We start from the raw sequence: 72089 nt of genomic DNA on the forward strand, positions 1-72089 counted from the left end.
GCTTACTTTATTAGTGACGTCTTAGTCTCATCAGTTATAGTTTATTAGTCTGTTGCTCCTTTGTCTGCGGTCACTCGAGTTGGCTAGTTTATGAAGTTAAATCCCTCAACCTTTAATAGATCTATGGTTGAGGAGGGTTTGTAGATGAGATGGAGAAGATTTTTTGGGCGATGCGTGCTACTGATTCTGAGGGTGTGGATTTTACTGTCTATCAATTAAAAGATTTAGCCTATTAGTGGTATAAGGAGTGGGAATAATTGGGACGTGATGATGCTGATCCTACAGTGTGGGATGAGTTTTCAGGTGCCTTCGTCAATCATTTCTTACCTCAGGATCTACGGGAAGCTAAGGTAGAGGAATTCATGAATCTAAAGAAAGGCAAGATGAGTGTGCAAGAGTATGCATTGAAATTTCAGCAGTTGTCTCATTATGCTTCAGAGTTGGTGTCTACTATGAGATGTAAAATGAGGAAGTTTACTTCTGGTTTATCTTATGACTTGGTATTGGAGTGTAAGGCTGCAAAGTTGAATAATGATATGGGTATCTCCAGAATTGTAGTTTATATGCATCAGGTCGAGAATGAAAAGAAGAGGCAGGTAAAGATATGAGAGAGGAAGAATAAGATGTTTAGGTATTTATAGCAGGGTGTGTATAAGCAAAATAGTAGGAAACATGGTAAGCAGAGAACCCAGAATAACACTTGGGAAAATTCTAGTTCTTACTCATCGGCTAGTGCTCCTTATCCTATTCCATTTGGTGATCTTTATTTTCAGACTAGTAGTGGTCCTAAGGCACAAGGTGCCTATTCTCAGGCTAGTGGAGCTCAGTCTATCCTAATTTATCCTCCTTGTAGGTTTTGTGGACAAATTCACCCTAGTTATTATGATAAGAAAATGAATTTATGCTTCAACAATGGTAAGTCGAGACATATGCAGGGGAACTATCCTACAACTGAAGTTGCTGCTAGAGCCAATATAGTTGCAGTCGTTGATTCTTTGGCCCCTACACCAAAGGTTCCCTCTTCTGGTACCAACACTAGTTGAAATTATTTCTATTCACTTTCTACTTGTCAGGAGTCTGAGGAGTCTCCTGATGTTGTTACTGGTAAGTTACAACTCTTCTTTCATGATGTTTACTATTTACTTGATTCGGGTTCTACTGTATCCTATGTAACCGCTTATGTGGTTATGCATTTTGATTTTGGTCCGCTAAGTATTCCCAGCTCCTTCTTTATTTCTACTCTGGTGGATGATTCAATCATTGCTAAAAAGATTTATAATGGTTGTGTGGTATCTATATTTCCTAGGAAGACATTGATGGATCTGATAGAGTTTGACATAGTAGATTTTGATGTGATCTTGGGGTTGGATTGACTTCATTTGTTCTATGCATCTCTATATTGTAGGACCTAAATAGTCAATTTGCAATTCCCTAGCGAACCAGTAATTGAATGGGAGGGAATTTCCTTAGTGCCTAAAGGGGGTTTATTTTGCTATCTTAGATCTTAGACGTTGATTTACAAAGGGTGTCTATATCGTCTTGTTTGTGTTAGGGATTCCAGTTTGAAGGTTTTCTCCTTGTAATCTATCCCTGTGGTTAGTGAATTTCTTGAAGTGATTCCCAAGGATCTTCCTAGAAATCCTCTCCATAGGGAAATAGATTTTGGGATTGATCTTCTATGAGATACCCATCCAATTTCCACTCTTCTTTATAGAATTGCTCCGTCTGAATTGAAGGAGATGAAATAGCAGTTAAAGGATATTCTTGATAAGGGTGTCATTCGTCCTACTATTTCTTTGCTGGGTGTTTCTGTGCTTTTTGTACGTAAGAAAGATGGGTCCATTCAAAAATGTATAGATTATCGACAGTTGAATAAGGCCACAATGAAGAATACGTATCCCCTTCCTAGGATTGATGATCTTTCTGACCAGCTTTAGGGTGCTAGATGCTTCTTTAAGATTTTTCTTTGTTTGGGGTATCATTAGTTGAAAATTAGGGATCTTGACATTCCCAAGACTACTTTCTGAACCTGGTATGACCATTATAAGTTCCTGGTTATGTCATTTGGGTTAACTAATATTCCAGCTGCGCTCTTGGATCATATGAATTAGGTTTTAGACACTTTTTGGATTTTTTTGTGATAGTCTTTTCTAACAAAATCTTGGTGTATTCTAAGAGTGAGAAGTATCATGCCAATCACCTCCAAATTGTGTTGCAGACCCTTAAGAAACTAAAGTTATATGTTAAATTTTTGACATTTTTGGGGCATCTGGTATCTAGAGAGGGGATCAAGGTGGATTCATAAAAAGTTGAGGTGGTTAAGAAGTGGCCTAGACCCACAACTCTAACTGACATTAGGAGCTTCTTGGGCTTTGCTGAGTATTATAACAGGTTTATAGAGAGTTTATCTTCAATTACTGCTTCGTTGACAAAGTTGAGTCAGAAAAAGGTGAAGTTCTTGTGGTCCGATGCTTTTGAAGGTAGTTTTGAGAAGGTGAAGGATAAGTTGACTTCTATTCTTATTTTGACCCTGCCCGAAGATACTAAGGGGCTTATGGTATTTTGTGATGCATCCCATATAGGACTGGGTTGCATGTTAATGCAGCATGATAAGGTTGTAGCTTATGCTTCTAGGCAGCATAAGGTTCATGAGAGAAACTATCAGACTCACGACTTGGATTTGGCGGCTGTGGTCTTTGCTTTGAATATTTGGCACCACTATCTTTATGGGGTGTATTTGGATATTTATTTTGATTATAAGAGTTTCCAGTACGTGGTCACTCAGAAGGAATTAAATCTCAGGCAGAGGAGGTGGCTCGAATTGCTAAAGGATATGACATGCACCTTCACTACCATCCAAGTAAATCTAATGTTGTTGCTGATGGTATTAGTAGGTTTTCTATGGGGATCTTCTCTCATGTTGATGAGTAGAATAAAAGGTTGGTGAAGGACATTCATAGGTTGGCTAACTTGGTAGTTCATATTTTGGACTCCGAGGATGGGGGAGTAATTGTTCAATAGATAGTTAATTCATCTCTTGGTGCTGAGGTAAAGGAGAAGTAGGCCTTGGATCCTAATGCAAATTAAGGATGACGTAGGTCAGCAAAAGGTTATGGCTTTCAAGATTAAGAGAGATGACATCTTGATGTACCAAGGTAGGTTGTGTGCTCTTGATGTTGATGGGATGCGAGAAAGGATTTTAACTGAGGATCACAAGTCTAGATATACAGTTTATTTAGGTTCAACTAACATGTATCATGACTTGTAGGAAATCTACTGGTAGAACAACATTAAGGTAGAACACTTAAGGCCTAGTGTCATATCTCAAGAGAAAGAATTGCCCATGTGGAAGTGGGAGATGGTCAAAATGGATTTCATTACTGGTTTGCCGTAGTCTCGAAACCTGTATGACTCGATTTGGGTAATTATGGATAGAATGACTAATTCTGCTCACTTCTTGCCTGTGAGGACTAAATACTTGGGAGATGATTATGCCAAGTTATTTATTCATGATATCATTAAGTTGCATAGAGTGTCTATATTTATTATTTCAGATCGAGGTACACAATTTACTTCTCGCTTTTAGCATTTATTTAAAAAATGTTTGGCAACTAAGGTGAACTTAGCATTGCTTTCCACCCTCAAACAGATGGGCAAGCAGAATGAATGATTCAGACTTTAGAGGATATGCTATGGTCCTATGTGATTAATTTTAGAGGTAGTTGGGTTGATCACTTACCTCTTACCGAGTTTGCTTATAATATTAGTTATTATTCAAGTATTTAGGTGGTTCTTCTCGAGGATCTTTATGGTAGGAGGTGTAGGTCTTCTATTGGATAGTTTGAGGTTGGTGAGACTAGGTTGTTATGTCTTAACTTGGTTCACCAAGTCATGAAGAAGGTGAAGGTGATCAGACAAAAAATTAAGACTACCTAAAGTCACCAAAAGTCTTATGCGGATGTGAGGCGAAGGTAGTTGGAGTTTGAGGTTAGTGATTGGGTGTTCTTGATAGTTTTTCTTATGAAATGAGTGATAAGGTTTGGGAAGAAAGGGAAGCTCAGTCCTTATTATATTGGTCCGTATTAAATTTTGAGGAGAGTTGGGAATGTTGCTTATGAGCTGGAGTTTCCCACGAGTTTGGCTTCTTTTCATCTCATTTTCCATGTGATTTTACTGAAGAAATGAACAGGGGATCCTTCTTTAGTTGTTCCTGTGGAAGATGTTGGTGTTTCAGATTTCTTGGCATATGAGGAAATCTCGATGAAAATATTGGATTGGTAGGTTTGTAGATTGAGGACTAAGGATGTGGCTTCGGTAAAGGTTCTTCAGAAAAGTCAAAAGGTGGAAGAAGCTATATGGGAAGCTAAAGATGATATAAACGCTAAATATCTATTCTCTTTCCTCAGGTTGGATGAAGATGTTTAAGGTATGTGTTCTTTTATTCTAACAATATTTCAAATTTGTTCTTAGTTATGGTTGCATTCTATTATTTATTCATGCTAGGGTACCTCTAACTTCTCATTCGAGGACGAGTGATCCTAAGGGGGGATGATGTAATACCCAGGTTTTTGGACTCTAAAATTTCTAAAGAAAAATTTAACACTGCCCAGGCAACAACTTAAATGATGAGTCATTATCACTCGTTATGTATTGTAAGGTGAGACTCATCGTCTCACCAGTGAATTTACTAAGGTTACTATTTAGATTATGACTAGACCTCACAAGTTGTTAGGAAGGTCATGAATTGTGGTGAGGGACTCATGAACAAAATAGTGAGATGGACCAAATCTTTTGCTCTGGTCACAAGTCTAGGCAATGACTCGTGACCAGTCACTACGAGTCATTACATAACCTGTAGCGATTGGGAGCTATTTCTCCTACACATTTTAATTAAGGGTAATTTGGTATTTTTCCTTCCTTTATACTTTACCCAAGACCTCAAAACATCTAAGGGACATTATTAATATCAGTTAATCAAATCCAACGCTACTATCATCATCTTAAACTCCCTAAAGCAAGAGTAAACTAGACTTTTAAAGAAATTCAATCTTTAAGCTCTTAACTTTGGATTTCTCCCTATTCTGGTGTGTTTTAAGAATATCTCTCCTCTCTAAACTTAAATTTTAGATAATGGCATATGTTGACCTTTGTTCATGTTGTTTTAATGGCTGGGTTTGAAATTAGGTTGAGGATTCTTGATGATTATTAGTTGAATTATGTTTACCATGGTTCAAATATTTTAGTTATGCTTTAATTTATAAAATTTAGGGTAAATGGGTGCATGGTTAAAATGGTTGGAATGGGGGACATGGGTTTTCCTAAATTTATGGATTTTTGGTTTTGAATGGGTATTAATCTCAACCAACATTGTAATTTGGTTTTGGAACACGGATATGCGTATGATTTAAGTTATTTTTGGAATATTGCATTATATATATAGGTAAAATGGATAAAAATAGATTGAAAGGCCTTGGTGGCCATGGTTTCAGATTTTTAAAATGAAACTTAGGAGTCAAATTGGTTAATTGGATTGGAATAGGGTAATTGCATTACCTTCCTGCATAAATTGCTATGTCGATTCAAAATGGTAAATGACTTGATAAATGACTCTCAAGTTAACGATTGGGATTATATGCAAATGTTTTAATTTGGGATTAAAGGGGGATGTGTAGCTCGCCGTGAAGGTGGAGATCTAGGGGAGAACAATACTGGAAACTACATTTGCCATCGTGATGGATTTATTGACCGCGTGCATAGTTCACACATTAAATATTTTGGGGTGGTTGGAGCCTTGGTGTTTATGGCCCTCCTATTTGTTTCCTCAGTTTGTGTGGCTAGTACGTGTTAGGGCTCTTTCAGTAGGGGAGTTTAACCCATACAACCCGTGGGTTCCCTTAGGACAGATAGAGCTACATAGTCCAGGTTAATGATTTTAAACTCTCATGTTCATAACCCTTACTATACCCCGATATCTTATATATGTGTCTATATATGAATATGTGCATGTGGTTTGACTTATTTTGGACATGGAATTATTTTATAGCTTTCCCTGAGTTACATAACAATTCTTATCCCACTGACCATCTATAAGAATCCCCAAATCCTAGTCATTTTGGTCCTTTATAGCATGCCAAAAGGGGTCCCAGACTAAGAAAAAAATTCAGCTAAGTTTTAAGACTTAGAATTGTTTTAACCATCGTAATAGGATGATCTTATTTTCGATCCTTAGGACCTTAAAATGTTGATTCATGATCAGGAATGTCAATAGGTCACCTCAGGTGAGTTTTGGATTTTTCTAACGTCATTAGAAGCTTAATTGGATGTCCAAAATAGTGAGATGACCCGATGTTGATGCAATGCATCGGCCATCGCGTCGACCCTATCGACGCAACGCGTTGGCTGCAACGTCACTGGGAAATTTTTGCACATTAAAAATCCAACTTTCTAAGGGAAATTAGGTCTTTTTCCCCTCACCCAATTCAGCTAAAACATGAGATTAAGCCCCAAAAAGGGCAAAATTCATTCTTTATTCTCAAAGTCCTGTCAAGAACAAACCCTAGTTCATCAAGATCAAGATTCAAGTCCCAATAATTAACTACAATTCTTAAGAAATCAACAATCAAGGTATGTTAGGTGTTCATCCTTGGTTTTCCTTCCACCATTGGAGTTCAAGAATCCTTTTTAAAACTACAAGTTTATTGATTTCATGATTTACATATTTGAATTGGATTATGTTCATGTATGTATTGTTGTATGGTTTTCAAATCAAGATTCATACAATTTTCAAGTGAATTAATTAGAGAGTAAGTTGAATCATGTGATCCTCATGTTAAACCCTTGAATTTGCAAGTAGAATATTATAGCCATGATGTTTATATATTGATGATTTCTATGTGCATTAATTACGCTACCCAAGTGTTTGATAGAATGCCTATGTAAATTGAGTAGTGAATTCATGACATGTTATTATGTGGTCCCATTCATGTACAAGTTCATGCCTCTCAAATGTTTGACAAAATGTGTAAATGAATGCATGGTGGACAAGTAACTAATGAAATGCCTTTAAGATTTTGCCTTGTTTTACTATTGATGCTATCGAGTCCTAGGGGTATTCAATACCCGACAATCTAGCTATTTACTTAGAATTATAGTAGCCATAGAATAGTCTCAGCAATTTCATGAACAGTAGTACTCAGTAAGTTACAGAACTCAGTGAACTCAGTCTAGTTCAGTCGGTCAACACGACCAGTAATAGTTCAGTCAAGCCTAGTATAGTCTAGTGATCAGTTCAATGTCTATTTAGTTGGGAGTAGGACTCAGCACCGAACGAACCCATGGATGGGGGCATTTCTACCAATAGAGGGTTTGATCTATAGTAGCAGTCCATGCGTTATAGAACTACATAGCTAGTGTAGAGTAAGCCATCATTCTGCTAGATTAGGGTTGACGCACCTATATATACAATTCATGAGTGTTTTTGCCAGATTAGGGTTGACACAACATTGTTAGTATCCCTTGGCAAGGTGATAACACTCCTTCAATTAAGGTCAGAGGTTGGACCCCAACTCAGTTTAAAATTGTATATCGATTATAACACTCCCATATTTACAGTTTCAGTACTCAATAATCAATATTCAATCTCAGAATTCAATAAACAACTCAGATATTCTACAGAATCATAGCTATCAATTAGCAGTTAATTAGCTATCAGAATTCAGTACTTTAGAATTAATCTAAACCTCAATTATTTGTATTCAGTTACCAAAACTTAGTACTTCAGTTTCAGTATAATTCAGACAGAGGTTATATGCATAGTATTGCATAGTGTAATACCCCGAGACTCTAACCAATAGTGCAACCATGAATCAATATCATGATAAATAAATTATAATATTTTGGCTTATTTTCTGATCAAAGATGATGTGTGTTAAGGCCTTAAAGATGTCCTAACGATTGGGTGAGTCAAAACAATCCTTATCGACTGAATTCTTGGGATGTATATTGGTGTAGTCATCTTCAAACGAGAATATCTCTCATTATACTTGGAATTTTTGAGCTCATGACCTATAAATATATATATAATTGAATTAGCTTTCCAACAATACCAATTTAGCCAAAATCCGATGCCGAATCAAAGAGTTATACGCATTTTACTCCAGCATGTCAATCTGGAAAAGGGTGACGACATTTCTGATGGCCTGTCACATTTATGAAAATATTTATGACAACGTCGTCACGTTTCTGAAAATATTTCTAATAATGTCATCAGCCTTAGGCAAAAAATCATAAAATTTGACCCTTTTGTGATGACATTTCATGACGGCATATCATGGGTCTGACGGCCTGTCACGGATGTCATCAGCTATTTTTTTCATCAATTTAGATAAATTTTTGCAATGGTATTTTAATCTTTCCCCATCTTTTTGAGGCCTCTACAAATATGAGAATCTCATCCAAACCCTAATTCCATCATTTTCTCTTTCAATTCTCTTGAGATAATATATCTACGGTTATATCAAGAACATAAATCTTCCAAGAATCATCCATAAATCTTCAAAATTTCTTCAAGAACCAAGTTCCTCATCGTGTGGGCTTCAATAATTATTTATTTCAAGTGTGGATAAAGTCTCAAGCACTAAAGTTCATCCAATTTCAAATATTAAGGTATGTGGGGTTTTGAACAAGAACACTTCTTTTGTTCTTGTGCCCAAAGATTTAATTTCTATTGATTTCATGAATTTTGTGAAGTGGGTTTACACCCAAATTACTTTATCAAAGATTTATGATATTTGAGCTATACAAGATTGACACATATGACTACTTCATTGTCTTATTTCTTAAATTAAGAATTTATGTCATAAGTTGTATATTGTTACCATGAAATGATAATTTCTAAGTGATTTAAGATAAGTATCATGATTTATGTGTTTCCATGAGAAGTTTGTCTATTGAATATATATTGATATTGAGCTTGAGAGTCAAGAATGAGTTCTATGGTGTTTTCTGGAAGATTTGATACTTGATATGATTTGATGAGCAAGTGTACTTGATGATGAGTAAGATTATTTTGAGATTTAGTCAAGTTAGGAATCCACAAGTTGATTATGATTTACAAGTGAGATATATATTTATATTTTGTTCTTCATGATAGAACCTTGAGTTGATTAAGGTGGATTTCCTAACGCGTTCTGAGCTTAAGTCTGGGAGTAGTATTTAGCACCGAGAGGGAAGTATGGGTTCAGTGCATCCTACTTTCCCAGAACTATGTGCCACCGTAGGATTAAGATTAAGGGCCAAAGGCCAAGACAGTTATCACTAAAGTTAAGGTTCTACTCCGATGGAAAGGATAGAATAGCTCTCCCCAACATGGGCAAGATGTTGTACTCCATGTAAGCTCACATGGTTTATAGCGGTTATAAGAAACTCCCAAGTCCTTAATAGTTCAAGTTTCATGAGTTACCGAGTCACTCTAAGTCTTGAGTCAAAGAATTTGAGTTGAGTCCAATGGTTTGTGAGATTTATGAAGCATGTGTTATTATTGATGATTTATGGAAAATATGTTTCAGGTAACTCAAGCAAAGAGAGTCATTATTATCAGCATGCACGGTTTTCTTATACATTTATGATATTATTTAAATGTTGCCTGCACCCCCACATACTCAGTAAATTCCCAAGTACTGATTCTCATACTCTTTTGTGTTATATATTTTCTCGTGATGTAGGTTCAGGTGCTCAGTCTTAGTAGTGACAGTGATCTTCGAGTACCTCCATCTATATTCATACAGTTGGTGAGTCCTCATGGTTCGAGGACCTATGTCCCCTATTTTTGTCTTGATAGTAGATGGTTGGTTATTTCCAGTTTAGTACGAGTCAGTTAGGGATCTGTCCTAATGGCTCCTCAGTCTTATGTAGTAGAGGATTTGTCAGACTAGAGTACTAGTATGTATAGAACTTCAGTATTTTGATTGTATAGGATAGTATTTCTTTGTATTCCAGTATGTTGATAACATGATTATTCTTCTTCATTACAGCTTGATTATTGTCATAGTGAGTTATAGAGGTGATTACGACTGTTTCTCTCTGCTATTAATTCATGCTCTCTTATGATAGAAAATGCCTACTCGTAGAGCTCGCAGAAACAACAAACGACCTCATCCCGTTGATCCTTTAAATGAGATGGTGACTCATGCCAAATTTCGGGCAGCTTTTCAGGTGCTAGCCCAGGCAGTTAACGCCAATGCTTAGGCCAATGTTTAGGCCACTGTTCTACCTCTGCAAAAAGGTAATTCTGCAGTAGCTCGAGTTCAGGATTTATGCGGATGAATCCACTAGAGTTTTATGGGTTAAGGGTAGGTGATGACCCACAGATATATCTTGATGAGGTAAAAACGATCACCCAAATTATGTATGTAATAGAGGAAAAAGTGTGGAGCTAGCTTCCTATTGCTTAAAAGCTGTTGCTTATGATTAGATGAAGGTGTGGAGGAAGAGTAGAGGGGAGGATGCCGCTCCCATGAGTTGGCAGTTGTTCCAAGATGCGTTCTTAGACCGATTCTTTCCCCCAAAGCTGAGAAAAGAAAAACTAGAAGAATTTATGAACTTGAGACAAGACTCCATGACAGTTAAGGAATATTATCTTAAATTTAACCAGTTGTCTAAGTATGCTCCCGGTATGATGGCTGATTCTAGGACCAGTATTAGTATATTTTTGATTGGCGTATTGAGTTATGTTATGAAAGAGTGTATGTTTTCTATGCTCAATAGGGACATGGATCTTTCTAGATTGATGATACATGTCCAATAGATTGAAGCAGACAAGGTGAAAGAGAGAGAGAGAGAGTGAGAGAGAGTGAGAGAGAATAAGAGATTTAGATCAGAGCAGTAGGGGTATAGTCAGAGTAGATTTTCTAGAGGGATCTGCCCTGATTTTCTAGAGGGATCTGCCCTCAATTTTAGAGCCATTCTTTTGTGCCAGCACTGTCATTAGCTAGTACTCTCGTATCAAGAGTCAGGCAGGAGCAGGGTAATAGACCTACTGTGTCTAGGTCTTAGGACAGTGTAAGTAATAGACCTAACTATCCCCCATGTGCTAAGCATGGTAGGACGCATCTTGAAGAGTGTATGGCTTAGCAGAGAGGTTGTTTTAGTTGTGGTAAGTTTGGCCACAAATTCAGAGATTGCCCATATGCTATACAGGGAGCCGTGATGTTCGTCCCCAGAGTCAGGCTATTAGTGCTCCAGCCCCTTGGGTTCGTCCTACTTCTCCTCAGGGTGCCTCATCTAGTACTGCCGGTGGTCAGTGCTTGAATCACTTTTATGCTATACCACCCCACCAGGAGGAGGAGGATTCACCAGATATTGTTACTGGTACACTCCGTGTATTTCATTTTGATGTGTATGTGTTGATAGAACCTGGGTCAAGTCTTTCTTATATGAATCCATTAGTGGCTGTGAATTTTGAAATCAATGCTGAAAAGATTCCTGAGCCTTTTCTAGTTTCTACTCTAGTGGGTGAACCCTTTATTGCTAAGCAAGTATATAAAAAGTGTCCTATATCTGTCCTTTACAGAGTTATGTTTGTAGATTTGATTGAGCTAGACATGGTTGATTTTGACATTATTTTGGGTATGGATTGGCTTCACTCTTGTTTTGCGTCAATATACTGTCGTAGCCGTGTAGTTAAGTTTAAGTTTCCCAATGAGCCAGCCTTTGAGTGGTCCAAAAATTCTGTATCTCCCAGGGGTCATTTCATAACCTATCTTAAAGCTACGAAATTGATATCCAAGGGTTGCATCTATCATTTGGTTCGAGTTAAAGATACTAAGTTTGAGACTCCAACCATTCAGTCGATCAACATTGTTAATAAGTTTTGTGATATTTTTCTAGAAGATCTCCCAGGGGTACCTCCTGATAAAGAGATAGAGTTTGGGATTGATCTTCTCCTAGACACAGCCTATTTCTATTTCTTCATATCGTATAGTCCCCACCGAACTTAAGAAGTTGAAAGAGCAACTCAAAGATCTTTTAGATAAGGGTTTCATAAGGCCTAGCGTATCTCCTTGGGGTGCACCCGTTCTATTCGTGCGAAAGAAAGATGGTTCATTGCGGATGTGCATTGATTATTGTTAGCTTAACAAGGTCACCGTCAAGAAGAAGTAGCTTCTTTCTAGAATTTATGACCTGTTTGATCAGCTGCAAGGTGCTAACTATTTCTCAAAAATAGACTTGAGATCCAGTTATTATCAGCTTAAAGTTAGGAAGTATGATATTCCAAAGACAGCTTCTCGATGATATTCCAAAGACAGCTTCTCGCACCTGATATGGTCATTTTGAGTTCTTGGTCATGTCCTTTGGGCTAACAAATTCCCCAGCAGCCTTTACGGACCTCATGAATCAGGTGTTCAGACAGTACCTGGATATGTTTGTTATTGTATTCGTAGATGATATTCTTGTATACTCCCAAAGTGAGAACAACCATGCAGATCATCTTTGAATAGTTTTGTAAACCCTTTGAGATCATCAACTATTTGCCAAATTTAGCAAGTAAGAATTTTGGCTAAGGTCAGTTGCTTTTCTGGGTCATATTATTTCTTCTGAAGGTACTCAAGTTGACCCTCAAAAGATAAAAGCTGTGAAAAATTAGCCTAGACCTATTTCCGCATTTGATATTAGGAGTTTCTTGATGACTACTACCATCGTTTTGTTGAGGTTTTCTCTTCCATTGCGTCTCCCTCGACTCGGTTGACCCAAAAGAAAATTAAATTCCAGTGGTTTGACTCTTGCGAGAAGAGTTTTCAGGAGTTGAAGACTCGACTCATTTCGGCCCCTATGTTGACCCTTCCAAATGGTGTAGATGATTTTATGGTGTACTGTAATGCTTCTAGAGTTGGGTTGGGTTGCATGTTGATGCAGAAAGGTAAGGTTATAGCCTATGCCTCCAAACATTTAAAACCACATGGGAAGAATTACCTGACCCATGACCTCAAGTTAGCTGCAGTGGTTTTTGCCTTGAAAATCTGGAGACACTATTTGTACGGTGTGTATGTTGATGTCTTTACAGATCACAAGAGTTTGTAATATGTGTTTACTCAGAGGGAGTTGAATCATCGTCAGAGGCGATGGTTAGAATTGTTAAAGGACTATGATATGAATATACTGTATCACCTGGGCAAGGCCAATGTAGTAGCAGATGCCCTTAGCAGGTCATCCATGGGTAGTGTAGCACAGGTCGAGGAAGTTAGGAAGGAGTTAGCTTATGAGGTGAATCATCTGTCTAGGTTGGGATTTAGATTGCTTGATTCAGCTGAGGGTAATGTTTGGGTCCAGAGTAGTTCTGAGTCTTCTCTAGTTTTGGAAGTAAAGGAGAAGCAAGATATGGATCCTAGTTTGGTTAGATTGAAGGAGTCAGTTAAAGACCAAAATGTGGAGGTTTTCTCCCAAGGGGAAGATGGTGTATTAAGATTTTAGAATAGATTATGTGTGCCTGATGTTGAAGATTTAAGACAGAGAAATATGGCTGAAGCGCATGGCGCGCAATATTCTATTCATCCCGGTGCTACCAAGATGTACCGCGATTTGCGAGAAATCTATTGATGGAATTCTATGAAAGAGGATATAGCAAAATTCATAGAGAAGTGTACAACTTGCCAACAGGTTAAGATAGAATACCGAAGACCCGGTGGAATGATGCAAGAATTCAGTATTCCTACTTGGAAGTAGGAGGAAGTAATTATGGATTTTCTGACTGTTTTACCTCCTTCTCGACGTCATCATGATTCGATTTGGGTCGTTGTAGACAGGTTGACTAAGTCCGCACAATTTTTGCCAGTGCATATATCTTTCACTGCTGAGGACTATGCTAAGATGTACATTCGAGAGTTAGTCAGGTAGCATGGAGTTCCTTTGTCTATTATCTCCGATAGGGGTACTCAATTTACTTCTAATTTTTGGAGGACTTTTTAGAAGGGTATTGGTACCTAAGTTTATCTTAGATCTTCTTTTCATCCGCAGATCGATGGTCAGGCTGAGACGACCATCCAGACCTTGGAGGATATGTTGAGGGCATGTGTTCTTGATTTCAAAGGAAGATGGTATGAACATTTGCCATTGATTGAATTTGCTTACAATAACAATTTTCATGCTAGCATTGGAATGACTCCATTTGAGGCTTTATATGAAAGGTAATGTAGATCACCCATAGGTTGGTTTGAAGTGGGTGAAGCTATTGTGAGTGAACCTGATGCTGTGTTTGAGGCTATGGAGAAAGTTAAGCTGATTCGGGAAAGGTTGATGACAACCCAGAGTCTTCAGAAGTCATATACAGATGTGAGAAGAAGGGCTTTTGAGTTTGAGGTTAATGATCTGGTGTACTTGAAGATTTCACCCATGAAGGGGGTTAAAATATTTGGTAAGAAAGAGAAGCTTAGTCGTCGATTCGTTGGCCCTTATAGAGTTTTGAATTGGGTTGGGAAAGCAGCTTACGAGATTGAATTGCTTGCCGAGTTGTCAGCTGTCCATCCTATCTTTCACGTTTTTATGCTCAAGAAACACATTGGTGATTCTGTTGTTGTTGATCCATCAGAAAGTTTCGATGTTCAGGATAGCCTTTCGTATGATGAAGTTCCGGTTGAAATCCTAGATTATCAAGTTCGTAGACTAAGAAATAAGGAAGTTCCCTTGGTCAAATTTCTGTGGCAAAATCAATCAGTCGAGGGTGCTACTTGGGAAGCAGAAGTAGATATGCGAACCAGATACCCTCATCTCTTCTCCATGAGTTCAAATTAAGCCAAAGGTACTATTCTTCCCTGATCCAGTTTCCTTCTAATCCAGTGTATTCAGCTATATGGTTATTCTCTCTATGATTCATGCATTTTTGTAAAGTACTTGAAATTTTAGAATGAAGTAAGCCATTTTAGTGAGTCATTCCAGCTATACGTCCTCATTTTCTCTTGTTCCTGGCCTATCTAGCCACATTCAAGGATGAATGTTTCCAAGGAGGAGATATTGTAATACCTTGACACTCTAACCAATAGTGCAACCATGAATCAAGCTCATGAGAAATAAATTATAATGTTTTGGGTTTTTTTCTGATCAAGGATGGTGTGTATTAAGGCCTTAAAGATATCCTAACAATTGGGTGAATCAAAACATTCCTTACCAATTGAATTCTTAGGAAGGATATTGGTATAGTCAACTTTAAACGAGGATATCTCTCATTATATTTGAAATTTTTGAGCTCATGAGCTATCAACAGATAGATAATTGAATTATCTTTCCAATGATACCAATTTCGTCAAAATCCGATACCGGAGCAAAGAGTTATACCTATTTTACTCCAGTATGTCAATCTAGAAAAGAGTGACGACATTTCTGACGGCCTGTCACGTTTCTGACGACATTTCTAACGACATCGACATGTTTCTGACGGCATTTCTGATGATGTCGTCAGCCTTAGGTAGAAAATCATAAAATTCGACCTTTTTGTGATGATATTTCGTGATGGCCTATCACGGGTCTGACGGCCTATCACGAATTTCATCGGCTATTTTTTTCCAGCAATTTAGAGATATTTTTGCAAGGATATTTTGGTCTTTTCCCATCTTTTGGAGGCCTCTATAAATATGAGAATCCCATCCAAACCCTAATTCCATCATTTTCTCTTCTAATTCTCTTGAGATAATATATCTAGGGTTATATCAAGAACATAAATCTTCCAAGAATCCTCCTTAAATCTTCAAAATTTCTTCAAGAACCAAGTTCCTCATAGTGTGGGCTTCAATAATTATTTATTTCAAGTGTGGATAAAGTCTCAAGCACTAAAGTTCATCCAATTTCAAAGATTAAGGTATGTGGGGTTTTGAACAAGAACACTTCTTTCGTTCTTGTGTCCAAAGATTTAATTTCTATTGAATTTCATGAATTTTGCGAAGTGGGTTTACACCCAAATTACTTTATCAAGGATTTATGAGATTTGAGCTGTAAAAAATTGACACATATGACTACTTCATTGTCTTATTTCTCAAATTAAGAATTTATGTCATGAGTTGTATATTGTTATCATGAAATGATAATTTCTATGTGATTTATGATAAGTTTCATGATTTATATTTTTCCATGAGAAGTTTGTCTATTGAATATATATTGATATTGAGCTTGAGCGACAAGAACGAGTTCTATGATGTTTTCTAGAAGAATTGATACTTGATATGATTTGATAAGCAATTGTACTTGATGATGAGAAAGATTATTTTGAGATTTAGTCATGTTAGGAATCCATAAATTGATTAAGATTTACAAGTGAGATATATATTTATATTTTGGTCTTCATGATAGACCCTTGAGTTGATTAAGGTGGATTTCCTAATGCGTTCTGAGCTTAAGTCTGGGAGTAGTATTTAGCACCGAGCGGGAAGTATGGGTTCAGTGCATCCTACTTTCCAAGAACTACGTGCCACCATAGGATTAAGATTAAGGGTAAAAGGCTAAGACAGTTATCACTAAAGTTAAGGTTCTACTCCGATGGCAATGATAGAACAACTTTCCCCAACGTGGGTAAGACATTGGACTCCATGTAAGCTCTCATGTTTTATGTCGGTTATAAGAAACTCCCAAGTCCATAATAGTCTAAGTTTCATGAGTTACTGAGTCACTCTAAGTCATGAGTCAAAGAGTTTGAGTTGAGTCCAACGGTTTGTGAGATTTATGAAGCATGTATTATTATCGATGATTTATGGAAAATATGTTTCAGGTAACTAATGCGAATAAAGTCATTATTATCAGTATGCATGATTTTCTTATACATTTATGATATTATTTAAATGTTGCCTGCACCCCCACATACTCAGTACATTCCCAAGTACTGATTCCCATACTCTTCTGTGTTCTATATTTTCTCGTGATGTAGGTTCAGGTGCTCAGTCTCAACAGTGATAGTGATCTTTGAGTACCTCCATCTACATTCGTACAGTTTGTGAGTCCTCGTGGTTCAAGGACTTACATCCCTGATTTTTGTCTTGATAGAAGATAGTTGTTTATTTCCAGTTTATTAAGGGTCAGTTGGGGATCTGTCCCAATGGCTCCTCAGTCTTATGTAGTAAAGGCTTTGTCTGACTAGAGTACCAGTATGTATAGAACTTCAGTAATTTGATTGTATAGTATAGTATTTCTTTGTATTCTAGTATGTTCATGACATGATTATTCTTCTTTATTACAACTTGATTATTGTCATAGTGAGTTATAGAGGTGATGACATGCTTAGAGGGTTGGCTTGAGGTCGCGTGTGGCCTTAAGAACCGTGTGACGTCTGGGGATAGGATCTTGGAGCGTTACACACAGTCAGCTTGATCAGGAGTTACTGTTTTGCATGCACTCTTATTCAGTTATTTCATGATGTTCATTCAGTCAGTTATCATCTCATGCATATGAACCCATGTAAACCAACTTGCCTCACTTAGCATACCAGTACATTCAAAGTACTAACACATACTCTTTATTTTATGCTATGATGTCTAATATCATAGGTTTAGATGCATGAGCTCCTAATCGTACCAAGCAGCTCAGGTTAGCAGCAGTAGTTATAGTGGTGAGTCCTTATATTTTAAGGAAAGAGTTATTTATTTTAGTATTCCAGTAGTTCAGTATGTTCAGCTGTAAGTGTTAGTTGGGGACTTGTCCCATCAACTCCATACTCAGACAGTTAGAGGCTTTTGGACTAGACTATTTTAGACAGGTGTTCAGTTTTTCAGTATTATTATCAGTATTCAGTATTTTTTTCAGTTTATGAACCTTATGGCAATTTCTTCCTAAGTTCCGTATATATTTATTGTATTATCACTATTCAGTGCTCACAATAGGTATCAGTCATAGATTTACTTGTGGTCTTTCAGGATAGTAAGCACCGTGCGATGCCCAGGATGTAGTCTTAGGGTGTTACACCATCCTAGGATGATATACCCCATTTATTTTTGATGCTTCATTGAAGGTTCTGCTACTATTTCAACCCCTATTACCATATTGACTAAGAGGGAGGCTCCTTTCCAAAGGTCTGATGAGTGTGAGTTGAGTTTTGAAATCTTAAGGATTTCCTTACTCCAACCCTTGTTTTAGCTCTTCTTGTTGAGATTGAGGGATTCATCATTATTTGTAATGTTTCTAGTGTTGGTATTCGTTGTGTATTAATACAACACGATAGTGTCATTGCTTATTCTTTGAGACATCTTAAGGTGCATGAGCACAACTATCCCTTTTATGATTTAGATTTGGCGGCGGCAGTATGGTGTCCATTATGAGATTTTCACCAACAATCTCAGTCTTCATCATTTTATGACCTAGAAGGAGCAGAATGCTAGACAACATAGATAGAGGGAGTTTCTTAAGGATTATTAAATTTATGTCTTGTATCATCTGGGTAAGAAAAATATGGTAGCAGATTCTTTGAGTCAAAAGGCAGTGAATATCGGTATCTGTGCTTGTATATTAGTTTCTTAAAGGTCATTGGCACGAGCCATTCAATCCTTAGCCAATGTGATGGTCCACCTTGATATTTTGGATCCTAGAAGAATTTTGGCTGGTGTGGAGGTGTGGTAGTCATTATGTGAGAAGATTTTGGATCATAAGTTTGAGGATAGAAAGCTTCACTTCTTTTGCGATCAGGTGTTGAGTGGTAAGTCCGAGAGGGTCACCATATATTTTAGGGTGTTTTGAGATTTGATGGTCGCGTTTATGTTCCATAGATTAATGAGTTAATTCAGTTGATTTTGCATGAGTCCTATAGGTCTAGATTTTTTATTTACCCCAGCATAACCAAGATGCATAGATATTTGAGACAACACTATTATTGGAGTGGTATGAAAAAAATGTGGCAGACTTTGTACCTCAGTGCCTATGTTGTCAGCAAGTAAAGGCCGAGTATCAGCGACCAGGTGGTTTAACTTAGAGGTTACCCATTCTCGAGTGGGAATGGGAAGAAATTAACATGGATTTTGTTAGTGGTTTGCCCCACACTTCCTATGGTTCCAATGGTATTTGGATAATTGTAGAACGTTTGACCAGGACAGCATATTCCATTCCTATTCAGATGTCCTTCAATGCTGAGAGATTAGCCCATAGCTATGTTCAGGAGATGGTCTGTCTGCATGGTGTGCCCATATCTATTATTTCAAACTGTTGTTTTGTGTTTGCTTTCAACTTTTAGAGGGATTTTTAGGAGGAGTTGGGCACTTAAGTGGATCTTAACACATCCTTTCATCCGCATACAAATAGTCAATTCGAGCGGACTATTTAGGTTCTGACATACTTCAAGCCCGTGTCATTAATTTTGAGGCCAATAGGAGAAGTACTTAGCCTAGAAAGCATTTGGTTATAACAACAATTATCATTCGAGTACTGAGATGGCGTCTTTAGAGGCTTTGTTGATGGTTTGATACTTCTAAGATTAGGAGTGGCTCGTAGTAGGTAGTAGGCTTATGTATATAGTAGGCTTCATGCCTTGAAATTTGGAATTGGTGATCGTGTATTCCTCTATGTACTGCCCATGAAAGGTGTGATGAGGTTTGGGAGGAAGGGAAAGCTCAGTCCTAGATATATTGTACCTTTTGAGATTCTTCGCAAAATTGGTGGGTGGCTTGTGATTTTGATTACCTCTAGATTTTGTTGCTATTCATCCAATTTTTCATATCTCCATGTTTCAGTGATACATCCTGATCTGTCTTATATGCTTAGAGATGACTTAGTCCAGTTAGATGAGTGTTTGACCTTTGCAGAGGAGCCAGTGCTTATTTTGTCTTATGATGTAAGACAGTTGTGCACTAGGGAGATTCTTATAGTTAAGGTTCAGTGGAGGCACCGCCCACTAGAGGAGTCCACTTGGGAGATCAAGAATGAGATGTGGACCCAGTATCCTCACCTGTTTGAGACTTTAGGTATAACCTAATTTTTAACTTTCTAGGATAAAAGTTCCTTTAGTAGTAGATATTATAATGACCCTTCTGGCCATTTTCCATATTTTCGCTTATTTTTGCCATTAGAGCTTTTTCATAGCTGCCCTAGGTCATTTATGACTTGCTGGGACTGACAGTTTGGTTATTGGGCAGTTTGTTTATTTTTTAGAGCCAATTCCCTATTTGAAGTCTTTATTGGTTCCAAATGATCATCGATTGAAAACTTCAGAGAAACAATCTTGTATGAAAATTTTGACTGTGCCAACAATTGTAGAATGTCGATTTTAGGCTAGGCAGACCTTTGGTTTAGGTCCCAAGGCACCTAAGCTCATTCTGACCTATTAGTCCAAAAGTTTAGAAAAATGAAATATGGGTGTGAGACTCATATTTAGTTGAAATGACTTTGGATGGAAAATCTGATTGCGCCATTAAGTCTGATGCTTCGAATTTAGTATGGATACATTGTTCGTTTGCATATAAAGGATTCTAAATGAATCTCGATCCCCCAATTGAGACCATTTTGCAGTTATAATATCTGGTGCATTAGGTTTTTCTAGTGCCCCACGATCGCGCCACTTTGGAATGCGATAGCAACTCCCTATGCAGAGGAGGTGGTGCAATCGTGAAGGCCAGTGAGCGATCATAGTTCCCATATGCAGCGACAGGATGTGGCAATCGCACACCTGCAGATTGTGATAACCACTTCTGAGGGCCTGGACTTGGTATAAAAGGACCCTTTACACTATTGAAAATTAGGGTTATGGCAATGCTAAATTAGCAACGATTACACAACTATTTTTTTAAATAACCTACTACGACAGTTATATCCGTCCCATATTATGATGGTATCTATTGGGACATTTACTTAAAAAACCATCGCGTATCGTATTAACCATCCTAATAATGGTAACGGAAGTTTTAACCTTCGCTATAGAATACATATAGCTAAGGTTATATTATGCTGAAAATGTCAAACACTTGGGAATTTTCCCTTAGTAAGGAAATTTGGACCTATGTAGTGTCATTAGTTTTCATCTCCATGGTAAGGAAATTTGGAATATTTGCCATGGTAAGGAAATTTCATTAGTTTTCTTTCTCCATTCTTTTCTATGTAGTGTCTGAGTTAAACATATTTTCTCTGCCAAAATATTGTGAAAAGTTTCTTCTCCGACTGTATTGTCTTCAATTGTATTGTCCTGAGTTCCTTCTAATTTTTAGAGCTAATTTTCATCTCTGGCTCCGGTTGCCATTTCATCTCCGATAATACTGTCATCTCTGGTAGGTCTTCTTATCTGTGAAAGATTTTACAGTATTTGGGAAAGATTGTGGTTTTTCTTCTCCATTTAAACTATTTGCTAAGAATCAATGGACATATTGTCTTTAATTTGCCTTGCATGTAATTCTTTTCATAATGGAAAGAAACTTTTCACATAACACACAAATGGGTTTCTGTGGATTCTATGCCAATGTTCTAATTTATGTCTGTAGTATAATATATTTGTGGTTAGAATTTTTTATGTATTACTTATATTGTTATAATATATACACTAAAATCACTGAAAAGAGAAATTACGTTTTTAATTATTTTTTGGGGGGATTTTGTTTGGATTTTTGGTGGATTTTGTGGTTTGGTTTTTCTTGGTTAGCTCTTTCTTTTAGATTTGATTTTATCTGGGTTTATTATTTGAGTTTATTTGAGTCATTTTTCAATTGTTGATTGCGTTTGTCCAAATGTTTTTTGAGTACTAGTTTTTAGTCTTGGTATCAATTGTTTAGTGTCGCCTCTTCAAAAGAGGCTTATTGACAAGAAAAAATTTGTCTTAATACCTTGATGATGACACTGAAACACATATTAAGTCAGGCAAAGCGCTCAACAAGTTTTGAGCCTCGCTTCATGGCTTTTGCATGCCTTTGTAAACACTGGGTTAAAGCTATTGCTATATAAATAAATTTGCACTAAATTAGACCTTGAGTTACCAATCTTTAATCCCCAATGACGTTTGACCAGACGTAACAATAGTCAAGGCATGCTCAATCTAAACCAGCTTTCCAAATGGACTATGTCAAATATATATTACGATATCATATATCATAATGAAGAAAAAAAGATATAACTGATCCAATGCATTCAACCTCTGTCTCATAATATACATGAAAATAGTTAGTGAGAAAGAATACTTGCTATCACCCATTGAGCTAACAACTACTTCTCAGTTGAAATCCTATCCCGAGCAAAAATAGTACAAGTAAGAGAGTAGAATCATTTACTTAATTAACATTCTTACTCAAATTGCTAAAGTATTATTTTGAACCACGATCAACTAATTTAACTAATAACTTAGATAGACCAAAAATCAATATCTAGAACTTCATTGAACTGCAACAAAAAGCCCAGTTCTTTTTGAATTCCTTCCAACTTATCATCATCACCATCATCAACAAGAATAACATACCCAGTGTTCAAATATTCTATTGTAACTTGTAAATTAAAAGAAGACTTATTCCTTATTAAAAGTCCTATAATTATCAAGGCTGGGTGAAGCTTACTGGTGAAGCTGTTGCACTTCCTTATTAGAATATGAAAAGTAGTGCACCTTCTGTTCTAAATGTATGCGTTCAAGCTTAAAATGCTCCTAAACACTTGAGATGTATTTTGTTGCTTTTAGATCTACACTTTCGTTGTCAAGAATATTTTCGTGATTATAAGTCATAGTAGTAGTAATAATAATGTTAGTACTATCAGAGTACTCTCGATGATCAGTACTATTCTCGGCCACTAGTGGAATGCAAAAAGTAGAATTATTTCCTTTTTGGAGATCTAAGAGGTTAGTTCCACCAGCAACTATAGGATGGCTTATTTTTTCAGGCCACAAGTGATTTGTTAGACAGGTTAGTATAGTGTTATAGAATGCGAGCATATCATTGCATTAGGCTATGTTATGATGTGATGAAACGCTTTATCACTACGAGTAATTGATGAGAGACAATTAAAAAATACAGGCGCATAGTCCTTGATGCGAGATGCGTTATGATGCAATATGTGAGATGATGCACTTGCATCGTGTTAATTTTATTTGTAAGGTCATTTTTAAATTCAAACTAAAATAGTTCGATCAATTTTAAAGTTAAAAAAGAGTTCGAGCACTATTGCCTTCATTTTTACAATTATCTAAGGTTAGCTCTAAAGAGAGTCACGACTTCACTGTTCTGACCTTTTTTCATCACTGAGATTGTATGGTAATTTTTGTCTCTTCTTTTTTATTTTTCCTTCTTATTTCATCCCTGTTTTGCTGCTTTTCATTGCTGTAACTTCACTATTTTCTTCTTCTTTTTTCACTTATGTTGTGGATTGCTGCGATCAATTACTGTTTTGCTCTATTTCTTTCTCTGTTTTTCTTTTTCATTTTCTCAGTTTTTTTCTTATGATCCCCACTTCTTTTTTCCTTAACTTTAGTGATCAATCTTTTGGTTTTGGTGTTTTCTTTAATCCTTTGCCTATATATATATTGTCATTATTGTTGTTTATATGGTTGTGGTATTTTCAATTATGATTTACTATTTAGATATTATTTGGTCTTTTTTTTAAATTATGCTTCAGTTTAATAATGCAGTCGCATTGCTTCACGCATCGCGTAATGTGTGATGCGGAGCCTTGTAACTTTTTTTCACATCACATTTTCCTGAACACTGAATTAGTACTACCAGTCCCTAGGTACTTCCTCAGATTGGTTCAATAATTTGGATCACCTTTTTTGGTATTAAGAATATCCAAGACCAATATATCTGAATGGCGAATAATACATTCTTAATAAGTTGTTACTTGCTTGGGTAAGAGAAATTTAACAGTCCATGGAATAATTTGCCTAACATCTTATCATTTAGTGGTTTACATTTTTTTACAATAAGCTTATTGGAGCTCAAAGGTTTCCTCACTATTTGAAAATCATATCATGTTTAACAAAACGTAGTGTACTAAGTATAACATCTTATTTCCCAGTTTTGTACCTCTTCAAAGTAAATAGAACTTTTATCAACATTAGCATATAATCTTGAAACTTTTGAAAACATAGAGAGGCAGTCATATAACAGTTTAATAGACCCTTTATCCTCTCCACAAAATAGTAACAAGTTATTTGTAAAATCTAGATAATGTTAAGTTTCACAAATTTTGGATGGAAGTTAAAATCTGGGATCCTCTTAAGCCTCATCAGAATTATTGTAGAGTATTTTATCATTAATGAATTGATGTTATGAGAAACTTTGTTCTTTTGTAATCTCTGTATAAATACAGATGTGTATGGTCGGTCATATTTATATACTCGACTAATACTGTAAGTTTGTGAATATTTGATATTTGAAAAGCCAAGTTTTAGTTTTATGTCCCAAATTCTGATTGGTAACTATTTTAATTCATTGTAGGTTGAAAATTGTTGCTTCAATAATCCGATATCTTGATACCACACCTCTACCTTAGTCACTAGGTAATGTATCAATTTATATCTGCTTAATGATTATCATTCTTTAACATATACTTTACATGATCTAATTTTTTTGATCAAATTTGCACTTGAAACCTTGTGTAGCCTGTCTTGATATTCTTTCATCTATTTTAGTACTTTTCAAACATAACTACATCAGTTATAAACCAAAATTGAAGTGACACTTTCAGTTCTCAATCAATAGATATTCCACTTTCAACTAGTTTTTCAGTGTCGTTTTTAGATCTTAAGGTTTGATTCTAATTTTTGAAGCACAAAATAACCCAACAAAAGCTTTTTAGCTTCCTTTTAATTTAAATTAGTTGTATAAGTTAGTTATTAGAGAATGAGAATATGTTTGTATGCATTGATACTGTGCTAATAAATGGTACCTTTTTGATAGAGAAATTAATAGTGCTAATATTTATGTGGTCAATTGACTGAAATTATACATATTTTGGGGCTAGTTAATTATTTTTTGATTCTAAAAGTTAGTGATGGATTTTCTTTAATTATTTTAACTGGTGGTTATGAACTTATAGGTTGGAATATCACACACTTTGGAATTATCTTATATAGTAGGAAAAAATTTAAACAATGTGTAGGTACACAAAAATGAGGATTGTTTCTCTATCATACTTGTAGAAAGTGAGAGTGATAGAGAGTAGTGAAATTTTTGATGGTACATATGTGTTTTAATAAGCATGTTCTTCCTTTCTACTAACAGTTAATCATCAACCTTGTCTCTTTTATGGGTTTTGACCAAAGTAAATAACTTATATGTACAATAGCATGTCTCTAACGGTTGAATTAAAAAATATTTAATTAAAACTTATCTGTTTGTATGTTTAGGAGTCTATTAGTAAATAGTTTTTATGTTTGTTATTGTTGTTTTTTCTACCTTTGCTAAAATATATAAAAAAATGTATGACTATCATTTCTTTGTTTTATTCTTTATAAAATATATGTTAAAGAAATTATTTCATATACCTAATGATACTATTTGTACGTTGATACTAACTGTAATCATGATTTTTCGCTTCAATAGTTTAATTATGTAAGATAGGGTATTTAATAGACATTGGAGATAAAAGTTGGATGTATCTCCCAAGATCCAATGATGAGTAGAAAAATTGAGTCAAGGATTTTCTTAATAAGACATTTCAATGAGCTTCTCTAGGAAATAAAATATTATGCCTTTGCAGATTGTTCTTTAATCACTATTGACATTATCGATATATGGTGGAGGATCACTTGTTTGGTTATGGATTTGCTACTTATTACACTCAATGGGTTTTTCATGGAAAAGGAGTTTTGTCAACAAATATTCTACATCTAAGCAGTGTTGATGGAACTTTTGACCAATATGATGATATTGATAAACTACTTCATGATACTTTTAGAAATGTAGAAGATGACTAGAGGAATGAAGGGCATGAAGGAGTAAGACAAGGACTATATGAAGATGTTAAGAATTTTTTAAAATTAGTGGAGGAAGAAAAACAAGATTTATATTCGGGGTGTCAGAGTTTTTCTAATATGAGTTTCACCATCCGATTGTAATTATTTAAATGCATTCATAGGCTAAGTAATGTAGCTTTTTCAAACTTGCTAGACTTGATAAAAGAGTCTTTTCCATTCACTCAAATTCACGAGTCTTTTCACAAAGCAAGAAAGGTGATAAGAGATTTGGATCTTCATTATGAAAAAATCCACGCATGCCCTAATGATTGCAAAGCTCGATAATTGCATTGTGTGTGGGTCTTCTAGATAGAAGAATATTCTCGATGAGTTGACTAATAAGACCACTAAATTTTCTGTGAATGTCTTAAGATACTTTTCTTTAAAGCCTAGGCTTCAAAGGATATTCATGTGTTCTGAAACATCTATAGCTATGAGATGGCATGCTACTAAATGACCCAAAGGTTTAAATTTAAGACATCCTGTTGATGGGGAAACTTGGCAATATTTTGATTCCATGCACCCTGACTTCGCCAAATATATTTATAATTTTAGATTGGATCTTTCAAGCGATGGTTTCAATCCATTCAGAACAACGAACATTTCTCATAGCACATGGTCGGTTATGTTAATGAACTATAACTTATCACCATGGATATACATGAAATCAGAGTATATAATGTTATTAATGATTTTACAGGTCCTTCATCTCCTGGAAGTGATATTGATGTAGGAAATATGGCAGGTGGGAGTAGAAACATTTGATGCTGAAACTAACCAAACATTTAATAGGCAAATTTTAGTATGGACAGTTAGTGATTTTCCAGCACTAGCAATGCTTTTGGGATAGAGAACCAAGAGGAAATAGAAATGCCCTACTTGTAATCATAATACTTTATCCCAATATCTCAAATGAGTTGTAGGATGTGTTACTTGGATCATCAAACATTTTTTCTCCCTGATCATCCATATCGAAGAGATAAAAAATAATTTAATGGTAAAGAGGAGCATAAAGCTATACCTACTCCCTTATCAGGTGAAAATTTTCTGGAAGAACTATGAGAATTAAATAATATTTTTGGAAAGAGTTAGAAAAAAGAAAATAAAATAGTGATGTCCATGGAAAAAAGATCCATGTTTTTTGAATTATCGTATTCGCCGCAAAATAGATTGCGACACAACCTTGAACCGATGCACATAGAGTAGAATTTTGTTAATAATTTTCTTGGTACTTTGTAGGATATAGCTTAAAAGTGTAAATATCATGTAAATTATCACTATGAGTTGCATGGTATGGGGATATAGAAAGAGCTTCAACTAATAAAAGATGATAATAGTGAAAAAGTTCATCTGGCTAAAGCTTGTTTCTCTATGAAATCGAAGGATAAAAAGTTATTTTGCACTGTTTTAAAAGATTCCAAATCTCCAATAGGTTATGCTTCTAATATATCAAGTTGAGTAAAAATAGATGAGATGAAAGTATCAGGATACAAAAGCCATGATTCTCATTTAATAATGCATCACTTGCTCCAGGTTGCAGTGAGGAAAGTGTTACCCAAGAAAGTGTCTTTGGCCTTGATTAGGTTGAGGAATTATTTTAGATCCATGTATAGATAGATTATTAGAAGAATTGATCTTGATAAAATGATGACTAAAATCATAGATATAGAACGTGATCTTGAAAAGTTTTTTCCTCCAACATTTTTGATATAATGACACATTTGGCTTTCCATTTAGTCGATGAAATTAAACTTAGGGGCCCAAATCATTTAAGTCATATGTATCCTATTGGAAAAAATCTGTGTAACTTCAAGGGATTGTACATAATCAAAATACCGCTGAAGCAGCAATAGCAGAGAGTTCTTTGGCTGAAGAATGTTTGAAATTTTGTTCAAAATACCTAGATAATGGGGTGAAAACAAAATTTAGTAGGTATCCAATAGAGGATGATGGGGGAATTTAAATAGAGGGAGCTGATTTTTCACCTATATTTCCTAATATAGGTCATCCAATCAGAAGTAAGAAGAAAAGGAAAGGCAAGATTTTGACCTGGCTAATCATCAATGGTTTGAAGCATACCGGTATGCTTTGTTCAATACCGAAGATGAACAAGTAGAAATATTTATCAAGTTAGATAAAATAGTTATTTGTATTTTAACTTCCTTATATGGTGTCATAATCTGTTTAAATTTTATTTATATATATCATTATTGATTAAATTATTAATACATGCTAGCAGGGAATATAAGATTTAGTCAATAATCATACTAGAGGAAATGCATAGGTAAAAGCATAGATTCATAGTTGAGAGTTTTGTGATTGGTTTATGAAAAAAGTTATAAATGTTGAAAAGCTAAATCATTTCAGATGGATAGCTATAGGGCCTAATAATGTTGCTAAAAGATATACTGCATATTTCATAACTAGATATCGGTCCTATACAATGACATGAGATGTCCCAGGAAAGACTTAAAATAGTGGAGTGACTTTGTTAGCAACGGCAGATAGTTTTGCTAATGCTAGAGACCCAAATCCTGTTGATGGAATGGTTTTCTATTATGGAGTTATTCAAGGTATCATCGAGATTGCTTATTGGGGTTTCTTTAGTGTTGTAGTATTTAGATGTGATTGGTTTCATAATGAAGTATATGAATATGTATTGACTCGTATAAATTTCAATAGAAAATGCAGCACAGATGACCCTTTTGTACTAGCATCACAAGTGTATCAACTTTTTCATGTGGAAGATCCAATTAAGAAGGGATTTATTATGGAAGAAATAAAGTCTGGTTGATTTGTATGTTTTGGAGAAAGAAAGTTGTCCTAATATTGAAGAAATATTTTAGAGAAAGGCTAAAGATGACATTGGTTCATCAGAAAGATCACTCGATGTTGATGTTAGATAGTCAAGAGACAATCTCCCTATTGATATCATTGTTGTGCCTTTCCTTTCATAATATTCAAATATGTAATGGAAACATCAAAAAAGGAGGGTGACATTGATGATACCGATTGGGATTGGATGAAAGTTGATGACTAAAAAGATTAAGATATTTTGTACTTGTTTAAATAGTTTATTTGTACTGATAAATCAATAGATTTTTTGTACTGGATCGATGCTGATGACTGACTAAAAATTATCTTTATAATCGTAGCAGTTAATTTTCTTTTGAGTTGGATCAAATTAGTTATGAATTTATTAGAATCTTCTTGCTATCTTTTCTAATATTTCATGAATGTGCTTGATTTTCAAAATGTCTTAAATTATTAGAACTTAACAAATACACATGTTCTAAATGCTACTGTACACATTATGAAGTCCTTATTTCTGGTACCTCTTTCTTCTTTTAGGATTAATATATTTTCTAAGTCTTTTCAATTATTCTTCAATTTCAGTATTCATCTTTTTGCATGGTCTCTGATCAATCTTTAACTTCAAAATTGCACCAGGAAAAATTCAGATTCTAATCTCTCTCTCTTGCTCTATCTTCATCTCTCTGATATTTATAATTAATATTTCTTGATGAATTTCCATAATGTAGATGTGTGTTTCTAGTTGATAATTTGTGCTTAATGTATATAATAAAGTAGAATGTAAAACCTGAAAAATTTGTGCTCTACTAAAACTGCACCTGGTGAAAACACAAATGCTGTATATTTGCTTTGGAAATAGATCTTGTCTTTTAAAAGAAATATTTTTTGTAGGGATAATGTTGATCAGGATATTTGGTTTGGGAAGTGTAATACAGGTAGTATGATTGATGGTTGCATAGTTCTAGCTTATTTCAATGTGTGATCATGCATATGCTGGAAGTAGTATTTGTTGTTGCTCTTATCTTATAAAGTAGAAATCTTTTTGTTGGGGGAGGGAGGAATAGTGGGTGGGAGTGGGGTTGGGGGTGCTGATTGAATTATTTCTATTATTGTTGATATTTGTATTTTTCTAGCTCATTTCTGAATATGATTATGCATCTGTTGGTATTAGCATTTGTTTCTCTTATCTTATACATAGAGTTATAATATTTTTATTTTTTTTGTGGTTGGGGGTTGATGGGGTGGGGGCGGGGGTTAGGTGCTGAATGAATTACAACTAGCATGATTCAATTTGTGGTTTGGAAAGTGTAATGTGACTAGTATGGTTAATATTTGCATATTTCTAGCCCATTTCAAGGTGTGATTATGCATCTGCTGGAATTAGCATTTGTTGTTTCTTTTATCGTAAGCATAAAGTTGCAATTTTTTTTGTTTTTTTAGGGATAAGGGTTGAGGGGTGGGGGTGGGGTGCTGATTGAATTGCAACTAGTAATATTCAATTTGTGGTTTGGAAAGTGTAATGCAACTAGTATGATTGAGGTTGCATAGTTTAGCTCATTTTTGTGTGTGATTATGCATCTGCTAGAATTCGCATTTGTTGTTTCTCTTATCTTAAGCATGAAGTTGCAATCTTTTTATTTTAAGGGGGCTGGGGGGTGCTAGTTGAATTGCAGCTAGTATGGTTGATGTTTGGATATTTCTAGTTCATTCTTATTTATGATTATGCATCTGCTGGAATTAGTATTTGATGTTGCTCTTATCTCAAGCATAAAGTTACAATATTTTTTGTTTTTTTTGGAGGAAGGGGGTGCTGATTGAATTACAACTGGTTTTTCGCCACTTGGATTTGATTTTTGCAGCTGTTATACCTTACTGAGTGGAAATACATAAGCCTATTCTTGGATTTCAATTATCACCAATTTTTTTAATTTTTGGTTGTCGAATTATTACATTGTCATTACTGTTATGTCTTTCGTATGTGGTGTACTACTTTCCACTTTTCTTTATTTCTTTATTATTTCTGGTTTCATTTCTGCCTCTTTCAAACTATTTTGAAATGCTTTATTTAAAATATTTTGAAATGCTTTATTTAATTAAGTTGTAGATCTAGCAGGGAAAAGCAAAAAGACAGTGTATTTATTGTGTTAACGTACTACATAATTCATTCAAACACTCACAAACTTGGGTACCTACAATAATAAGATCCAAAATGGATTTATTTGTCACACTTATTAAAACAATAACATAAGGCTAGTAAAAGCCAAGATTTGTTTTAAGAAAGACCACACTTATATATGCGCAACACACTACAAGTTCACTGCAAGTAGATTCTTACTCCATAATGTCTTTTTCAAGCATTATGGAAAGGTGGAACTCCTTAGTCCATACACTTTTGTTATGAAACTTAGATGTATGAAGAGGCTTATCCTTATGGTTCTATTGCAGTAGTTTTTCACTACCCCATTGAAAGCTCACTTTTATCATCCTTTGTTTCTAATGCAATTGCAGAGTTATTGTCTTGACAATAGGATGGATAATATTTCCCTCTTGATATATCCCTGTCCATTTCCTACTTAAATGGCACGATAAGTTTAGGAAAAAACTGGAGGTATCTCTTTTGTTATCTAATTTACTTAAATTTTCTCTTTTATTTGCTTTAGTTAAGCATTGGACTTTGGTTGGAGTTTGCTCACAATATATATATATATATATATATATATATATATATATATATATATATACCTTTATCCTTAGCCTTACTATTGAGAAAATTATATTCATCTTAGAAGGAACTTGTTACACGAGATAATCATCCTCGCTCAACAAGAAGGAGCTCCCTAGATTAAGAATAAATTTTCCTTGTAATTAGCTAATTAGTTTATGTTGAACTATGCTTAGAATATGAACTGCTTGATCGAAGTAATATGATTATAGCTAACTAGAGAGTCAATCAGTTACAATGTTGTTCAACACTCTTATCTTCTGAAATGCTAACAATTCGATTCAGACAAGAGTAGGCACACTACTTTTTGAGGAAATCAAGTTTAGTTCATGAGACTTTGGCAAATTATAACAGATGTTGGGGATGAAACTGGTTTTGCAGAGAGCTTCACATTTATATACTGATGTGTACAGTTTGTTAAAGTTGCTTTATTTACAACAAACTTTTGGTCAAGATAATGGAAAGATTATTTCTTTTAACTTAGGATCAGTTTTTTTGGAGTTATTCCATGTAGTCCATATGTAAAAAAAATATTTACTCAATCAAAACACTTGTGATGGCCACTGTTAGTCCAGTTTTTTACAGAATACACTCCTTTTATATATTGTAAGGTTGTGCAGTAGAATACGCTCTTCCAGTTCCTCTGGCTTCCTTCGTATTTTCCATTTTGGTTGACTGTTTCTATGTATTCTTTCATCTTCAGCATTCTACAATTTTTGAATGCTTTATTATTACACTTTTTGGTTAATTTAATGTGAAATTTTGAGATTTTCATGATTTCTTACTGCAGTTAAGTGTTGTTGGCTGACTGGTTAATTAAGTTTGAAACATTGGATAATATGTTCAACAGTCGTTGTACTCCCTCTGATATTTTAACTTGTTCCATCTTAAATTTATATAGGTTTGGAACCCACAACATTTTTAGCAACCTGTGACAACATTTCTGATAAGCCATCACAGTTCTGATAGCTTATCATGAATGTCGTCAGCTCTTATCAGAACCCCCAACTTCACTTTAACTCAATTTTTGGTCCCAGTTTTTTCTTAAAATCCACTCGAGTTTCATTTTTGAGTTGAACTTTTAAGCCTTAGGCTTGCACAATAAACCCTAATTCTAATTTTTAGCCCTTTTTGCAAGTTAGACTTGGTTCAAGCTTCTTGGGAACTTGAGTTTACCTCAGCTTACCACTTACCAATTGAAAAGAAAGGTCAGGTTTTGAGCATACCTGATGAAGACCTTCTCTTTGATTACACGCACAAGAAGAAGTAAAGAGAGGTTTTTGATTTTGATTGCAAGCCCACAAACACACAAGGAAGTTTTTTTCTCGGTTTACTTGGAAAGTGTTTAAAGAAGGGAAGAAAATATTCTAAGTATGGAAGGAAAATAACTTAGAGCAATTAAAAACTAAGCGAGAAGGTGAAAAGGCCAAACTGTGGGCCGAACTGGGTCTTTTTAATTTGGCCCACAGTTTCAGCTAATGGTGGGATTTTTGTGACGACATTTCTAATAAGCCATCATAATTTTGATAGCTTATCACAAATGTCATCAGCCTTGACAGACCCTTCTTTAGAGCTGAGGTTTCTGACGACAAATCTGACAGTTTATCACAATCATGACAGCCTATCAAAAATATCGTCAGGGGCACTTGGCTGAATATATCGATTCCACTTTCTTTGAACTACAACCTACTACAAAAGTAAACAATTTACAGAAGTATAAAAATTTTAGGTTGCCTCCCAATAGCACCTGATTTAATGTCACAGCACAACTTGGTTATCTTGACTACTCAGACTTTGTTAAGACAACCTGTTGATACCCCTTTACCATCTTTATAGAATATGTCCACAATTGAGAAAAAACTCATATCCTTTGCTGGTGTCATGGATGAGTGTATTTTAAATCTTGCTTCCTTATCATTGAGCTTGAACTTCAGCTCATTCAGCTCCATGTCTATGATCGCTCTCCTAGTTGCAAGGAATGGTCTACCCAAAATGCTGGGCACTTCAAAGTCCACCTCACAGTCCAGGTCTACAAAATCAGTAGGCAGAATGAAGTTGGTCACCTTTACCAATACATCATGTAATATACCCACTGGCCGCTTTACAGACCTATCTACCATTACCTATCGCATGTTCATCGGGGTGGGATCCCCCAAACCTAATTTATTATACACAGCGAGTGGCATTAGATTTATATTGGCTGCCAAATCTTATAGTGATTTTGTAAAATTTAGGGACCCAATAGTACACGGGATGGTAAACACTCCCGGATCTGCCTTTTTCTGCACTAAATACCTTGTCGAAATAGTACCAAAATGAAGGAGATTTTTCTTTGTCTTATGGCTAACCTTCCGTTTCTTAGTCACAAGTTCATTCATGAACTTTGTGTATCCGGGAATTTGCTCAAGTGCCTTAACCAAAGGCACATTTATTGTCAATTGCTTGAGTACTACCATGAATTTGTTGTATTTTACATCATCAGCTTTGTTCTTCAATTGTCGAAGAAAGGGAGGTGGTGGTCTTGGGGTAGTTTTCAGCACTACCTCCTTCTCCTTCTCTTCACCTTTCTCTGGAACATCATCAGAATTATCCAGCTTCATAGACTCCACTGGACGTTCTTCTTTCGGTTCATCAAAAACTACCTCATCAACTACAGGTTTGCCCACAGAAAGGCTAGGTAATATCTTACCACTTCTAGTGGTAATAGCCATGTACGAGCCATTATTCCATGAATTATGGACCATATCGCTTGGTAACATTCTGCTCTTCCTCTGGTTGAATGCTGCAAAGATTTGGCTTATCTGCTACTCTAACTGTTTAATTGTGATGGAGTGTGACTGCACCAACTGACTGATGGATTTCAGATCGGTCTTCATGGTGGTCACACCAAAGTTGGTATCCTCCACTCCCTTCAACAACTTAGCTATCATATCCTCTATAGACATCTTTTTAGAACTTGTTGAAGCAGCCTCATGATTTCCAGGAGGAATATATAGCCCGCTCCTGTCATTGTTATTCCTCTAATTTCCCTGCTCCCTATCTTTATGACCAGGCTTATAAAAAAAGTTCCAACCTTGATTCCCTTGGCTATTACCTCAGAAAACCCCCTGATTATTAACATAGTTAGCCTCTTCTTTTGTATCAACCTCAATCCTATCCTAAGATCCCACAGCTTTCACCTTCTTAATCGTGCCTGATAGCAAGTGCTTGGTTAGTAAGTCCAGTGGTGTTTTTAGGTGAGTCATGTCTTAGTCACGTTCCTCTTTTCTTCTGTGCTGTTCCATAGTAATACCTACAGAAGCAGTGGGGCTGGCCACCACAGAGTCTCTAGTATGCCATGCCCTACTATGTTTGGTCACTCTGTCCCAGCATCTTTAAAGCCTCTGGGAATGTAATATCAATAAACAAACAACCAACATCATTGTGTATAATTGGCTTTGTAACAGAGTTAAGAGCCCTGTACAAAGTCTCCATCAAATGTTTGTTCGTCATGTTGTGGTTCGGTTACTGTGTCATCTTTTTCTTAAATCTTTCCCAGGTTTCATGAAAGGCTTCAGTCAGGAGCTGCCTAAAGTTACTGATCTCGTCCCTCAACTGTCCCTTTCTAGGAAATCTCCTTTTAACTGCTTCCATTTACGACATATATCATAATGCAAAGACTCATTGGAGAACGGTAGGTGAAGATTCATAGCACTTTTTGGTTATGATAGGATTGCACCAAGGATCGACTCATGTCCCTTTTTTGCCTTGGTGATGGATGTTTTTATATGATATAGTCAAGAGGAGGTGCCTTGGTGTATGTTACTTGCTAGTGATATGGTACTAATTGACGAGAATCGAGGAGGATTTAATAATAAGTTAAAGATTTGGTGATAGACCCTTGAATCTAAAGGTTTCTGTTAAGCAGGAATAAGATAGAAACTTGGAGTATAAGCTTAGTGATGTGCCATATGAGGTTGACGCAGTAGTGAAGCTGGATTCTCAGACCATTCATAAGAGGGAAAGTTTCAAGTGTATGGGGTCTATGTTTTTAGGGAATGGTGAGATTGGCGAGGATGTCACACACCTTATCAGGGCAGGGTGGTTTAAATTAAGTTTCACTTTTAGGGGTATTATATGATAAGAAAGTGCCTCTAAGGCTTAAAGGTCAGTTTTACAGAGTGGCAGTCTAATCGGCTATGTTGTATAGAGTAGAGTATCGGCGAGTTAAGGACTCCCACATCCAAAAGTTGAAGGTGGCGGAGATGCAGATGTTACAGTGGATATGTGTAATGCCCCGGAAAATGGGTCCCGGAGCGTCACACGGTGCTTGAGGCTACGAGTAGCCCCAAGCTAACCCTTTGAGCCATTTTCATTCAGTTCAACACAAATCAACGGGGTTTCCGTAAATAACCCTTAAATATCAACAGAGTAATCATCATCCAAGAATAAAATAATTTCTGAAAGATAACAAAATATGACTTATTAGTCAACTCCCAACATCTATACTAGTCTGATAAGCCTCTAAGAAAATTAATAAAACCAGCGAGCCATTGAGACATGCCCCAACTGACTCATACTCAGTTATCAAATGTAAACAATTCTATAAAACCAACATCAGACATCACGTCCTCGAAACATGAGGACTCACCACAACAGAGGATGTAGAACAACATGCCCAAAGAATCACTGTCGAATCTTGAACTGAGCACTTGAACCTATATTCTTAGAAAATGCAGCCTACATCCGAAGATGTGGGTCAGTACCATGGAAAGGAACCGAGTATATAGGGGTGTATGCAGTTGTATAAACATCATCATCATAAATATTTATAAGAAATATGTAGGATGTATGAAAAACTCACATAGCCTGAAGAAAATCATCATAATCATGAGAGGATCAAATAAGTACAATAACACATGTGAGTCATCATATAATTTGTCAATCACTTTTAGTTCATCAAGAATATCAATTCTCATAATGTAAATATCATTTAAATCTTTCGAAAGAATAACTTTCACAATTCCACTTCCAAATCACTTCACTATTCACCATAGACACAAGAAAACACACACACACATTGGGAGATCCTATAACCGACATAAACCATGTGACCTACATGAAGTCCAACGTACAACCCACGTGGGGCAGAGTCGTCCTATCCATGCCATCGGAGTAGGACTATCGATACCAAATCCACACAAACTAGTGATCACTATATAAATTAGCCTCAGACTCACTCCTATGGGGGAACGTAGTTCTAGGGAAGTAAGGTCACTTTATACCTCCCACTCGGTGCTAAAGATTTCTTCTAGACTTTGCTCAGATTATTTTAAAGACAATCTACAACAAAACAAATTCCAATAATATATAAATATACATCGGGAGCCATCATGCTTCCCATCTATCAAAATCAGCCATGTTGTGGATTTCTTTCATACTCGAGTTCGAAACAACTCCATTAAGACCAAAAAGTCAAATCATTCAAAATATCTCAAATATTCAACATCAACGTGCTTATAACACACACTTTCTAAAAAAAACACAATTTTCAATGGGGATACACGACCCAAATATCAAAATCATGATAAATATCATTCAAGATTCATGCTTTATATCTCCACACATGTAAATTCATCTTTCAAAATCATAAACATCAAGATTTCATAATAATCATCATATGATATGGGTTCATGCTTCAAATTCGTAAAAATCAAATAAAAATCATGCCTTTGTAAAGAAAATTACTTTTGGGCACAAGAACGAAAGAGAGTTCTTATTGAAAAACCTCACATACTTTGAATGATGAACTTTGGATCGATACTCGTTTTTAAGATGTTAATCGTGCCTTTGAATGATGGTTCTTGGAGTTCTTGAACTAGGAACTTGGAATCTTGAATAAATTTGCAGAATTAATGGTGAACTTTGGAGGTTGTTGAAGTTGGATGTAGGTGCTTAGGGTTTTCTTTTTGAGGGAATTTGATGAAATATAACGTATAACACTTCTAATAGGCTTTAATATAGGGTTTGGATGGATTTTGGGTGAGGGGGAATGACCAAAACACCCCTAAAAATCAAATAATTCTTGAATCTGTCCTTTGGTGGACTGTTTTGATAGTCTAAAGTAGATCAACCATAACGTTTTACTCCGATATCCAAATTGGATGAAACCAATTTCATTAGAAAGAAGACTCTCATATCTTTCCGTTGATATGTAGTAGATCACCCAGATCATTATGTAAAAGGAATTATGATCGTTTAAAGTTAGAGTAAAAATACGCCAGGCCTCAGTACTTTTTCCTGCACGTTTACTGTTCACTACTATTCACGGTTCGATCGGAATGTTCATAACTTGTCGCTCGGGTGTCCGTTTTTGATGATCCACATATCGTTGGAAAGATTATTCGATAATCTACGCAATGGTGGGTCATAATCTAAAACATTCTGCACGGAAAAAGTTATAATTCATTCTAGAAGAAAGAACCCAACACGTTTACGGACAAAATTTCAATGAAAAATTTCCCGGGGTATTACATCATCCCTTCCTTGGAAAAATTCGCCCTTGAATGACGCTATACATGCCAAGATTAGATAGGGAATAGAGAATACAGTAGAAACCATTCGTTAGACTTATCACTACATCGTTTCTCACTTCGAATGCAACATAAAATGCATAACTTCTAGAAACTACACCTGAATACATAATAAATGATAGTTGAACTGCTGTAACTTTTATCAAAAGTGAATGATTTAGGAAAGAACGGTACCTTCGGTCTGATTGGAGTTCACAGAAAATAGTTGTGGGTACTTGGATCGCATATCTGCCTCAGCTTCCCAAGTTGCTCCCTCAACATATTGGTTTCGCCACAACACCTTGACCAAGGGAACTTCTTTGTTCCTTAGTCTTCGGAAACTGAAATCAAGAATCTCAATAGGAATCTCATCAAAAGAAAGATTTTTCTTGAATGTCAGTACTCACAGAGGAATCCACTACCACAACATCGCAAATATGCTTTCTAAGCATGGAGACATGGAATATTGGATGAACAGAGGACAACTCGGAAGGCAAATCGGCCTTATAAGCTACCTTACCAACACGGCTAAGAATTTTGTAAGGACCAACATAACGGGGACTAATCTTCCCCTTCTTTTCTAATCTCCTCACCTCTCTCATGGGTGAAATTTTCAGATACACTAGGTCACCAACTTAAAACTCAAGGTCTCTCCTTCTAACATCCGCATATGACTTCTGACGGCTCTGTGCAGTTTTCAACCTTTTCCTTATCGACTTAACTTTTTCCATAGCCTCAAGTACCGAATCAGAACCACTCACAACCGCTTCACCCACCTCGAACTAACCTATGGATGATCTACATTTCCTCCCATATAAGGCTTCAAACGGAACCATGCTAATACTAGAGTGGAAACTATTATTGTAAGCAAACTCTATCAACGGTAAGTGATTATCCCAACTTCCCTTAAAGTCAAGTGCACAACCTCTTAACATATCCTCTAAGGTTTGGATGTTCCGCTTAGCCTGACCATCGGTCTGAGGATGAAAAGCATAACTCAAAAGAACTTGGGTACCAAGACCCTTCTAAAAAGCTTTCCAAAATTGCGAAGTGAACTGAGTACCCCTATCCAAAATGATAGACAAGGGAATTCCATGCAATCTGACTAGCTCTCGGATATACAATCTAGCATAATCCTCAGTAGTATATGAAGTATGAACAGGCAAGAAATAAAAAGACTTAGTCAACCTATCAACCACAACCTAAATGGAATCATGATGGCGTCGGAAAGGCGGTAAACCAATCACGAAATCCATATTTATCTCTTCCCACTTCCAGGTGGGAATACTAAACTCTTGCATCATACCACCATGTCTTTGGTGTTCAACCTTAACCTATTGGCGTTCAACCTTAACCTATTGGCATGTTTCACACTTAGCAACAAATATTGTTATATCTTTCTTCATACCACTCCACCAATAGATTTCCCGTAAGTCTCAGTACATCTTGGTGGCACCAGGATGAATAGAATATCGTGCCCCATGCACTTTAGCCATAATCCTCTGTGTCAGATCATCAACATTCGGGACACACAATCTACCCTACAATCTCAACACACCATCTCCCCCTTGGAAGAAAACCTCTACTTTTTGGTCCTTGACTGACTTCTTTAGTCTGACCAAACTGACATCTAAGTATTGCTTTTCCTTCACTTTCGAAACCAAGGAGGATTCGAAACTACTCTGAACCCCTATACTACCTTCAGCAGAGTAAAATAACCTAACCCCCAATCTAGCCAAATGATATACATCACGAGCCAACTCTTTCTTACCTTCTACCATATGCAAAACACTACCCATGGACACTCTACTTAGGGTATCCACCACAACATTGGCCTTGCCTGGATGGTACAACACACTCATATCATAGTCCTTTAACAATTCTAACCATCGTCTCTGCCTAAGATTTAAATCTCTGGGTAAACACATACTGCAGACTCTTATGATCAGTGAAAACATTAACATGGACACCATACAAATAGTGTCTCCAGATTTTCAAAGCAAGCATAACAACAGCCAACTGAAGGTCATGGGTGGGGTAATTTTTCTCATGGGGTTTCAACTGTCTAGAAGCATAAGCTATCACCTTACCGTTCTGCATCAATACGCAACCCAACCCAACTCTCGAAGTATTACAGTACATCACAAAACCATCAATACCATCAGGAAAGGACAAAACAGGGGCTAAAGTAAGTCGAGTCTTCAACTCCTGAAAACTCTTCTCACAAGATTCGACCATAAGAACTTCACTTTCTTTTGGGTCAACCGAGTCATAGGAGATGCTATAGAGGAGAAACCCTCAACAAAACGGTGGTAATAGCCAGATAAACCTAAGAAACTTCAGATATTAGTCAGAGAAATAGGTCTAGACCAATTTCTAATAGCTTCGGTCATTTGGGGATCAACTCTAATACCCTCGAAAGAAATGATATGACCCAAAAAAGCAACTAACCTTAGCCAAAACTCATACTTACTGAACTTGGCAAATGACTTGTGATTTCTAAGGGTTTGGAAGACAGTTTGGAGATGATCAGAATGTTCATCCTTACTAAGAGAGTACACCAGTATGTCCTCGATGAACACTATAACAAACATAACCAGATATGGTCTGAACACTCAATTCATGAGGTCCATGAAAGCTGCTGGGGCATTAGTTAACCCGAAAGACATAACAAGAAACTCGAAATGGCCATAACAAGTTTGGAAAGCATTTTTCGGGATGACATACTCCCTAACTTTGAGTTGATAATAGCCAGAACAAAGGTCTATCTTTGAGAAATAACTTGCACCTTGCAATTGGTCAAACAAATCATCTATTCTCGAAAGGAGGTACTTATTTTTGATGGTGACTTTATTCAGTTGGCAGTAATCAATGCACATATGCAAAGAGCCATTTTTTTTTCTCACAAACAACACAGGAGCACACTTTAAGCACGATAGACTTCTGAAAGAAAGAATCACACTTTTTCCTAAAATGTCTTGAATCCTCTTGCTCATAGATGTGGCGCGCTACACACCAATGATCAAGACTCTACTTAACACGGCTTGTCAGACTCCCTAGGACACCTTAAAACCTTAGTCTATGAAACCAAGTTTGTAACGCCCCAGAAAATGGGTCCCAGAGCATCATACGGTGCTTGAGGCTACGAGTAGCCCCAAGCTAACCCTTTGAGCCATTGTCATTCAGTTCAACACAAATCAATGGGTTTTTCATGAATAAACCTCAAATATCAACAGAGAAATCATCATCCAAGAATAAAAGAATTTCAGAAAGATAACAAAATATGACTTATTAGTCAACTCCCAACATCTATACTAGTCTGATAAGCCTCTAAGAAAATCAAAAAAACCAGCAAGCCATTGAGACATGCCCCAACTAACTCATACTCAGTTATCAAATGTAAACAATTCTGTGAAACCAATATCAGACATCACATCCTTGGAACATGAGGACTCACCATAATAGAGGATGTAGAACAGCGTGCCCAAAGAATCAATGTCGAACCTGGAACTGAGCACCTGAACCTACATTCTGAGAAAATGCAGCCCACATCCGAAGATATGGGTCAGTACCATCGAAAGAAATTGAGTATATGGGGGTGTATGTAGTTGTATAAACATCATCATCATAAATATTTATATGAAATATGCAGGATGTATGAAAGACTCACATAGCCCAAAGAAAATTATCATAATCATGAGAGGATCAAATAGTACAATAACACATGTGAGTCATCATATAATTTGTCAATCACTTTCAGTTCATCAAGAATATCAATTCTCATAATATAAATATCATTTAAATCTTTCAAAAGAATAACTTTCATAATTCCACTTTCAAATCACTTCACCATTCACCATACACACAAAGAAACACACACATACTGGGAGATCCTATAACCGACATAAACCATGTGAGCTACATGAAGTCCAACGTACAACCCACGTGGGACAGAGTCGTCCTATCCATGCCATCGGAGTAGGACTATCGATACCAAATCCACATAAACTAGTGATCACTATATAAATTAGCATCAGGCTCACTCCTACGGGGCACGTAGTTCTAGGGAAGTAAGATCGCTTTATACCTCCCACTTGGTGCTAAATATTTCTCCCAAACTTATCAAATCATTTCAAAGACAATCCACAAAAAACAAATTTCAGTAATATATAAATATATATCGGGAGCCATCATGCTTCGCATCTATCAAAATCAACCACATTGTGGATTTCTTTCACACTCAAGTTTAAAACAACTCCATTAAGACAAAAGGTCAAATCATTCAAAATATCTCAAATATTCAACATCAACGTGCTTATAACACACTTTCTAAAAAAATACAATTTCCAATGGGGATTCATGACCCGAATATCAAAATCATGATAAATATCGTTCAAGATTCATGCTTTGTATCTCCACACGTGTAAATTCATCTTTCAAAATCATAAACATCAAGATTTCAAAATAATCATCATAAGATATGGGTTTACGCTTCAAATTCATAAAAATCAAATAAAAATCATGCCTTTGTAAAGAAAATTACTTTTGAACACAAGAGCGAAAAAGAGTTCTTGTCGAAAAAGCCCACATACCTTGAATGATAAAATTTAGATCGATACTCATTTTTGAGATGCTAATCGTGCCTTTGAATGATGGTTCTTGTAATTCTTGAACTAGGAACTTGGAATCTTGAATAAATTTGCAGAATTAACGGTGAACTTTGGAGGTTCTTGAAGTTGGATGTAGGATCTTAGGGTTTTCTTTTTGAGGGAATTTGATGAAACATAACATATAATGCTTCTAATAGGCTTTAATATAAGGTTTGGACAGATTTTGGGTGAGGGGAAAAGACCAAAACGCCCCTAAAAATCAAATAATTCTCGAATCTGTCCTTTGGTGGACTGTTTTGATAGTCTAAAGTAGATCAACCATAACTTTTTACTCCAATATCCAAATTGGATGAAACTAATTTCATTAGAAAGAGGACTCTCATATCATTCTGTTGATATATAGTAGATCACCCACATAATTATGTACAAGGAGTTATGATTATTTAAAGTTGGAGAAAAAATATGCCAGGCCTCAGTACTTTTTCCTGTACGTTCTACTGTTTACTACTATTCATGGTTCGATCGGAATATTCATAACTCGTCGCTCGGATGTTCGTTTTGGATGATCCATATATCGTTGGAAATCTTATTTGATACTATACGCAATGGTGGTCATAATCTAAGGCATTCTGCACGAAAAATTTATAATTCATTCTAGAAAATAGAACCCAACACGTTTACTCACAAAATTTTAATGAAAAATTTCCTGGGGTATTACAGTATGTGGCCATACTAGGAACAATAGGGCAAGGAGTGATATTATTCAAGAGAAGTAGGAGTCATTTTGATAAAGGACAAGATGAGAAAAGTAAGGTTATATTGGTTCAAGCACGTGATGAAGAGGGGTTCTTATGTTTTAATTCAAAAGTGTGAGACACTGGCTATGGATGGTTTTAGGTGGGGTAGATATAGGCTAAAGAAATATTGGAGGGAGGTGGTTAGGCATGATATAGAGCAATTATAGCTTATGGAAGACATGGCCCTTGATAGGAAGGTGTGGAGGATGTGGATTAGGGTAGAGGGTTAGGGGTGGGATTGCATCAGTAATAATAAAAAAGAATTTTTTATTTGTGGCTAAAGTTTCTTGTTCGTAGTGTTGAGTGATGTCCATGATTTTTGATAGATAGTTTTTAGTAGTATTTTATGGCTGTAGTATTATCTTATGACTAGCGCTGCTAGTTTATTTTGCATACTTTACTAGTTTATATGCATTTATGTTTTGTATTTGTTATTCTGTTATTGGTCCTAAGTCAAGGGTCTATCAGAAATAGTCTCTCTACTTTAGCTGAGGTAGTGGTATGGTCTGCGTATACTCTACCCTCCTAGACCCCACTATGTGGGAATATACTGGGTATGTTGTCATTGTTGTTTCAATATTCATACTAATTTTTACTTATTTGGAAGTTGATTAAATTAATTATCTAACAATTTGAATCTCAAGTTACATATCATTATTTCTATCATTTAGTGATCTGCTAACTCTTTGGAATTTGACTGTGAATCAACAAATAGAATGACAAGGTGATAATTAGAACTTCTACCCTTTTCAGTTCTTTAATTAAAAGTTAAATTTTTTTATTGCTGTTGCCCTAACTGAATGGCATCGACTTATAGTAAAAATATGATATTATTGATGCTTCAGAAGATTGGGTTTTGGAAAGAATTCGAGAATCTTAGAAAGCATAGAGCTAATTTGAATGATCAACATTTTGATCCATATGAAAATGATGAAGTTTGAATGGCCAAAAGGCCTAAAAATATTCTAGAATGTCAGTTTAAAGAGATCTTTTATCATGACCTAAGACGTGGCCCTAGCCGCGATGGGCATCCCAAACCACGAAAGCCCGAGATACCCCTAAACTCGCCAATCCACTAATGATATTGTCTTCTCTGGGTCCAGGTCCTCACAGCTTTAGAATGCGTCACTAGGGAGTAAGGTTTTCTTAGTTATATACCTAGTATCCTTCATGTGTTTTTCCAATGTGGGAATCCTTCCTAAGTTAGGGTGTTACATACACCCCCATTATGGACTCACCATCCTCGCTAAGGTTTTTCCCATCGAATGGGATTCACCTTCACATAGAACTGAGGTTTTCCCCGCCTTATCAAGATTCACCTACACTCAGTTTGAAATTTGGCCCATATCGACATGGCTAACACAAGAGCGGCTCTAATACCATTCGGTCATGACCCAAGCCTGGGCCTTAGCCGCGATGAGCATCTCGAACTAATAAGGCCCAAGAGACCTCTGAACTCCCCAACCCACTAGTGATATTGTCCTCTCTGGGCCTAGGCCCTCACATTTTTAAAATGTGTCACTAGGGAGTAAGGCTTTGTTACTTATATACCCAGTATCCATACTGTGTTTTGGCGATATAGGACTCCTACCAATGTTAGGGTGTTACACCTTCATATATTGAAAGTCCAAAAGTTCTAGATAAAATGTGTTTCACCATCTGTGATCATATTACTGTTAGTGATACAGATGGATCCCTTTATATTACTTTAGTTAATATTACTGATCCATTTTTCAGAAAATGTCCAAAACAAATACTGATAATTGAAAAAAGTTGATAAATCCACATACTATTTGAAATAAGAGTTTTGCTTTAATTAGAAAAAAGGTTTGTTCTCTTATTTATTATTGATTTTTAACTTGTCATTTAAATAATTTTTTATATTCATTAATTATCATATGAATAGAAAAATAAGAAGGAGAAATTTGTCACTAAAGGAGATGTTTGTGGCCACAAGAGTAAGAAAACCTGATCGTACATACAAGGCATCAAATGAAATCACCACTAGTAAAATTGTATGTAACTTATATTTTTCATGTTTATATTGACATCAATAATCATTTCTTAAATTTTAATTACTTGAATATACTTTTGAATGTGATTATTAGGCTGGAGGAAATTGAAACACAATTGGGTGTAAATGATCATCCCATTGATGAATTTTTAGCTGTCATGGGTGCTAAATATCTGGAACATCTTAGAGTGTATGGAGGGGTGTTACAAACATTTATTTGAAATATATATGAACCAAATTTGACTGCCACTAATGATTTTGTGCAACAAATGAAAGAAAGGATGGAAAAAATGGAGGATCAAATCAAGGAACAAAAGACAATCATTGGACAAGAAGTTATTGCAGATGTAATTGCTCAACTTTAGAAAATTGATTAATTGATCCTAAGATGCTACCTGCATTGTCCACTCCTCCATCAAGAGAATCTACTTCTACACTAGTAGCTACAGGGACAAAACAGTCAAAGCAGTTCAAGGTTAGTGTAAACTATTCAGTTTATTTGGTATTTAATTTCACATTTTGGTTCACATTATTGTTGTTATTGGACTGTATTAGATGGTTCCTATGATATCTATTTAGTTTATTTGGTGTTTCATATCAAATTTTGGTTGATACTTTGTTATTGTTAGACTATATTAGATGGTTCTTATGATATCACTTTAGTTCATTTGGTATTTCATATCAAATTTTGGCTGATATTGTTATTGTTATTGGATTGTATTTGAAGTTTCTGTGATATCTGTTCAGTTCATGTGGTGTTTCATATTAATTTTTTTATTTTGTCATTATTGTTGGACTATATTATTGGATGGTTCCTGTGATATCTATTTAGTTTATTTGGTGTTTCATATCATATTTTGGATGATATTGTTGTTGTTGTTGGACTATATTGGATGATTCCTGTGATATCTATTTAGTTCATTTGGTGTTTAATATAATATCTTAGCTGATATTATTATTGTTGTTGGACTGTATTAGGTGTATATTCCATACAAATAGATCAGTACTAAGGTAGTACTAAAATCATATTTACAAATTCCACTGTCTATGATCCTATGTCTATAATGAGTCTAGTATATCAAGACTAGGTAGAATAAGGCAGTCTACTTATGTTGTTTGATTACCTATGTCTGTTTTGTTAATATTTCAATTTTGCACAAGTACTTAAGCTGTGTTTCATCACATTTGTAGGAAGAAACTTGTTTCTTGATATATTTAGATTTGATGATATATGGAAGCCAAAAATGAGTTGAAAATGACAATCTACTCAAGTATCCTTCCTAGAATCTCATTAGATGCATTATTTTTTACCTCTTTCATCCCATCTTACTGTTCAGTTTGTTGCTCAACATTATTGTCCAAAATAAATAGTGTCCCATCAGTGTTAGGCTTTCCATAAGAACTTTGATAGGGATCAACTTGTTTCTGCTAAACCAATACACCGATTGTAGAAACAATTTCCATATCTTGTCAACATATTCTTAAGTTGTACCTCTTACCTTAGCAGTTGAAAAGTGCACAGAATTTTCAAGCGTCAATTTCTCAACTAGAGCTTGTATTATACTATAGTAACATGAAGACTATCGTGCTTGATCTACACCTACAATTTCACCTCTTTTTTTTTTAGCTGTTAATTGTTGCTCAAAATCAAATTCAATGCAATGATATTCAATGCAAGGTTGTCTTTTAGTAAATAGCCAGCTTAGCCTTTAAGGAGGAAACTATATCCCTCTAAGGAGGAAAACTATTTCTACCACCCTTGTCCACCCAGTTTCGTGTTCAAGATTCAATCTTGATGGTCCAAGAGTCAATCTTTTTCACCCAAAACCATTTATTTTTAATTCCCTTTGAAGAACCATTTCCAGAAACCCACAATCTCCAAAACCCATCAGTGTTTCTGCTGCATCACCTGAATCAGATAAGGTAATAATTACAAAGCCAAAACCCCATCAACTTATAAATCTAATTACTTTGATCATTTCTATTTCTATTAGACTTTTAGTTTGTTTCTTTGTTCAAAGACCACTGAATTTACTTCTCAAGCATGGAAATTGCATGCTAATTTTATTTCAACTATTGCTATTTTAGTACTTAGTCCATTTACAGTAGGTGCATTGGCTTTTGTTGGACTTACAACTTCAGTTCTGATGACCAAGACACTAATTTTTGCAATCACCTTTAGTGCTTTTACAAATGAAGTTATTTGGTTGATTACGATTTCTTTTTTTTTTAGCCGTGGGTTTATTAAAACTAGATTAGGATATTGAATTGCCACATATTTTGTTAAGTGGTTGGGGAAGAGTACTCTTGGTTTATCATATGGATTGGCTCTAAGTGAGGCACCTGCAATGCCTATTTCAACTGCAAGAGTTGGTGGGGGTATTTTTGCTTATTATTAAGTCTCTTTCACTATCAGCTGGAAGTAATATTTTAGCATATGTTGACAGTACATTGTAAGTATAGAGCTCTATAAATACCATATTTTAGGCTGTTAAGTTCGTTATTATTTAACCTTGTTGATGAATTTCCAATTGTTTCAATCCTCTATTATATGGTGGGGAAACCGAAGTCAAAGTATGAAAAACTAAGGATATCAGAGTATCACTGAAAAAATATATGGGCTACGTTAAATTGCAAACACTAGTAGAAGAAAAAATAGAGAATAGAGAGACAAAATACTATAATAAGAGATTTTCTTTTTGGAGTAATGGTACTGAAGATAATTATTACACTATAGCTGTTTATAGAGTAATTCTCTTGTGAAAAATTTATGAGATAAAGATGAAAGGAGAGTAGTACAATTTTGAAACTAAGTATAGAGTAGGAAAGATGATGATAATAATAGGAAGAGTTATAGTATAGAGTGGGGATTGAAACAACTAAAAATCCTTTATATAGTATTTATCTCAAATTCTTATGAAGTTACTAGGCATCCTCATTTGTGTCCAACTTCTTAGAAAGTTCACCATCTAGAGACACAAAGAAGAAGAAAGTTTACTTACTAGTTGTGATATTTTCCAGCCTCTATAAATGCATCCCTCCATCTTAAAAAATCTACGTACTTGATCTAACTCAATTTCAATCTAACCTTTGCTTTTAACCACCATAGATATGTTATGTGTGTGGTCACATAACTAGATGAATTTAGTGAAATGTAAAATATACTCTGTGGATATTCCACCTCTTTGTGTCTTGGTGTTTGCATAATGTTACTCTATTAACATCTTTTTGTTTTTCTTATTGTTGTAGGTGATAACATATAAGATGGTGGGATGAAATTGATGAACTAGACCTGACCTAAGAGATCGATCTCATTGGTTTCATTTATGATACTGGAAAATTGACCAATTAAGGTTCAAACATCTTTTATTTTTGAACATTCAAAATTTATGCATGTTTTGCTTTTTTGAATGGTCGCAAAATATTTGGTTTCTTGGTTATAATTTTGAGAATTAATAGTTACTAGTACTCTTGATGATAGTCAAAAAATATTTGGTTTCTTGGTTATCATTTTGAGAATTAATAGTTAGTAGTGCTCTTGATGATTAATATGTACATTTTATGTGTTATGCTAGCTTTATAAAATCATTGCAATTGCATAATATAGTATTGCAGAATAGTCTAACAATAACTGTTGCGAAAGCCTAAAAATAACTGTCCCAATAGCATGAAATAACTATCCCAATAGGCTAAAAATAACCGTTGCTGTAGCCATGTTTAACTGTCGCAGTATCCTACAAACAACCGTCCTATAAGATTTTGTAAGGAAGGTTGATAGCCATCTCAACAGATTAACAACCATCACAATTACATATATATAACCGTCCTAATACGTGTTATAGGGACGGTTAGTATCCATCCTAACAGATTATACACCATCACAATAGCGCATATATAACCCGTCCTAATATATTTCATAGGGATGGTTGGTAGCTTTTCCAACTGATTAGAAACCATAACTATAACATATTTATAACCATCCTTATACGTGTTTTAAGGGTGGCTGATAACCATCTCAATAGATTCTTAACCATTGTAGTAGAATATTTATAACTCTCCTCTAATGTTTATATAGGGATAGTTCATAGCTGCCCCAACAGCTTATAAACCATCGCATTTATTCAAATCAATAACCATTGCTAGAGCTACCAATATAGCGACGGTTTACATCACCATCATAGAAAATCATTGTGTTAGAGCTAATGTAATGCGATCAGTAGTATCAGATGTTGTAACCATTGCCATAGATCTATAGGTACGGTTTTGTTATCTATGGAAATAGTATTTGAATCATTGCCATACCCGCAATTTTCAGTAGTGTTAATCCACATTTTTTCCAATTCTTACTCTTGTATTGAGAGACAAAAATCCTAAAATAATGTGTTAGCTTAAAATTGAAGCTTGTAGGAGCCTGGGAAGCTAGATTAACACTATTTTTGTGATTTTCATCTGATTTAAAATAAGAATTCACCCTTTTCTTGGTGAAATTTATAGATTTAATTCCCCAAACCACAAAACCTTTAGTGTTTGATTTTATCCCTAAATTAGCTTGGTTTTCACCTATTTATAAGGTTAATGATTTTGTGAGTTTGATATTACATTGGGTTGGTTCCAAAAACGTGATTTACATAAGTAGGACCCAAATGGGGGTTTTTGAGGTGATTTTTGAGCACGAACCACAATAATGCTATATGGATATCAATATTCGCATATTGATGAGTATAAGTGTTTTATATAGCTTGGCATCTTGAGGAGGCTTCTCATAAAGGAAATTTGTTGAGCTTTTTTCATTGTCGAGGTAAGCTAGGTTTATCCCTTGCTAGGTTCAGGTATGTCATAATATTCTTATGATATTGTGTTGGATTTGGGATGGGTTTAGGTGTTGGATTGATAAATTTAAGATTTGGATTTAGTTGGATTATTTAGGCTAAGTTGAACTTGTAGAGTGAGATACTTAGCTTGTTGCCTTGAATCGTTGTGCATTAGACTTCATTACTCATGTTTAGCATGAGAATGCCTTAGTTTACCATAAATTAAGTAGAATACTCTAATTAATCATGCTTAGAGTAAGTTTGGCCTTAGTTCCTTTCACTAATGAAGGTTGCCTTAGTTCTATTGGACTTAGTTTAAATGCTTGAGAAGAATCTCTACATTAGGATTAATGGTGGATTGTTATACATCTAAGTGTGGATTTAGATAGCATAGCCTAGTTCAGGTTAGTGTTTGACTTAGAATGTATTTCAGGGATTTAAAAGTGTGATCTTTTACCCACCATAAGCCAAGATTGTTGAATGGATATCTTAAGACCCTTATACGCTTATTAATGGTTAGAGGATGCCCTTTTTATGCAATGTTGCGGAACCTTGGTACTTGTTGGTCATGCTGAATGACATTAAAAGTAAGGCATAATGATTATGACATATGTATGATTTATTGGTTAAGATTATGATGAGCTATTGATTATGCTATTGTTGGTCTATTGATTGGGCTATTAAATATCCTATTGAATGAGCCCTTGACTATGATATTGTCTAAGCCATACATTATGCTATTAACTATTCCATGAATAAGCTATAGATTATGCCATGGATTCGCTATTACTCAAGCTATTGATTTACTATCTTTATGCTAATGATAGGCCATTGAATAGGCTTAATGAGTCATTGCTCACAATATTGCTTGTGATTATGATCATGTTAGAAAACATTTCTAATGATGATATTAGCAATTATTCCATGAACTATGTTAGAAGTCATGCTTATTGATTATATAGGAAATTTATGCCATTAATTATGTTTAAAAGCATGATACTTCATCATATGATTGCTTATGCTATTGATTTTTCCATCGATTATGATTATATAGGTGCATTGTTACCCGATAAGGTCGGAGAATATTATTATGATATGATGATACACGACAAGGCCGAAAGATATTTTAATGATATGATAATACCCGACAAGGCTAGAGGATACTATGATGATACCCATCAAGGCCGGAGGATACTATGATAATATTTACATCCAACAAGGTTGGAAGATATTGTGATGATATTGATACCCAACAATGCCAGATTATGATAATACATTGATACCCAAAAAGATCGATTGTGCCTATGTGTACATCTAGTGATTTGAGTCCATCTATCCCTATGTATGGCAAATTATATGCTTATATGTACACACTTATGTGTAATTTGGTGACTTTTATATTAGTGATGACGGTTGTATTCCGAAAGTGATAAATATTTATAAAGTGATATAGTTGATAATTAGTACTAAAAAATGATGAGTTGTGGATATTTGTTTAAGTGGCTAATAACAACTAGTTGATATGTAGTTTAGCTGGTAATGATGGTTAGTAATAAATGATGATATGTAATAGATGATGGTAGTGACAGCTGATGGTTAGCTAACAATTAATAATTAGTGGCTATATGGTAAATAGTTGTCGAAGGATGATTAGAAGTTATATGATGACTAGTAGTCAAATGGATAAGTAATAGGAGATGGTTAGCTAGAAAATGGTGACTAGTGTATATTGAGGCTAGGATTGCTAAATGATGATAATATTATGGAATGTGAGTACATTGTCTAAATATTGGTGAATTATGAAATTTTGGTAAATGACCGGTTAATGATAATTGTAGAATGATGGTTATATGACAATGACAGTTAGCTATAATGTTGGTTGATTACTTTTTTTATTTGAGTGCACTCTCCAGTCGTATGGGATTTTGTGAAGTGTTTTTTAATTTTTTGCACCAATTGGCGTATGGGAGCCAATTTTGTAGTTTTTGGTTGCTTGTGTTATTATTTTTTGCATGGTGATATTGGCATGTGTTAATGCCTTATGTTCTCTTGTTACTCCGGTTTAATTTCTCATTATGTACAATGATGTTAGAGATTATTCAAGTTCGTTTCTATACCTTAACTTAGTTATGGTATCTTGCATTTTATCATACTTATTAGCATGATTTAGCTCAGTTGGCCAATGATTCCTACTGAGCACATGTTGTTTGGTACTCATACTACATTTTTGTACCTTCTTGGTGCAAATTGGAGTACTAGTTGTCACCATTGTTCATCGTTCGTGCAGTGACTGATTTTTAGAGATAGGGTGAGCTCTTGGAGTTCGAGTCACCCATTTCCCTCTATCTTTATTTTTCAATCTTTTTCTTAGAGACAAATGTGTTGACTATTCTAGAATTCGAGTTGTATTGATACCATTAGAGTCTCTTGTACTGGCTCTACCAGGTCGTGGGATTGGTATCTTGCATTGACTGCCTTTATCTACCTAGGACCTTTGCTTATTTATATATTGTGTTCATGAATTTCTCTTATGATGGATATTTACTACCGAATTAACCCATTGCATTAGCTCCGAGTTATGGTTTTGGCTTACCTACTGGTGGGATTTAGTAGGTACCATCATGACTCATAAATTGGATCATGATAATAAGCCATCACATGACACTTTGTATACACCTTTCGAGGAAGAGATTCCAAAATAGGACCCATGGTGGGAGCAACCCATATATTGCATACACCTTTTAAGCAAAAGATTCCAGGATAGGACATAATGGAGGAAGTAACTCATAGATTAACATAATCTGATATCTCAAACAACTTTATCGACACATTCTTGGGTCAAGGCATTTTATAAAATGTCTCATTTTCTTTTAAAGTTGGTGTTTCTCTATGGTACTAGTTTCCATGATTGTGAGTGAATTCGAAATGAGGATGAATATTAATAACCCAATCAATAGAATGTAATGAATCAACTCAATTATGGTATAAATAAGCCCAAATCTCCTCAAATCTCAATAGATTATGCTACAAACCATCGTTTGGCCCCACCAAAACAAAGATTTATGTAAGACATTAATAATATCATTTTAAGACACAACCCAGACATAAAGATAATAATGAAGGAAATTAATACCAACCAATACCAGTCCTTCCACGAGCATCTCAATGATAATAATTTCTTTAGTCAATAATTTAGTCTACATAAGCCCCTATCAGGAATCACAATAAATATAAGCTATCCAAACCACATAAACCTAGAGAACTTTCCCAAAACCTTACTTGTTTCACATGATAAGCTCTATCTTTATTAGCCGTAATACATTTAGACTAAATGACAGAAAGGAGGACTATACCTGTTAACAACATATCTTAAAGTTCATCTTCAACAGTTTACCTAATAACTAATCCAAGATTACTTTTTAACTACTAAACTACACTATCATATGTGGTATCCTAAGAGATTACTAAGCCCAATAATTACATTAACTACTCTATTTATACTCTAAGTGTTTACTAAATGTCAATTACTCCAACAAATAGCATACTAACATAATTACCCCTTAATTAGGTAATAAGCCACAACATTTCCATGGAAAAACATTAACATGAATCAAGCTCTTAAATAGATACCCACTAACAATTTACTCAAGATCAATAAAGCATCTATATATAATCTACCATAAAAGTACACACAAGTAAAAAAATAAAGTAAGATATTCATTTAATTAATTCAATCCATTAGTACACTCTGGTAACTCTAGAGATGCTTACCATCTAATCTAAGAGAGACCCTTAAACCCTTAGCAATTTACAAAACACAAGCAATAATTACATAACACATAAATACCTTAGAAAAGAGTCAAGGTACATATCAACTTGCCTCAAAGAAGATTCGCGAAGCCAAAACACAACTCTAACTCGAAGGACAAACTGAAAGCTCTACTCTTTTGAATCATCATCAACCACCAATCTCACCAAATATGACATCTACACATGAATAAAATATTAATAATACCCATATTGATATATTTTATTTCAGATTAAAACCTACTTTGAAAATTGACCATGAAAATAAAAGGGTAGGATTGAAATTTTGTTAAGAATTATATTTTTCATACTTTAAAGGTTTTAAATCTAAAAAACCAAAGAAAAACAGGTTGAAATCTGATTAGAAATCATCAAAATATAAATATTTCACTTTTATCGATAAAATTTTAAATCTCCATTATCAAATACAGTTTAAAATGAGATATTTTAAAAAGCTTTTGTCAAAATCAATTTATTTACAATACAAGGACCTTCAATTCAAAAAATAAAGAAAATTCATTCAAAATTGACCTTTACATCAAGAACTTTTGATTTCATAATTTAAGGCTTTAAATCTCCATAGTTTAAACTATGAAATATGGAGCAGGTTGTGTGTATGGCTTGAAATGAACAGAGCTATCCAGGAAAAATGAGATACAAATGGCATGTCTTAAGGCAAGAAAGAAGAATGCACTAGAAGAGATCTACTGCTATGTGTTTGCTATGGCTGTTGTTTTTATATAAAGGGAAAGAAACTACATTAGGTTCCAACAGAAGAGGTTCACTAATGCAAAAGTACTGAAGGAGATAGCTGTCTATGTACACATCATGGGTAGCGAGAGGTTAAAATGGCATGAGATGTTGTAGAAGCTGAATACTTTTCCTTAGAAGAATGTAGATGCTTATATATATGTAGTATTCAGTGTTACGTTCATTAGTGAGGATAGTAGATAGTCCAAATTCTGCTACTGTGATGTAATATTCAACTTTTGGTTATATTAATAAGAATGTTGTGTTCACCAAAAAAAAAAGAAATTTTGAAATTCATTTTGTCTAAATCACTTTTCCCATAATATAAGAATCTTACATCCTAAAAATCAATTGAAACCCCTCCAAATCGACCTTCAAATTAAGAACTTTTGATTTCAAAACATTGAGTTTTAGTTCTCAATATTATGAATCAAAATAATGAAAAATAAGATACATAATATTGTAAAATAAATATAAGAAAGGTAGAAGCATATATCCAATGATATTATGAGAAAAGTGCATTAAGAATCCCCTTATACGAAGCTTCCTAGCTTTCAAAGGTCAATTTTTGGTGCAAGAAAGAAGTGTGAAATTTATACTATATTTGGGTGTGATTTCCATCACTAAAGCCCATTTTTGGTCTCTAAATATCTATTTTTGGATCCCTAAAGGTGTGCACCAGAACCTTTTTTTAATAAAAAGGCCATAAATCTCACATACGATAGAGAAATGCCCCGATTCTTTTTCCTGTAATTTCTAAATTATTATATGAACATATTCATCTAATCAAAACTCAATTTAATGCACATTTTCCTAGTCAGCTATTGTTTTGCTCATTAAAGAATTATTTAATGTTTTGTTTTAAAAATTCTATCTTGACTTATCAAAAATATAACAAACTTTTCCAATCACTTGTATAATTCATACTCAAAATTTTAGAAGTTTCAAAATAATTTTTCGATCTTCAAAATTAATAACAAACATTTATGTTGACAAATTTTACTTAAACACGGACAAGGCACCAAAAATGTTTAAAATCTAATTTAGAACCTCCTGAACACAAATCAAATATACTGATATATTGAAAACAATATTTCAGACTCAATAGTGTAGTCATAATTTCCAATAAAGGTCATTATGAATAAATTACCCCCTAAACAAACTCTAGGAAACATAAAACCAACTTCTCATTTAAAGACTAACGATTAAGCCAAAAGCCTTAGCACCTAAACCAACTAGGTTACTAATGTAAAATTGACATTTTAGATCTTATAATAATGCCGAAACTTTCATCCGATACTCGAATCATAGAATATTGACCAAAACTAAATATACCACTTCAAAGGCTTCTCAAAAAAATTAACTCACATAAATCACTCTCCAACACTTCGGGGATCATGATAACCACCCCCATAACTCAAAAATGATATAAAGAAACTATATAGAAAGGAAAAATAGTCAAAAGATAGAAAAATAATAAAAATTACTCTAAATGTTGTTACACGGAAAAGTTTAGTTTTCGAATCAAGTTAAGTAAGCTGCTACTTAGAATTCATGAAGTATTTTCATTTTTTGGAATGATGATAACCCTAGTATTAATGATATTTCCATTTTTATTAAGGGTATCCATTTCTGTCAAGGTCAGTAATCCACCCTCATCAGTGGGTTTTAGTGCCACTATTCTTGAAAACTTTTCAAAGATAGAAAAATTCTCTGAAATTAGTTAACTTTGTTTACTGAAATTATTAGTCACGTAAGGAATAATAGTTGGTTAATAAGGGTGAGTTTAATGATATCTTTAAGGCTACTTAGAAATTTTGTGGTAGTAAAATTATTAATCATAGGACTTTTGTTTCTACGACTGCATTAATCATTGTATGCTTGTTGACGTAGTTTTCAAAAGTAGAAAGAACATTTGGACTGAAACACCCTAGGTATTGTTCATTGGAAAATTCTGAGTCTTGACCTCACTGTCTTGGTAACAACTCACCTTACAAGTCATAAGGTGTCTATACGGCTCTTAAGAACCAGTCGTAACATTTCTAGTGACGTTTGCAAAAGTCACTATCCTAATAACTTAGGAAAATAAGTCGTAAAGACTCGTAATGAGTCATAATATCCAAATTATAGGGTGGCTAGTGTATCCTATAAAGATTCTAATGAGACAACAACTAGGGCCTTCTGAGTTATAAGTTCCCATGATAAGTCACTAGAAGGAGTCGTAACCAAATCATGTAAGTTTGTGGCATGATTCTACTATGAGTATGAGTGTCTCACTATGAGTCATAAGGATTTATAATGAGTAGTGGGATGAAATCGTTAGATGTCAAGTGTTTAATCCATTTGGATTTTGTGTTGACTACGACGGGACCCTACGAGTTGTAAAGTCTCATTATGAATGGGCTGGGTGAGTCGTAAGGTCGATAGTGTATGGGGGTCTGAGTCAATATCTTGGTTACGACTCATAGTGATGAGTTGTAATGTGTGGTCACGAGTCGATGGTTGACTCATAATCAAAGGTGACCCTTTTCTAGTTTTTAAGTTAAGGGCATTCTAGACATTTCCCTTTTTTCCCAACATAAAGCCCATGTCTTATAACACTTTTAGGGCATTATTATCCCTCAGAAACAAGTCAAATAACTTCTGAAGAAACTCTTGAATCCTCAACATCAATAATACTTAGGGTTTTTAAGATCTTAAGCAATTAGGGCTTTCAAGTGTGATCTCTTTCCGTACATTATGTTATTTCAGGCATGCTACTCTTCCCTTATTGTAAATTTCGTATAAGCATGTGATTTAAAGTATTGTTCATGAGATATTGATGTGGGGTATTTAACTATGGGTTGAGGGTTTTGAATATAAATCATTTAAATGCTTCTCCGATGATAGTTATGAAATTATTTTACTAAAATTAATGGTTCATAAATGTTTTAGGGTGCATCGGAATGGTGGATGGACATGGGTACAATAGAATCCCTAAAATTTGTAAATAATGGAAATATGGGTATAATAGAATCCCCAAATTAAACGGTTTGGTATGGAAATTGGTAAAAACCTCAACCCACTTTCATAATTGATTTTGGTTAATGCATTATTACCATGTTTGGTTTGTTTCTTAAAATTTAGGAATGACATAAATGGTTAAATTGTTAAGGATGGTTTTGAAAACTTTTTGGGGTACACAAAAATCCTCCAAGTTATTTTATAATAAAAACCATGTGGGGTACACGGGAATCCCCCAAGTGTCTTCTAGATTCAGGGACAACTTTTGAGTCAGACTGAAGTGGTGGGCTTACCTACTTTGGAAGACCCTATTTCATTCTATAGATTTCTTTATGTATTTACTATTTCTTTTGGTCTTGGTTCTGGCTATGGTTGGGGGCATGTCCTGATTTGATATTATTTAGTTTTGATTAGAGGCTTTGTTAGACTACTGTGGAGATAGATAGTACTAAATGGTTATTTAGTTGTTGGTGGTTGGTTTTGGTGGTATACTTATCATAATGTCTTTAAATTAATATTCACTTATCTTATTATCTGTTTGGAATTCATCCGACATGGGGTGTAAGGAGGTCAATAATTTGGGTATTGGGGTTGGTCTCTGGTCCTAGTTGGATTTAAGATACCCGACATGACCAAACCTTAGTTTGGGTCATGTTAGATTGATATCAGAGCTAGTTTCATGGTCAATTGGGTGTTTACAAATTAGTGTGAAGAAGAGTCTCTTTTATAGGTGTGTAGCACGCCACACTTATAAGGGGGAGGCTGTGAGAAATTCAGGAATGTTTCCCTTTCTTGTTGTTCTATTTTCAGGTTGTAGAGTCTAGGATTTTGAACTCCCTTCTAATTTCCATTTGCCCATATTCCACATCATTCCTTCAATATGATCTGAAGCTCAGGAAAACTCATCTGTCCTACTCGAGGACATCATAGACAAAACTTATCCAACTTATGGGTTACAGACCCAATCAAGGTCTACTCCTTTTCATTTCCCTTAAAGTTCCACCTATTTCCAATAACCCTACTCAGGAAGGTAACACTCATGCTCATTCACCTCAAGCAGATGTCACTAATGATGAGTTTTGACATTCTATTCATCTGTTGACCTAGATATTGCCTTTCTATAAAGACAATCTGGTACTGCTAGTGTGATAAGGGATTAGGTAAAAGCAAAAAATAGGCAGAGAAAAAGTCTTGATATTCAGTATAAGGGAGATTTGTAACGCCCAAAAAATGGGATCCGAGATGTCACACGGTGCTCAAAACTATGAGTAGCCTTAAGCTAACCCTTTCTGCCTTCTACTAAATCTGAAGTTCTAAATAGAGGAAATAAAGATATAAAATCAAAGCTAAGATATGGAATTCTGTCTAAGCTGATTGAAATTATCTTAATATAATATCTAAAAATGCTAGACTTAAGAGTCTGATCAATCAATACTGGAAATCTAAATTGTATCTAGCAGTCCAACGAGCCTCTACTACTAATAACTTGAGAGTCACTGGGAAAAACTCCCAGCTGACTCAAACTATCTAAAAATACTGAATCATCTATACTAATAAGATAAGAAATTAAATAACTGGGTTCCCGAACTATGAGGACTCACCAACTATCGGGATGCAGATAGAGATGCTCAAAATCACTCACTCTACTGAAACTGAGCACCTGAACCTACATTATAAGACAATGTAGCATATAGAAATATATGTGGATCAGTACTTCTGGATTGTACTGAGTACAAGGGGTGAATGCCTAAGTAAAACAATATCTCAGCATCATTATAATTTGTAACATAATGCATGCTAAATGTAGATAACTCACATTAGCTTGAATAACGAAAAACTGAAAATCATAACCTTGAATAGCAAAACACGTTGCATAAATATAGTGAGTCATAGAATTTAGTTTCTAAAAGTTGTACTAGTGTTCTATTTGAAAATCATGTTGTCTAAGTGTAGAAAGGACTCACTTCTGTATTAGTAAACTGAAATCTAAAATATTATAGTTAATGTTATATGTAAAACAACATCTGAATAAAACTGTGAGCCTTTACACTTAGTTCTAAAAGCTTTTCTCTTATTCTTTTTTGTAGGCTGTAGGGAGCTTCTTCTAACCGACATAAACCATGTGAGTTAACATGGAGTCCAACGTCTAATTCCCTTATGGGAAAACCTCACATTAGGGAGAGGTGTCATAATCTTTCCAAGGAGTATAACCTAATCTAAGTGATCACATCTGCATCTGTCATCCATGTATAAATGGGAATAATTTGATAATCTAAGCCTACATTGGCTCGTAGTTCTGGGGCATGTAAACATACCCAACTCGGTGCTAAATACAACTCTCTTTAATCTATATGCTCATTCTTTAGGAAATTCACTTTAAAACTAGTATAATGGTTTATAATGAAAACCAACTATATATTTGTTAATTTAAACTATAACTAAAATTGTTAAATGGATTCCATGTCTAAGCTGTGGTCAAAAGATCAAATCCTCATTAAAATCCGAAAATAACTATTCATGGGATGCTTAGGGCATAGCCATTCTTAAAATATCAACATTCAAACTAGGGCTTAGTAACCTATGCATCAAATTCATGTCAAATCATCATAAAGTTCATGCTTTATAGTGAAAATATTGACAATTCAATTCTAAATATGGAAATTTATATCATACGCATGAAATTACAAAAGTAGCCATGCAATTCATCATCTAAATCACATAAAATCTCATAATCTTCAAATAGCAATATTTGGGTATGAACCCTAAATAGAAATACAAAATTATGTAACTTGTAATGAAAAAACTAGTTTTGGGCACAAGGATGAAAGAAGTATCCTTGTTCATAACCCCACATACCTTAATTGATGAAATTGATAAAGAACCTTGAACTTGAATTCTTATTTATGATTTTGAAGATGATTTCTTGAAGTTCTTGAATTGGGAATCCTTAAATTTGAGTTATCTTGGAAAAAGAAGGGTGGAATTTGGATTTTTTGGGGATGAAGGTTTGATGTTCTAGGGTTTCTTTGAGAGAAATTTGTTGAAAAGTGTGCTTAATAGGTTTCAAATAGGTTTAATCCTCTATTACTCAAGATTTAGGTATTAGGTAAATGACTAAATTTCCCTTTGTAATATTTAACTCAAAAATAGAAAATCTTAATTTTGGACCCCACCGTGATGCACCGCTATCGCCATGGCTCACAGGAAAAAGGACGAGCGTCATTTTGGCCTCTGGTGCGATGCGGTGTAATCGTGTTACATCACTAAAAAAGGACGAGTGAAATTTTTACCTCTGGAGTAGTACGGCGTAATCGTGTTGCGCCACTGGAAAAAGGATGAGTGCTATTTTGCACTCCATCGCGACGTGGTGTCTGTCCAATTGGGAATTTTGGCTTGATACAGGCTAATCAAAGTGAGCTACTGGAAATTGATGAATAGGAAATGGAACATCACCATGACGTGGGCCAATCTTGGTGCTTCACTGGAATCTGACAATTGCGAATTTTTCCTTCACTGTGACGTGGTGCTTAACACGGTGATCTACTATTTTTACTAAAATATCCATAACTTCTTTACTTAGTATCAGATTGAGGCAAAATTGGTATCATTGGAAAGAAAATTCAATTATCTACACATTGATGGGTCCAGATCTTGAAAATTTCACACATATCAAGATTTATTCATTTCAAAGTTGACCCTTGAAATTTTAGCAGCTAAACTGAGCTAGACAAAGTACGGGGTATTACATTATCTCTCCCTTGGGAACATTCATCCTCGAATAAGACTAGTTAAACTGAAGATACTGAGGAACTAAGGTTATATGATGGTATGCACAACTGAAACAAGCTACATGACTGGACATAAAACATATTGAGCGACAGGACTAATCAGCGAATGCATGGTTTTACATGAAGATAACTATATAGTTCAATCTGAGATTGGAAAAGAATTGAATTAAGGAAGAGTGTTACCTTAGGTTGAATCTAAGTTTGTAGAGAAGACATGAGGATACTTGCTTCACATGTCTGCTTCTGCTTCCTAAGTAGAGCCCTCAACAGACTGATTTCGCCATAAAACTGACCAAGGGAGCAACTTTGTTGCTTAGTCTACAAATTTGATGAGCAAGAATCTTTACTGGAACTTCATCGTATAAAAGGCTATTCTGAACATCTGTGCTTTCTAGAGGGATTACAACAGCTGAATCATCCATTCACTTCTTTAATAACGACACATGGAATACTGGGTGAACTGATGACAAATCTTTAGGTAGCTCAAGTTCATATGTTACCTTCCCTACATAACTCAAAATCCTGTAGGAGACTACATACCGGGGACTAAGCTTCCCTTTTTTTGCCAAATATCTTCACCCCTTCATGGGTGAAACCTTCAAATAAACAAGATTATCTTCTTTAAAATTAAGATCTCTCCTTCTTGCATCTGTATAAGATTTCTGATGACTCTTAGCTACTTTCAATCTCTCCTGAATTAACTAAACATTCTCCATTGCTTTAGACACCATATCTGGCCCAATCAATACGGCATTACCCACTTCAAACTGACTGACTAATGATCTACATCTCTGCCCATAAAGAGCCTTAAACTGGGCCATCTGAATACTAGAATGGTAACTGTTATTGTAGGCAAACTAGAACAATGGGAAGTAGTCATCCAAACTGCCCTTAAAGTCAAGAACACATGCCCTCAACATATATTCTAAGATCTGAATTATGTTCTTTGCTTGACCATCTATCTGTGAATGTAAAGTTGAACTAAGATGAACTCGGGCACCAAGACCCTTCTAAAAGGATTTCCAAAACTGAGAGGTAAACTGAGTACCCCTATCTGAGATGATGGACAAAGGAACTCCATGCAATCTAACCAACTCTCTGATATACAACTTATCATAACCTTCAGCTGTATAGGACATGTGAACTAGCAAGAAATGGGATGATTTGGTCATCTGTCTACAATAACCCAAATCAAATTATACTGACAACACGAATAGGGTAATCAAGTTAGAAAGTCTATAAATCAAATCATGCTGACAACGCGAATAGGGTAATCCAGTTAAAAAGTCCATATTCACCTCTTCCCACTTCTAAGTGGGAATTCAAAACTCCTGCAATGTGCCACCAGGCCCTTGGTGCTCTATTTTAACCTATTGGAAAGTTTCACACTTATCTAAAAACTCTGATATCTCTCTCTACATACTGCTCCACCAATAGAATTCTTGCAAATCACGATACATCTTGGTGGCTGCTAGATGAGTGAAGAAACGTGCACCATATACTTCTGCCATAATCCACTGCCTTAAATTATCAACACATGGTACACACAATCTACTATGGTATCTCAACACACCATATCCCCTTTGGGAGAAAACTTCTACCTTTTGGTCTTTAACTGAACCCTTAAGCTTGGCCAAACTAGAATCCTTATCCTACTTCTCTTTCTCTTCAAAAACTAGAGAAGATTCTAAAGTACTCTGAACTCAAATATTGCCTTCAACTGAGTCAACTAACCTCACACCCAATCTAGCTAACCGGTGAACTTCTTGAACTAGTTCTCTCTTGTCATTCTCCACATGAGCGACACTGCCTATAGATAATCTACTAAGGGCGTCTGCCACTATATCGTCCTTTCCTAGATGATACAACACACTCATATCATAATTCTTCATTAATTCTAACAACCTTCTCTGATGAAGATTTAACTCTCTCTGATTAAACACATATTGCAAGATTTTGTGATCCATAAACACATCAACATACATCCCATAAAAATAGTGCCTCCATATCTTTAATGCAAACATAATAGCAGCTAACTCAAGGTCATGGGTAAGGTAGTTCTTTTCGTGAGGCTTAAGATGTCGAGAGGCATAGGCTATAACCTTACCTCTCTACATTAAAACATAACCCAGACCGATTCTAGAGGTATCATACTATACAATGAACCCATATGTACCATCAGGCAGCACTGAAATAGGGGCTGAGGTGATCGAGTCTTCAACTTCTGAAAACTCTTCTCACAGGAATCTAACTACCGAAGCTTAACTTTCTTCTGAGTTAATCTAGACATAGGGGATGCAATAGAAAAAAACCTAAAAAAAGCATCTATAAAAGCCTGCTAAACCCAAGAAAATTTGAATGTCTGACGGAGAGATAGGACTAGGCTAGTTTCTTATTGCTTCTGTCTTTTGGGGATCAATTATAATACCATTACTAAAAATAATATGACTGAGAAAAGCTACTGATCTTAGCCAAAATCTACATTTATTGATTTTGTTGAACAACTGGTGATCTCTATGAGTTTTCAACACAATTCTAAGGTGGTCTTCTTGATCATCCTCACTACGAGAATTGAAAAGAATATCATCGATAAGTACTATGACAAACATGTCCAAGAACTATTTGAACACTCTGTTAATTAAGTCCATGAAGGCCGCTGGGGCATTAGTAAGACTAGATGACATGACTAGGAACTTAAAATAATTGTAATGAATTCTGGAAGCTGTTTTTAAAATATCACATTCCCTTACTCTAAGCTGATAATAGCCGGATCTAAGGTCTATCTTGAAGAAATAACTTGCACCTTGGAGTTGGTCGAATAATTAATAAATCCTAGGAAGAGGGTATTTGGTTTTGATTGTGACTTTATTCAGCTGATAATAGTCAATGCACATTTACAAAGAACTATCTTTCTTTCGGACGAATAGGATGGGAGTACCCCATGGAGAGACACTAGTCCTTATGAAACCTTTATCTAATAAATCTATAAGCTTCTCTTTTAACTCTTTAAGCTCGGCTGGAGACATACGATATAGAGGAATAGAGATGGGCTGAGTATTTGGGAGAAGGTTCATAATGAATTCTGTTTCCATATTGGGAGGTACCCCTAGAAAATCTTTAGGAAAAATATTAGGAAACTCATTGACTACACGAAATGATTGAACTATTGGAGTCTAAGACTTAGTGTCTTTAACTCAAACGAGATGATAGATACACCCTTCTGAGATCAACTTTTTGGCTTTAATATAGGATATGAAATAACTCTTGGGAGACACTGAATTACCTTCCTACTCAAAGATTGTCTCATCTGGAAACTGAAGCTTCACCACTTGGGTGCGACAATCTATGGATGCATAATAGGAATGGAGCCAACCTATACAAAGAATAAGTTCAAAGTCAACCATATCTAACTCTATTAAATCTGCTAACATGATTTTATGAAGAACAGTGGTAGGACACTTTCTATAGATCTATTTGGCAACAGCTGATTCACCCACTGGGGTAGAAACTAAGAACGGCTCAGGGAGTTTTTCATGATCTATTTCAAAATGTATTGCAACTAATGGGATTACATAAGATAAATTCGACCCAGGGTCTAACAATAAATTCGACCCAGGGTCTAACAACACATAAACATCAAGATGAAAGACACAAAGCATACCAGTAACAACATCTAGTGAATCCTCCTGCTCCTAATGGGATGGTAAATCATAAAACTGATTCTAGCGCTGACCACCACTGGTACTAAATGATGGAACCTGAGGAGGGACTGAGAAATCTAGAGGAGCTAGTGCACTAGTAGCCAGAGTTTGGGGACAAATATCTTTATTTCACTGCTTAGCATACAGACACTCTTTGATTTCGTGACCCAACTTACCACAATTGTAACAACCTTTCTATCCCAACAAGCACTCACCAAGATGATTCTTACCATACTTAGCACATAGAGGATAGCTAGGTTTTCCACTTACCTTATTCTAAGATTTGGACATAGAAGTCTTACCTCACTGCTCCTTTCTAGCTCTGGGAATGGGAGCATTAGCCGAAGATAGTACTAGCATAGATGAACTATTTTGAAATTGCAAATAATTTCTCCCTCTAAACGTTGCCTATCCATACTCAAACTGCTTGGTTTTAGCCTTATTATTTCCCTCATCTCTTTTCTTTAAGCCTTCTTTCTCAATCTGCTAGGCATGAATCATCAACCTAGCAAGATCTATGTCTCCAATAAACATGGCAATCCTACATTTTTTGACAACTAAACAATATACCCCAATAATAAACTTAGTCATACTCACCTTAGTATCAGGGGCATACTTAAACAACTGGTTGAACTCAAGGAAGTACTCTTTCACTGTAATTGAGCCTTGCCTCTGGTTCATAAACTCCTCTACCTTAGATTCTCTCATTTCATATTGAATGAACCTATCTAAAAACGCATCCTAAAACACCTACTAACTCATAGGAGTTGCATTCTCACCTCTACTACTCTTTCATAAAAACGACCCAATCAGACGCCATATCCGTCAATATATAGGATGCCAACTCTACACTCTCCTTTTTAGTAACATGCATAATCCGTGTGATATTTTTCACCTTATCTAAATAAAGTTGTGGGCCCTCACATACTTTTGACCCAAAGAACTCTGGCGGTTTTATTCTCATAAAGTCCTAGATTTTGGCCACTACTAAATCACCATTCTGCTGAAGTAGGACTACCGCCTAATGGTTTCCCTGAACATTTGTAGTCACATCTTTGGCAACTCCTGAAAGGCAGCCCAAAATTCAGCATGGGATATATTTTTATTCAGAGGATAAGCAAGTTAGGGTGTATGGTTATCATTTTACCAGACGTTTGCTTGACGAGGAGGCATATTCAGCTATCACGTAAGAGCATGAGTTAAAATAAGATAGAGATACTGTAAGCATGCTAGACTATGTAAGATAGAGATGATTTCCTAAAAACTTCCTATAGCCTTTTGCTTATAAATGTGGCGTACTTCATATCCATGATCAAGATTCTACATAACATGGCTTGTCTGACTCTCTAGGACTCATATAACCTTAGGATCTAATACAAATTTGTAAAACCTTGAAAATGGGTTCCAAGATGTCACACAATGCTCAAGACTCTGAGTATCCTTAAGCTAACCATTTCTGCCTTCTACTAAATTTAAAGCTCAAAATAGAGAAAATAAAAATATATAATTAAATCTAAGATGCAGAATTCTATCTGAGCTAGCTGAAATTATCTAAAAACAATATATGAAAAAACTAGACTGAAGAGTCTGATCAACCAATACTAGAAATCTAAATCGTATCTAGCAGTCCGAGAAGCCCGTACTACTAATAACTAAAGAGCTACTGGGATAAACCCCCAACTGACTCAAACTCTCTGAAAATACTAAATCATCTATACTAATAAGAAGAAAAACTGAATAAATGGGTCTCTAAACTATGAGGACTCACCATCTTTCGGGATGAAGATAAAGATACTCGAAATCGCTCACACTATTGAAATTGAGTACCTGAACCTACATTATGTGACAATGCAGTACGTAGATGTATATGTGTATCAGTACTTCTAGATTGTACTGTGTATATGGGGGTTAATGCATAACTAAAACAATTTCTCAACATCATTATAATTTGTAACATAATGCATGCTAAATATAGATGACTCACATTAGCTTGAATAACTAAAAACTGAAAATCATAATCATGAATAGCAAAACAAGTTTCATAAATCTAGTGAGTCATAGCATTTAGTTTTTAACAGCTATACTAGTATTCTATCTGTAAATCAGGCTGTCTAGGTGTAGAAAGAACTCACTTCTATTTCAGTAAACTGAAATCTGAAATCTCATAGTTAATGTCATATGTAAAGCAATATCTGAATAAAACTGTGAGCCTTTACACTTAGTTCTAAAAGCTTTTCTATTATTCTTTTCTGTAGGCTGTAGAGAGGTTCTTCTAACTGACATAAACCATAAGAGCTAACATGGAGTCCAACGTCTAGTTCCCTTATGGGAGAACCTTACATTGGGGAGAGGTGTCATACTCTTGCCAAGGAGTATAACCTAATCTAAGTGATCACATCTATATATATCATCCATGTAGAAATAGGAATAATTTGATAATCTAATGGCCATAGCTTAACCTATAGGTACTACTTTAGCAGTATGTGGGCTCTTTAGCGAATAGCATTAAAGAGGCCAATAGTCTGCTTTAGCGGCCTGACTCACTGAGATGAGTACCACTTTATAGGTACCCAAGTGCTTTAGTAGCATTGCTAAAGTGGCCTAGTGTCTGCTGTAGCAGCAACCATGTCCCTGGGATGGGTATAAATACCCCATATAGCTTGAATTTCACCATCCTTCTAGTACTCTCAAGAGAGTAAAACCCTAATGGCATGGAAACTTAGGAGATATAATTATGGGTGATTTTGGAGCTTGGGAAAAGTTTATTTACACGTTTCTTCATCGAATTTGTGGTAAGCTTTTATAAATTTTATGATTAAATTCTCCATTCATATCTAAAATTCCTAAAAGCTTGGTGGCTTGATTTTAGCTTCAATATAGCTCAAAATTCACACATTTTTTAGGGTAAGTCTTCCTTGAGAATAAAGGAACATTTTGTTAGTTTTTAAAATACAATTTCTGCAAGTGGATCCCACAAATTTTTAAATAATTTTGAACCTGAAGCACAATAGTGAAAGATAGGTATTAATGTTTTTATTTTTATGAGTATATTATAATTTTGATAGTGTGGCACCTTACAAAAGTTTCCCGTAAAAGGAAATAAATGATTTAGTAGATTCTTTAGGATTTTCTTCGGTGTACAAGTGGGCTAACTTTACCTTTTTTATAGATTGAGCTATCTCGTAGTATGATTATGATATTATTCATGTATGGGGTGGGATTTAGGTATGGGAGGTATTAATGAAAAAAAATCATTTAGGCTATCTTGAAATCATAAATTTGGAGTTATTAGCTTACTTATTCATGTTTTAGGTGAATTGGGCTTTATGGCTCATGATTAGGATGGGATTGCCTCAATCATTCATGTTTAGGGTGAAATTAGCTTTAGATGCTTAAGTTTAGGAAAATTACCTTAGTTGCTATTATTTAGTTGGGATTGACTTAGTTATTTATGTTTTGGAAGAATTACTACCTCAGGGCTATTTCGAAATAAACTTAGATACCATAGCCTAGTCTGGGGTAGAAGTTGCCTAAAATGGATTTCGGATATTAGAAGTAAGCCCCCTCCGGCCCATCTTAAGACAAGACTTGCATTAGCTGTGTAGACTTATTTATGTTTGATATAACCGTATAAATTCTTGGTTTGGAAGTTGAGAAGATTAAATATATATTTAATAAGTTTGTAGTAAGTTATTGAAAGATTGATGCGTATGCTGCGCATTACTAATGATAATGTAATACCCCATACTTTTCCTAGCTTAATTTTGCACCTAGAATGTCAAAGATTAGCTTAAAAAATGAATAAAATTTTTTATACGTAGAATTCTCCTAATTTAGACCCTCTATTATGTGGGAAATTGAATTAGCTTTCTATCGATACCAAATTCTACTAAATCCAATAATCAATTGAGAAGTTAGGGTACTTTTAGTGTTGACAGTGTGCCATTTGGAGAAGCACTGCATTGCGGTACAGGTTTATTTAGCAATTGTCAAATTTAAGTGGACCACCACGATAAGCTTGAATCTAGGTGAGGTTTAATTTCCCAGTTGTACATTTCCAAAAGGCCAACGCGATGGTACTGCATCACGACGATGTCCAAAATAGCATTCCAATAGAACACCACGATGGTGTCTGTTGCGTTGAAGTCTCAGGTCCCAGTTGTCTAATTTGAGTGAGCCACCGAGATAGTGGCGCATCGTGGTGGCATGAAAAATTAGGAAAATTTGTTTTTTTTCTAGTTTCGATTAAAAGTTTTAAAAGGGTACTTTGCTAACTTCCCAAGCCCCCAATTCATGTAAAACACAAGATTAAACCCATTCTAAGCCAATTCTGCTTATCTTTCATCCATTCTCTCTCAAAGAAAAACCCTAGAGATCAAAGCTTACTATCCAAGAAATCAAATTCCTCTATTGTTTCTTCAAGAAAGCTCAAAATTGAGGATTCCCAGATCAAGATAATCTAGAATTCATCTTAAAAACACTCAAATAGGAAACAAAAGTTCAACTTTCTCCATTTAATCATCAATTAAGGTATGTGGGGTTTATGAATAAGGATCCTCTTTTATCTTTGTGCCTAAAACTAGCTTTAAATTACAACTTTATATGATTTTGAATGAATATACAAGAGATTTGAATTAGGGTTCATCCTCATTATTGTTATTTGCAAGATTTTAAAGTTGAATTGCATGTTTATTGTCATATTTTCATACATGTTGCAGTAAATTCCAGATTTTGAATTGAATTATCATTATTCTCAATATCAAGCATGAACTTTATGATATTTTGACATAAAATTGATGCATGGGTTACTATCCCAAGATTGAATATTAGTATTTAAAGAAAGATTATGCTTTAAGCATCAGATGATCTGTTTATTTTTAGATTTCTAGTAAATCTTTGATACTTTGATCCTCAGATAAGATTTGGAATCCACTTTACAGATATATTACAAATTTTAGAACTCAAAATAGCTTTACTTACAAATTGAATTAGATAAATGCATAGTTGGTTTTATAATAAACCCTTATGCTAGTTTTTAAAGTGGATTTCCAACAGTATGAGCATAGGTTAAAGGGAGTAGTATTTAGCATCAAGCTAGAAATGTGGGATTAGTGTGCCCTATTTTCCACAGAACTACGTAGCCAATGTACGTACAGATTATCAGATTATTCCCATTTCTATATGGATGACAGTTACAGATCTGATCACTTAGATTAGGTTATACTCCTTGGTAAGAGTATGACACCTGTCCCCATCATGAGTTTTTTACCATAGGGGAAGAAGATGTAGGACTCCATGTTAGATCACATGATTTATGTATGTTAGAAGAACCTACCTACAGACTACCGATTTCAGAAAAGAATAACAAAAAAGCTTTTAGAAAACTAAGTGTAAAGGCTCACAACTTTATTCAGATTATGCTTTATAGAAAGATATTAGCTACAGATTTTAACTTTCACACTTTAGATTTAAGAGTGAGTCCTTTCTACACTTAGGCAGTATGATTTTAATAGAGAATATAAGTACAACTTTTAGAACTAAATGTTATGACTCACTAGATTTATAAAGTACGATTTACTATTTAGGATTACAGATTTCAGTTTTCTTTCAGATATTCCAACTTATGTGAGTCATTGACATTTTGCATGCATTATTTTACAAACTATAATCATGATTTAAATTATGTTTTAAGTATGTATTTCACCACCATATACTCAACAGATCCTCAAAGTACTGATCCACATATACGTCTATATGCTATATTATCTCTAATATTGGTCCAGGTGCTTAGTTTCAGTAAAGTGAGTGATTTTTGAGCATCCCCATCTACATCACGGCAGTTGGTGAGTTCTCATAGTTTGAGGACTTTGTCATTTAGTTTACTTTTATATTATCAGTTTAGATGATTTAGTATTTTCAGACAGTCTGAGTCAGCTGGGGGTTTGTCCCAATGACTCTCTAGATATTACTAGTAGAGGCTTATCAGACTGCTAGATTTGATTCAGACTTACAGTATTTGATTTTTAGAGATTATATTCAGATTATTCTCAGTTATTTTAGATAATTTTTTGCATATAGTATGACTCTTATGTCTATGTTTCCTTTATTATGACATTTAGATCTAGTAGAAGGCAGACAGGGTTAGCTTTAGGCTACCCATAGTCTTGAACACCATGTGATATCTTGGGACTAGGTTTTTGGGCATTCAAAACATGGTATCAGAGCCTAAGGTTTATAAGAGTCCTAGGGAGTCAGATAAGCTACGTTATGTAGAGTCTTGATTATGGGTGTGAAGCACACCATATTTATGAGCAAGAGGCTACAGGATATTTTAAAGAAATTATCTCTTTTTTTCATGATCTATCGTTCTAACAGTATCTCTGTCTTCTTTTAGCTTATGCTCTAATGTGATAGTTGAATATGCCTCTTCATCGAGCTAACGCCTGCAGAAATGGTAACCAGCCATCCCAGCCCACTATTTCTTTGAATGAGAATGTATCCCATGCTGAGTTTAGGGCTGCTTTTTAGGTGTTAACCTAAGCTGTAGGTGCAAATATTTAGGGAAACCATTAGGGTACAGTCCCACTATAGAAGAATGGTGATTTACCAGCAGCCAGAATCAAAGATTTCATGAGAATTAATCCGCTTGAGTTTTTTGGGTCGAGAGCAGGCGAGGACCCACATCTTTATTTAGATGAGGTGAAGAAGATCATCTAAATTCTGTATGTTTCTAAGGAAGAGAGCATAGAGTTGGCATCTTATAGATTGAAGGATGTAGCATATGATTGGGTAGTTATGTAGATAATGGTAGAGGTGAGAATGTAACTCTTATGAGTTGGCAGGTA

The sequence above is a fragment of the Capsicum annuum genome, chromosome 4, assembly GCF_002878395.1.
Source record: "Capsicum annuum cultivar UCD-10X-F1 chromosome 4, UCD10Xv1.1, whole genome shotgun sequence".
Classification (NCBI taxonomy): Eukaryota; Viridiplantae; Streptophyta; class Magnoliopsida; order Solanales; family Solanaceae; genus Capsicum; species Capsicum annuum.